Below are 72,089 nucleotides of genomic sequence, written 5' to 3'. Positions count from 1 at the left end.
ATCCGGCTCATAAGGTAATGAGACTTCATGCCTTTTCCTGTTCCAAAAGGCATTGGGTAAATCCGAACAAACTCCTTTTGTAAGCATTTCTTTTATGCTTTGTATTTGAGCTTGGGCTTGAGAAGTCTTTAAGACTTCTTCTGTTCTTTTGTAACGGACTTCCTCTTTAAGAGAAAACAGAAATCTTTCTTTTTTCTCTATCTTGTCTTTCATACTATTTATAAATTTAACCTGCGGTTCTTGGATAAAAGGAAAATAAACGTTAGTTCCACAGATTGATGCCTGGATGCCCTCATAAGTAACCTGCATAGGATACAACATATTTAGAAAAGGAGTTCCTAAAATACAGTTCTGAGAGAGATCCCTTACCATCAGGAATGGTGTTTCAAAGCACACACCTTTATTGCAAACTGCTGCATCAGAAAGTTTATAATTTATCTTCATTTTTCTGCCATTAGCAGCATTAAGGGCTTGGGTGGTTTTTGAAAAATACTTAACTGGCACAAGTCCTTCTCTGAGACAATTTAAGTCTGCTCCTGAGTCCATGAGTGCCATGGTTGTGAACTCATAATTCTTTCCAATTTTTATAGTTACTTCCACAAACCACCTCTGAGAGACTATTTGATCAATTTGATTGATCTGATTTAGACTAGTGGAGACTTCTAAATCAATTTCCTTTCCTCTTTTTATTTCCTCAGAAAATTCCTCTTCTAAGTTTTGATCTTCAAATCTTTCTGAGAGTTGAGTTAATTCTAGAATATTAACTCTTTCTTTTAGAGTTTTAACCTCTCCCTTAATCTCATTAATTTCTTTTTTTAGATCTGAGATAGTTGGCTCTTGAGGTTCTACCCTTTTGGAAGTTCCTATTCTTTCAATTATATGTTGAAAGCTATAGGGTTCAACAGGAGAGGGAAAGGTGCTTTCCTTTTTCTTAAAGGATTGGCCTTCTTTGACTGTTCCTAGATAATGTTCTAAAGCTGACCTTTTTTGAGTAGGATCATCAATTTTATCAATTAGATCAAGCAAAAAACTGTCCTGAGAGGTTAGAACATTTACCTCAAGATTTTTTATCCTTTTACAAAGGCAAGAGATCTCAGATTCTGAGCTGCCTGAGATTTCTTCTTCTGTGCTATCTTCCAGACCAAAAACTTCTTCATTTGAAGAATCCTCTGAACTTAAGAGAATATTATAAATTTTCTTTTTTAAATCTTCATCAATTTGGAGATTATTAATTTTTTCTTTCATTCGGCATTCATTTTTGTAATGCCCTGTTTTTCCACACTTAAAACAAGTTGGTGGTCTTTTAGATTGAAAATTTTTTCTTTTAGAAAACCTTTTCCTTTTAAAATTCTTTTCTTCTTTGGGTTCTTTAACCCAATCTGTTCTTTTTCTTGAAAACCTTTTATTTTTATAGGATTTTCTTTTATTTGATTTAAACAAATCGGAAGGTTTTGAAAATCCAAATTGTTCACAAAAATCCCCCATTTCTTTTCCCCTAGACGACCTTTCTTTTTCTAGAAGTCTTTTTAATTTCATGTCTGTGCAAAGGGCTAGCCCTTCTGCACATATTTCTGAGACAAGATGCCCAAAAGTTAAGGAACCATAAGGGATAATGCCTCCATTTTTGGCTTTTAGCCTATTTCTAACCTTTTCTGCAAATAGAGGAGGTAATCCTGAGATGAATTTCTCTCTCCAAAATTCCTGGTGACAATCTGGCCTAGTATAAACCTTTGCCAGGAACACATCTTTATACCATCTAAATTGGGACAAAGTTGGACACTTAAGGTTCATTAAAACTTCTCTAGACCTTTCATGCTGAAGATTAACAGACCCTAGGAAATGAAGGGTAATGGTATAAGCAAGAGTGTTTACCCCATCTTCTATGTCATTCTCAGTTCTGACTCCGAATTCGTCTTTCACTACCTTTTTAGTGGCAAACAGTATTTCATTTTTTGTCTGTTCTGGAAGGAAATCCCACCATCCTCTTAGCTGTCCTGAAAAGCCAGTCACAATGGCAGATGCCACTTGACTTTCAGAATTTCCTGCAGCTCTACCAACAGTAGCGTACATTAGCATTTGTCTAATAACATCAATTACCTGGTATTCTGTACGACCGTCGATATTCCATTCTACAATGGACCCTGCATCAAATCTAGCTGTGTCGAAGTGGAAATTTTCTTCGAATCCCATATCTACAGGTGTTGGCCTATGATAATAATTCCTACTTGGAGCCATAGGAATAGGATTTCTTTTGAAATTAATCTTATTTACCTGAGCCGCGCTTGAGGTTTCTGGGTGTTCCAGGAAAACTTGTTCCAAGTCTTCTTCCTCTTCTGTTTCTTCCTCTCTTTTAGAGAGCACATTCACTATAGGGCTTTTTGATCCTTCTGTTTTAGAAGATTTTTCTTTAATGTCTAATTTAGACAATCTTTCAAGAATTTCATTCATCACATCCTTTTGTTGAATGCTGGAAACAGGAGGCTTTAATTTATAATTTTCCAAGGTTGGTGGTGGTTTAAACATAACTTCCTGTGAAGAATCTTTTTTAGATTCTTGTGGTAATTCTTTTTTAGAATCTTCTTTCTTGTTATCCTTTAGAGCATTTTCAATTCTTGTAGTTTGAGCTCCTAAGGACTGGAGAAATAAATTAGTATAATTTCCCTGGGATAAAATATCCCCAATATGTTCAGTTGTTACCTTTTCTATTTTAGATAAGGTATCAATCTTAAAAGGAGCTGCCATAGCACCATTGATTTCTATAGTTTCTGCTGGTGGATGGATGGCCCTAACTGTTTTTCCCTTTTTAGTTAGATAGTTCTTAAAAGGATTTTCTAGAGTATTAATTACAAGATCATATTCCTTAATATTTTGTCTTTTAGCAAATCCTTCAAACCAAACAAAGAAAGCTATGTGTCTTCTAAATTGGATCATGTTTGCATTAAAAGCTCTATGGATCACATCTTTTTGCCTAGAATTAAAAGCCTTTTCAAACCACTCTCTCTTTCTCCTATTTTTGTCAAGCATGAATTCTTTTTTTAGGAGTTCCTGATCAATTTTAAAGGGTTCTTCTGCTTCTAGGATATTTATAAAAAGATCACCTTCTAAATCTGAAAAAGTTGGTGATTGAGGCCTTCTTACCTGGCTTGGCCTACTGACTTCAGTGCCAGGTGTCTCCACCCTATACCATGGCTGACTAATTCCATTATCAGTCTGCATCAATCCTCCCATGATTATTTTATCATGTTCTGACTCTGCTACGAATGAGTTCCTTGCGCTAGGTACTCTAGAGCTTTCTCCCCTAGAACTTGTGCTTTCTCTTCCAATTCTTGCCGTTCTGCTTGTAGAAAATCTGATCTCTACATCTCCGTCTTGGTGTTCAATGATCTGATCCACCTCTTGGTTTTCTAATGGTTTAGCAGGGACCTGGTTCTGTAAGGTCCATCTTTCAGGAAGAGTTATGTCATTCCACATAATAGTTTTAGGAACAACCACATTAGCCTTACCTAGATTAGCCTGGAACAAAGTAGTCTTACCTTTGACTTCTAAGTCATGTGCTTCTGGACAAAGAGTGTTCATGGCTTTATAGTAAATTCTATAAACAACAGCCATGTTTTGTGACCCTGAGATCATATCAAACCCCTGGGTTTGTAAGTTTAGGGTTAAAGCCTTTAAGGCCCCTTTATCTGCAAGTGAGATAGAAAAATTTGGAAAACAATTGAAAAATACTGGCCCATCACAAAGTGATGATTCCACTACTCCCAATAGTGAATCCGCAAAGCGGTTATGCCTGCAATCTCGAACACATATTAGTACTGAAGTTTTTAACCCTGTTCTTGTTAAGAGTTTTACTGCAACCTGTACTAAACCAATGTGCAAATATTTGAATTCTCTTTTTTGATGTTCTTTTAACATCTCTTGTGAAAAGAGTTGGAAATTTTCATGAGACTCTGAGATATCAACTGTTCTTTCACAAGTCTTAATAACATAATCACTTTTAAATGAAAAGGATCCTTTTCTATAAACATCATATATAGGGACTTTAGGAATTTTCCAGTTCTGTAATTGTTTTTCAAAATCTCTAATTACTACTTCTTCGCTGTTCTTAATCCTCATAACTTCATTAGGTCTGGATCCATCAGATCTACGGGACAACGATCTAAACAGATTAGCCATTAAAATAGTTTGTAAAAATTTGGAAATATTTTTCAGTTCTCAACGGTGTCAAGCGTCCTCAACGCCTATCCTCGGCTACAACGGACTTCCACCCCCCTCAAAATATTTTCAGAATTTAAACAGACTAAAGTAAGAGCCAGTGACGTGTTGTTAATCATAGTCCTCCAAATGGTTCTTTGTAGTTACTAGGAAATAAGCACACAAACACTCAAAAGAAAGAGGCAGAGTTTCTAACTCTTGTCTCGAAATTAAAACTAAAACTTGGAGTCTAAATTGTTCGATGCCTTCGAAGTGAGAAGAGGCCTTGCTTATATATAGGGAAAAAGCAGATTCCTTTCAGATCTTTTAGGCGCACTGGACTGGAGTGGGGAACCAGAAGTGACATGGTGATATGAACAGTGACCCGCACTGAGATGAACAGTGACTTGCTTTTGAAAAGATATCGTGACCGACACCTTTAATGATAAAGAGGGGAGCATATTCCCTCACAGTCGTCTTCATTATTAAGGTGGATGTCATCTTCGTCATGATCTGATGTAGACATTTTATCTACTTCATCAAGTGCTTCCATGAGCTGTCTCTTGATGTCAGCTTGGGAGAGAGAGGGATCAGCTGTTTTAGCTGCTTTAATCTGAGTGAGGAGTCCTTTAAGGACAGGAACAGATTCTTTGGATTCCTTTTTAGACTGGGAAGAAGAGGCTTCTTTTACCCCTGCAAGAATTTCATCCACAGACTTTATTTTAAATCTGGGAAACAGCAGATGCTGGATTTGGTATTTATCCCACCATTTTATGAATATTTGTCTTTTAAGGTGAGGGAGATAGATGAAATTATCTTCCTCAGGTGGGGAGATTTCATAAACCCATTTCAAAATCCAAATCATATCATATAGGTAGAAAAACCACAAAAGGGCTTCCCAATATCCTTCCAAATCAAAATTTGATTTTCGAAATTTGAAAAAAGAATCTTTAAGATCCAAAGGTAAAAGATCAATGGAAGGACCCCAAACAAGAAACCATGCTTTAAACCAGTTTGGAAGGGGTTTCTTATCTCGGACCTGAAAATTGAAAAACCAAGAATGTGAGAAAATATCATTTTGTAAACACAAAGCATTTTCCCAAGCATGCTGGTAATCAAAATAACTGAAATAATTTGGATAAATTTTTGGGTTTCTAAAACGTCTTTTAGACATTGGGTTAGAGCCCCAATCATTCAAAGATAACACCTTTAAGATGTATAACTGAGAGAACCCTATAACTCTTTTAGAGTCATTTCTGTAGTTATGGGTTATTTTAACCGATCCTGTTTCAATTAGGATTGCTTCGAAGAAAAATTGATTTTTACCCTCAAATTTAGGGTGTAAATGACCAATTAGATTTAACCTTGCTACTTCAGCTGGGTTCATTTCTGCATAGATATCCTCAATAGTCCCCAAAGGAACTTCCATTGAAGGGATATAGGGAGACCTTTTAGGCTCCTCTTGATCCATTTTTTGTTTATCTTTTCTTTGCATGGGGCCTTTTAGGTCCCTTTCTAATTTCTGATTCAGGCTCTGGTTCAGTCTGTTGTACCTGCAAATTCCTTCCCTGTAAGAATTCTCTGGTTAGAAAATCAGGAAGAGAATTGTTTTCTCCTTTAATATATTCAATTTGAAAATCAAAAGCAGATAAGATAGCTTGCCATCTTGCAAAAATCTGTTTTGAAGCTATATTTTTAACATCTTTTGTTAAAACATCTTTAGCTGCCTTGCAATCGACTCTAATTAAGAATGGCTGATTTAAAACATCACTTTCAAATTTAGTAACACACAAAACAATTGCAAGAATTTCTTTTTTAATTGTAGAATAATTTTGCTGTGCTGGTTTCCAGCTACCCGAAGTGAACCTGACCAGTTGTTCTTTACCTTGAATCCTTTGTTTTAGGATTCCACCATACCCTTGTTCTGAAGCATCTGTTTCTATGATTTTAAAAGCTTCAGGGATAGGTATAGAGAGACATGGTAATTCTTTTGCTTTGGCTTTAAGCCTTTTTACTGCCTCAGTGTGTTCTTGTGTCCAAGCAGCAGGATTTTTTCTTAATCTCTGGTATAATATTTTGCTCTCTTTAGCAAGATCTTGATAAAAATCTGCAATGTAATTTAGGCTTCCTAGAAACCTCTGCAGTTGTGTTTTGTCTTTGATTTCGTCAGGGAATTTTTCTGCGAATTCTATGGCCCTATCAATCGGGATAATTGTCCCATTATGAATATTATGCCCAAGAAATCTTACCTTAGTTTGGAATATTTCCATTTTCTTGGCTGAAACCACCAAACCTGCATCTAAAACAACTTTATAGAACACCTTTATATGTTTAAGGTGTTGTTCAAATGATTTAGAATAAACCAGAACATCATCAATGTAAACAATGGTAAAATGGGAATATGGATTAAATATCTCATTCATGATATTTTGGAATTCTGATGGAGCATTTTTTAATCCAAAAGGCATTACATTCCATTCGTAATGTCCAAATGGGACTGTGAAGGCAGTTTTATACCTTTCTTGTTCCTTGATCTGGATTTGCCAATATCCTGACTTCATGTCAAATTTAGAGAATACAGTGGCTCCGCAGAGTCTATTAAGTAAATCTCTTTTATTAGGTAAGGGGTACCTAATCCATCTAAGGGCCTTATTAAGAGGTTTGTAATTAATTACTAACCTGGGAACGCCTCTTTCTATTTCAGCAGCCTTCTCCACATAGAAGGCTGGACAACTCCATGGTGAAGAACTCTTCCTTATAAGGCCTTTCTTTAAGAGATCATTTATCTCTGTCTTGCAAAGATCCAGATGGTTACTATTCATTTGAATGGGCCTTGCCTTGGTAGGTATTTAGACCTCCTTGAAATCCGGCTCATAAGGTAATGAGACTTCATGCCTTTTCCTGTTCCAAAAGGCATTGGGTAAATCCGAACAAACTCCTTTTGTAAGCATTTCTTTTATGCTTTGTATTTGAGCTTGGGCTTGAGAAGTCTTTAAGACTTCTTCTGTTCTTTTGTAACGGACTTCCTCTTTAAGAGAAAACAGAAATCTTTCTTTTTTCTCTATCTTGTCTTTCATACTATTTATAAATTTAACCTGCGGTTCTTGGATAAAAGGAAAATAAACGTTAGTTCCACAGATTGATGCCTGGATGCCCTCATAAGTAACCTGCATAGGATACAACATATTTAGAAAAGGAGTTCCTAAAATACAGTTCTGAGAGAGATCCCTTACCATCAGGAATGGTGTTTCAAAGCACACACCTTTATTGCAAACTGCTGCATTAGAAAGTTTATAATTTATCTTCATTTTTCTGCCATTAGCAGCATTAAGGGCTTGGGTGGTTTTTGAAAAATACTTAACTGGCACAAGTCCTTCTCTGAGACAATTTAAGTCTGCTCCTGAGTCCATGAGTGCCATGGTTGTGAACTCATAATTCTTTCCAATTTTTATAGTTACTTCCACAAACCACCTCTGAGAGACTATTTGATCAATTTGATTGATCTGATTTAGACTAGTGGAGACTTCTAAATCAATTTCCTTTCCTCTTTTTATTTCCTCAGAAAATTCCTCTTCTAAGTTTTGATCTTCAAATCTTTTTGAGAGTTGAGTTAATTCTAGAATATTAACTCTTTCTTTTAGAGTTTTAACCTCTCCCTTAATCTCATTAATTTCTTTTTTTAGATCTGAGATAGTTGGCTCTTGAGGTTCTACTGTAACGACCCAACCCAAAGTTGACTTTTAAAAATAATGGACTTTCGTCTTTGACTTTGGGCACGTTGGAAAGGTCTCGAGTCCACGAGTTCGTAGACATGCGGCACGCGTCAATTGGAGCTACGGTTTGAAAGATACGGGCTTTTGAAGCGAGTGGCAAACTTGTAATTTTTATGAAAGTGGGTTTTAAATACCCAAAAGTCAGATTTCCTCTCTCTCCTCATTTTTCGGACTCTCTCTCTCCTCTCTCACGCGTCTCTCTCTCTCTCCGGTTTTCTCTCTCCCCGCGACCTCTCTCTCAGATCGATCCTCGGTCGTCCGGTGTCGGACTTCAGCGATCCGACCGGCGATGGACTCGTCTCCACGCCGCCTACCTCCCAGTGAGGTCCGATCAGCCAACCCAGCCGCGACGACGGCGCAACGGCGCGATTTTTGAACGAAGCTCTCCGACGACGACGCGACTTTTCCGGCGAGTTCGAGGGCGACGATCACTTGGGTCTTCTTCCCCAGTCCACGGCAAGTCCGGTCGTGCCACCCCCTTGCTTCGACAACCCCTCGCGACGGCGGATCGTAGCTGAGAAGTCCGCTGGCTTTCGCCGCCGATTTCGAGCTTTTCCGGCGAGATTTGGCCCTCGATCCTGTTATGAGAAATGATCCTCTAGGTATGGGCTTTCTTTCCCCATTGTTATTGCGTGTCAATTTTGAGAATCTAAAGATTTGAAATTTTAGGGCTTGTACCCATTTCGGGTTTACTTTGAATCGAGCATATTTGAATGAACTCTGAGTTGTTTTTGGTCCAATTGAAGTGCCTAGGCTGATTGGGGTTGATTTTTAGTTGAAAAACCAATTTGTTTTAGGATCGGTCGCCGCTGCCACCGCTGCCTCCGCCACTTGTGGCGGCGGGTCAGCGGCCGTTTGTCTCTTTTTGCCCACATTGAACTCCTAGGAGATCCTTGGAGGTTGTTTGGTGAGTTCTGTGAAATTTCTGTGTTGTATAAAGCCGGGCAGCCACCGTGTGTGGTGGCGGCCGCCCGTTTTGGACGATTAAACGACCAGTTGTGAATTCTGTAATGATTTAGGTTGGTTGTCTGGTCTTAACAGGTACATGGGCTCGGGAAAATCTCATTCCCGATGCCGTTATGCTGCCGGATTTGGTATCCGAGCAATGGCACCGTGAAGGGTATTCCGGACTTTTACGTAGTTAAATTTTAAGTGAAACTTATCTGCTTATATTGTTGAGTACCGTGGTTTCATTGTCTGTTTTAAAGATTTGCTGTTTTACGTTAGAGAAGATTAGGTGTAGGATTTGAATTAGGAGAATGAATTGACGAGGATTTGAGGCGAAGGAATTAATTGGGAATTATAGTGTTGCTTAGAGGAGAGTCACCAAATTAGAGAAGGATTATTTATAGTCGAGGTTAATGATTGATGATTAGGCAGTTATTATATACAAATGATCAAACTAATTATTGAGGAAAAGTCAGTATGTTTCGAGTGACAGACAAGTGATGGTTTATAAGCGGGGATCAAATTCGGAAGGATTCGGCAGAGTTCAGAGAAATTTTGGGAAAAATGTTGTGAGTTGGAAATGCGAGTACGGATTGGACGAGCCTGCTCGTACGGAGAGACCCCTCCGTATGAGATTGTGGCTAGGATACGAGCCTGCTCGTACGGAGAAACCCCTCCGTACGAGATTGTGGCTAGGATACGAGCCTGCTCGTACGGAGAGACCCCTCCGTACGAGATTGTGGCTAGGATACGAGCCTGCTCGTACGGAGAGACCCCTCCGTACGAGATTGTGGCTAGGATACGAGCCTGCTCGTACGGAGAGACCCCTCCGTACGAGATTGTGGCTAGGATACGAGCCTGCTCGTGCGGAAGGGTCATCCGTACGAGATTGTGGCTAGGATTTGAGCCTGCCCGAGTGTGGGATTGTGGCCAGGACATTGTCTACAGTACAGGTACGAGAATGATGTGAGTTTTAAGAATAAGTGTTTCAAGATATCAGCTTCCAAGGATAAATTCAGTTCAGAGTTTGACTTACGACTGAGGGGATTTAAAAATGGTTCTGAAAGGAGATTTTTGAAAGTAGTTATAAAGCTGGAGGATTTCCAAGAAACGAAGTGTGTGAAATTAGATAGATGGTTGTTGGGTTGCTTGTATTGCTCTTATTTGCAAGGACTTAGTAAAATCTAGGCTTGAATCGTGAGGACGGAAATGATGGTGTCTATGAATTGAGGTTATGAGTTAGAAAGTGAACGAATCGAGATTGAGGTTAATAGTTGACGTTTAGGCATTTGAATAGCATAATGATTATTATTATTAATGGTGGAATTTGATGAGAATATGAGGAATTATTGTTTATCTTGATGTTTGGATAATTGTTGATGAAATTGTGATGTGATTTGAGTAGGTATGAATATTTTTTGTGGATTGTTTTTGAGTTTGGGGATTGAGAAAATTATTGAGGACAATTATTATGTCACTTCACTCATACGAGCTCTAGTGAGCTTACCGGGTTTGTCGTATAACCTGGTACACTATGGATGTGGTGTAGGATTTGTGTTTTGCAGGTTAAGCAGGCTGAGAAGTAGTGGGGAGAAGACGATGCAGTGGGACCCAGAGAGATTTATTTAATTGTTTTTACTCAGTGGTTTGTTTAAAATGTTTTTGATAGAATTGTATTTACTTATGTTGTTGTGCATGGCTCAAAAGTAAGAGAAAACAGATTTAACAGTTTGATGTTCAGTATTTTCATGGGCCCGAGGTTCGGGGTGTTTCAAATGGTATCAGAGCTAGACCCGGCCGGAAGTGTGTGGATTGCAAGACCCAGGGACCAAGACCCTGAGTGGGCGGCTGCGCGAGGCAGTGGCGAGCTACCAGGTGAGGAGAAGTGAGTGATCCCACACTGCCCGGGTGAGGAATGGTGATTTACAGAATGTTTGTGAAAGCCAGTTTGAGAAAGAAAATGATTTTCAAGTGATTTCAGAAATGTATTTTATTTGAGCCATGAAAATGTTTGAGAAAGTTTTGAGGAATGTCCCATGCACTGTCATCGTCTCTCTGCTCCTCAGCAAGTTCAGGAAAGTTGGAAGTTTGAGACTTAGTATGAGGTTTGAAGTTAGAAAAGTTGGAAGGTTGAGTAAGTTTAGTAATAAGAGATCAGAGGGTCAATCAGAGTGGCGCAGCGGAAGCATGGTGAGACTTAAACAAATCACGTTGGCACGTGGTCAATAGAGGGATCAGCGAGGTCGATAGGAGGTACGAGTTTGGGCATCACTTGTCTGTTAGGATATATGCTAAATTTCGAGGACGAAATTTTTGTAAGGGGGGAAGGTTGTAACGACCTAACCCAAAGTTGACTTTTAAAAATAATGGACTTTCGTCTTTGACTTTGGGCACGTTGGAAAGGTCTCGAGTCCACGAGTTCGTAGACATGCGGCACACGTCAATTGGAGCTACGGTTTGAAAGATACGGGCTTTTGAAGCGAGTGGCAAACTTGTAATTTTTATGAAAGTGGGTTTTAAATACCCAAAAGTCAGATTTCCTCTCTCTCCTCATTTTTCGGACTCTCTCTCTCCTCTCTCACGCGTCTCTCTCTCTCTCCGGTTTTCTCTCTCCCCGCGACCTCTCTCTCAGATCGATCCTCGGTCGTCCGGTGTCGGACTTCAGCGATCCGACCGGCGATGGACTCGTCTCCACGCCGCCTACCTCCCAGTGAGGTCCGATCAGCCAACCCAGCCGCGACGACGGCGCAACGGCGCGATTTTTGAACGAAGCTCTCCGACGACGACGCGACTTTTCCGGCGAGTTCGAGGGCGACGATCACTTGGGTCTTCTTCCCCAGTCCACGGCAAGTCCGGTCGTGCCACCCCCTTGCTTCGACAACCCCTCGCGACGGCGGATCGTAGCTGAGAAGTCCGCTGGCTTTCGCCGCCGATTTCGAGCTTTTCCGGCGAGATTTGGCCCTCGATCCTGTTATGAGAAATGATCCTCTAGGTATGGGCTTTCTTTCCCCATTGTTATTGCGTGTCAATTTTGAGAATCTAAAGATTTGAAATTTTAGGGCTTGTACCCATTTCGGGTTTACTTTGAATCGAGCATATTTGAATGAACTCTGAGTTGTTTTTGGTCCAATTGAAGTGCCTAGGCTGATTGGGGTTGATTTTTAGTTGAAAAACCAATTTGTTTTAGGATCGGTCGCCGCTGCCACCGCTGCCTCCGCCACTTGTGGCGGCGGGTCAGCGGCCGTTTGTCTCTTTTTGCCCACATTGAACTCCTAGGAGATCCTTGGAGGTTGTTTGGTGAGTTCTGTGAAATTTCTGTGTTGTATAAAGCCGGGCAGCCACCGTGTGTGGTGGCGGCCGCCCGTTTTGGACGATTAAACGACCAGTTGTGAATTCTGTAATGATTTAGGTTGGTTGTCTGGTCTTAACAGGTACATGGGCTCGGGAAAATCTCATTCCCGATGCCGTTATGCTGCCGGATTTGGTATCCGAGCAATGGCACCGTGAAGGGTATTCCGGACTTTTACGTAGTTAAATTTTAAGTGAAACTTATCTGCTTATATTGTTGAGTACCGTGGTTTCATTGTCTGTTTTAAAGATTTGCTGTTTTACGTTAGAGAAGATTAGGTGTAGGATTTGAATTAGGAGAATGAATTGACGAGGATTTGAGGCGAAGGAATTAATTGGGAATTATAGTGTTGCTTAGAGGAGAGTCACCAAATTAGAGAAGGATTATTTATAGTCGAGGTTAATGATTGATGATTAGGCAGTTATTATATACAAATGATCAAACTAATTATTGAGGAAAAGTCAGTATGTTTCGAGTGACAGACAAGTGATGGTTTATAAGCGGGGATCAAATTCGGAAGGATTCGGCAGAGTTCAGAGAAATTTTGGGAAAAATGTTGTGAGTTGGAAATGCGAGTACGGATTGGACGAGCCTGCTCGTACGGAGAGACCCCTCCGTATGAGATTGTGGCTAGGATACGAGCCTGCTCGTACGGAGAAACCCCTCCGTACGAGATTGTGGCTAGGATACGAGCCTGCTCGTACGGAGAGACCCCTCCGTACGAGATTGTGGCTAGGATACGAGCCTGCTCGTACGGAGAGACCCCTCCGTACGAGATTGTGGCTAGGATACGAGCCTGCTCGTACGGAGAGACCCCTCCGTACAAGATTGTGGCTAGGATACGAGCCTGCTCGTGCGGAAGGGTCATCCGTACGAGATTGTGGCTAGGATTTGAGCCTGCCCGAGTGTGGGATTGTGGCCAGGACATTGTCTACAGTACAGGTACGAGAATGATGTGAGTTTTAAGAATAAGTGTTTCAAGATATCAGCTTCCAAGGATAAATTCAGTTCAGAGTTTGACTTACGACTGAGGGGATTTAAAAATGGTTCTGAAAGGAGATTTTTGAAAGTAGTTATAAAGCTGGAGGATTTCCAAGAAACGAAGTGTGTGAAATTAGATAGATGGTTGTTGGGTTGCTTGTATTGCTCTTATTTGCAAGGACTTAGTAAAATCTAGGCTTGAATCGTGAGGACGGAAATGATGGTGTCTATGAATTGAGGTTATGAGTTAGAAAGTGAACGAATCGAGATTGAGGTTAATAGTTGACGTTTAGGCATTTGAATAGCATAATGATTATTATTATTAATGGTGGAATTTGATGAGAATATGAGGAATTATTGTTTATCTTGATGTTTGGATAATTGTTGATGAAATTGTGATGTGATTTGAGTAGGTATGAATATTTTTTGTGGATTGTTTTTGAGTTTGGGGATTGAGAAAATTATTGAGGACAATTATTATGTCACTTCACTCATACGAGCTCTAGTGAGCTTACCGGGTTTGTCGTATAACCTGGTACACTATGGATGTGGTGTAGGATTTGTGTTTTGCAGGTTAAGCAGGCTGAGAAGTAGTGGGGAGAAGACGATGCAGTGGGACCCAGAGAGATTTATTTAATTGTTTTTACTCAGTGGTTTGTTTAAAATGTTTTTGATAGAATTGTATTTACTTATGTTGTTGTGCATGGCTCAAAAGTAAGAGAAAACAGATTTAACAGTTTGATGTTCAGTATTTTCATGGGCCCGAGGTTCGGGGTGTTTCAAATGGTATCAGAGCTAGACCCGGCCGGAAGTGTGTGGATTGCAAGACCCAGGGACCAAGACCCTGAGTGGGCGGCTGCGCGAGGCAGTGGCGAGCTACCAGGTGAGGAGAAGTGAGTGATCCCACACTGCCCGGGTGAGGAATGGTGATTTACAGAATGTTTGTGAAAGCCAGTTTGAGAAAGAAAATGATTTTCAAGTGATTTCAGAAATGTATTTTATTTGAGCCATGAAAATGTTTGAGAAAGTTTTGAGGAATGTCCCATGCACTGTCATCGTCTCTCTGCTCCTCAGCAAGTTCAGGAAAGTTGGAAGTTTGAGACTTAGTATGAGGTTTGAAGTTAGAAAAGTTGGAAGGTTGAGTAAGTTTAGTAATAAGAGATCAGAGGGTCAATCAGAGTGGCGCAGCGGAAGCATGGTGAGACTTAAACAAATCACGTTGGCACGTGGTCAATAGAGGGATCAGCGAGGTCGATAGGAGGTACGAGTTTGGGCATCACTTGTCTGTTAGGATATATGCTAAATTTCGAGGACGAAATTTTTGTAAGGGGGGAAGGTTGTAACGACCCAACCCAAAGTTGACTTTTAAAAATAATGGACTTTCGTCTTTGACTTTGGGCACGTTGGAAAGGTCTCGAGTCCACGAGTTCGTAGACATGCGGCACACGTCAATTGGAGCTACGGTTTGAAAGATACGGGCTTTTGAAGCGAGTGGCAAACTTGTAATTTTTATGAAAGTGGGTTTTAAATACCCAAAAGTCAGATTTCCTCTCTCTCCTCATTTTTCGGACTCTCTCTCTCCTCTCTCACGCGTCTCTCTCTCTCTCCGGTTTTCTCTCTCCCCGCGACCTCTCTCTCAGATCGATCCTCGGTCGTCCGGTGTCGGACTTCAGCGATCCGACCGGCGATGGACTCGTCTCCACGCCGCCTACCTCCCAGTGAGGTCCGATCAGCCAACCCAGCCGCGACGACGGCGCAACGGCGCGATTTTTGAACGAAGCTCTCCGACGACGACGCGACTTTTCCGGCGAGTTCGAGGGCGACGATCACTTGGGTCTTCTTCCCCAGTCCACGGCAAGTCCGGTCGTGCCACCCCCTTGCTTCGACAACCCCTCGCGACGGCGGATCGTAGCTGAGAAGTCCGCTGGCTTTCGCCGCCGATTTCGAGCTTTTCCGGCGAGATTTGGCCCTCGATCCTGTTATGAGAAATGATCCTCTAGGTATGGGCTTTCTTTCCCCATTGTTATTGCGTGTCAATTTTGAGAATCTAAAGATTTGAAATTTTAGGGCTTGTACCCATTTCGGGTTTACTTTGAATCGAGCATATTTGAATGAACTCTGAGTTGTTTTTGGTCCAATTGAAGTGCCTAGGCTGATTGGGGTTGATTTTTAGTTGAAAAACCAATTTGTTTTAGGATCGGTCGCCGCTGCCACCGCTGCCTCCGCCACTTGTGGCGGCGGGTCAGCGGCCGTTTGTCTCTTTTTGCCCACATTGAACTCCTAGGAGATCCTTGGAGGTTGTTTGGTGAGTTCTGTGAAATTTCTGTGTTGTATAAAGCCGGGCAGCCACCGTGTGTGGTGGCGGCCGCCCGTTTTGGACGATTAAACGACCAGTTGTGAATTCTGTAATGATTTAGGTTGGTTGTCTGGTCTTAACAGGTACATGGGCTCGGGAAAATCTCATTCCCGATGCCGTTATGCTGCCGGATTTGGTATCCGAGCAATGGCACCGTGAAGGGTATTCCGGACTTTTACGTAGTTAAATTTTAAGTGAAACTTATCTGCTTATATTGTTGAGTACCGTGGTTTCATTGTCTGTTTTAAAGATTTGCTGTTTTACGTTAGAGAAGATTAGGTGTAGGATTTGAATTAGGAGAATGAATTGACGAGGATTTGAGGCGAAGGAATTAATTGGGAATTATAGTGTTGCTTAGAGGAGAGTCACCAAATTAGAGAAGGATTATTTATAGTCGAGGTTAATGATTGATGATTAGGCAGTTATTATATACAAATGATCAAACTAATTATTGAGGAAAAGTCAGTATGTTTCGAGTGACAGACAAGTGATGGTTTATAAGCGGGGATCAAATTCGGAAGGATTCGGCAGAGTTCAGAGAAATTTTGGGAAAAATGTTGTGAGTTGGAAATGCGAGTACGGATTGGACGAGCCTGCTCGTACGGAGAGACCCCTCCGTACGAGATTGTGGCTAGGATACGAGCCTGCTCGTACGGAGAGACCCCTCCGTACGAGATTGTGGCTAGGATACGAGCCTGCTCGTACGGAGAGACCCCTCCGTACGAGATTGTGGCTAGGATACGAGCCTGCTCGTACGGAGAGACCCCTCCGTACGAGATTGTGGCTAGGATACGAGCCTGCTCGTACGGAGAGACCCCTCCGTACGAGATTGTGGCTAGGATACGAGCCTGCTCGTGCGGAAGGGTCATCCGTACGAGATTGTGGCTAGGATTTGAGCCTGCCCGAGTGTGGGATTGTGGCCAGGACATTGTCTACAGTACAGGTACGAGAATGATGTGAGTTTTAAGAATAAGTGTTTCAAGATATCAGCTTCCAAGGATAAATTCAGTTCAGAGTTTGACTTACGACTGAGGGGATTTAAAAATGGTTCTGAAAGGAGATTTTTGAAAGTAGTTATAAAGCTGGAGGATTTCCAAGAAACGAAGTGTGTGAAATTAGATAGATGGTTGTTGGGTTGCTTGTATTGCTCTTATTTGCAAGGACTTAGTAAAATCTAGGCTTGAATCGTGAGGACGGAAATGATGGTGTCTATGAATTGAGGTTATGAGTTAGAAAGTGAACGAATCGAGATTGAGGTTAATAGTTGACGTTTAGGCATTTGAATAGCATAATGATTATTATTATTAATGGTGGAATTTGATGAGAATATGAGGAATTATTGTTTATCTTGATGTTTGGATAATTGTTGATGAAATTGTGATGTGATTTGAGTAGGTATGAATATTTTTTGTGGATTGTTTTTGAGTTTGGGGATTGAGAAAATTATTGAGGACAATTATTATGTCACTTCACTCATACGAGCTCTAGTGAGCTTACCGGGTTTGTCGTATAACCTGGTACACTATGGATGTGGTGTAGGATTTGTGTTTTGCAGGTTAAGCAGGCTGAGAAGTAGTGGGGAGAAGACGATGCAGTGGGACCCAGAGAGATTTATTTAATTGTTTTTACTCAGTGGTTTGTTTAAAATGTTTTTGATAGAATTGTATTTACTTATGTTGTTGTGCATGGCTCAAAAGTAAGAGAAAACAGATTTAACAGTTTGATGTTCAGTATTTTCATGGGCCCGAGGTTCGGGGTGTTTCATCTACCCTTTTGGAAGTTCCTATTCTTTCAATTATATGTTGAAAGCTATAGGGTTCAACAGGAGAGGGAAAAGTGCTTTCCTTTTTCTTAAAGGATTGGCCTTCTTTGACTGTTCCTAGATAATGTTCTAAAGCTGACCTTTTTTGAGTAGGATCATCAATTTTATCAATTAGATCAAGCAAAAAACTGTCCTGAGAGGTTAGAACATTTACCTCAAGATTTTTTATCCTTTTACAAAGGCAAGAGATCTCAGATTCTGAGCTGCCTGAGATTTCTTCTTCTGTGCTATCTTCCAGACCAAAAACTTCTTCATTTGAAGAATCCTCTGAACTTAAGAGAATATTATAAATTTTCTTTTTTAAATCTTCATCAATTTGGAGATTATTAATTTTTTCTTTCATTCGGCATTCATTTTTGTAATGCCCTGTTTTTCCACACTTAAAACAAGTTGGTGGTCTTTTAGATTGAAAATTTTTTCTTTTAGAAAACCTTTTCCTTTTAAAATTCTTTTCTTCTTTGGGTTCTTTAACCCAATCTGTTCTTTTTCTTGAAAACCTTTTATTTTTATAGGATTTTCTTTTATTTGATTTAAACAAATCGGAAGGTTTTGAAAATCCAAATTGTTCACAAAAATCCCCCATTTCTTTTCCCCTAGACGACCTTTCTTTTTCTAGAAGTCTTTTTAATTTCATGTCTGTGCAAAGGGCTAGCCCTTCTGCACATATTTCTGAGACAAGATGCCCAAAAGTTAAGGAACCATAAGGGATAATGCCTCCATTTTTGGCTTTTAGCCTATTTCTAACCTTTTCTGCAAATAGAGGAGGTAATCCTGAGATGAATTTCTCTCTCCAAAATTCCTGGTGACAATCTGGCCTAGTATAAACCTTTGCCAGGAACACATCTTTATACCATCTAAATTGGGACAAAGTTGGACACTTAAGGTTCATTAAAACTTCTCTAGACCTTTCATGCTGAAGATTAACAGACCCTAGGAAATGAAGGGTAATGGTATAAGCAAGAGTGTTTACCCCATCTTCTATGTCATTCTCAGTTCTGACTCCGAATTCGTCTTTCACTACCTTTTTAGTGGCAAACAGTATTTCATTTTTTGTCTGTTCTGGAAGGAAATCCCACCATCCTCTTAGCTGTCCTGAAAAGCCAGTCACAATGGCAGATGCCACTTGACTTTCAGAATTTCCTGCAGCTCTACCAACAGTAGCGTACATTAGCATTTGTCTAATAACATCAATTACCTGGTATTCTGTACGACCGTCGATATTCCATTCTACAATGGACCCTGCATCAAATCTAGCTGTGTCGAAGTGGAAATTTTCTTCGAATCCCATATCTACAGGTGTTGGCCTATGATAATAATTCCTACTTGGAGCCATAGGAATAGGATTTCTTTTGAAATTAATCTTATTTACCTGAGCCGCGCTTGAGGTTTCTGGGTGTTCCAGGAAAACTTGTTCCAAGTCTTCTTCCTCTTCTGTTTCTTCCTCTCTTTTAGAGAGCACATTCACTATAGGGCTTTTTGATCCTTCTGTTTTAGAAGATTTTTCTTTAATGTCTAATTTAGACAATCTTTCAAGAATTTCATTCATCACATCCTTTTGTTGAATGCTGGAAACAGGAGGCTTTAATTTATAATTTTCCAAGGTTGGTGGTGGTTTAAACATAACTTCCTGTGAAGAATCTTTTTTAGATTCTTGTGGTAATTCTTTTTTAGAATCTTCTTTCTTGTTATCCTTTAGAGCATTTTCAATTCTTGTAGTTTGAGCTCCTAAGGACTGGAGAAATAAATTAGTATAATTTCCCTGGGATAAAATATCCCCAATATGTTCAGTTGTTACCTTTTCTATTTTAGATAAGGTATCAATCTTAAAAGGAGCTGCCATAGCACCATTGATTTCTATAGTTTCTGCTGGTGGATGGATGGCCCTAACTGTTTTTCCCTTTTTAGTTAGATAGTTCTTAAAAGGATTTTCTAGAGTATTAATTACAAGATCATATTCCTTAATATTTTGTCTTTTAGCAAATCCTTCAAACCAAACAAAGAAAGCTATGTGTCTTCTAAATTGGATCATGTTTGCATTAAAAGCTCTATGGATCACATCTTTTTGCCTAGAATTAAAAGCCTTTTCAAACCACTCTCTCTTTCTCCTATTTTTGTCAAGCATGAATTCTTTTTTTAGGAGTTCCTGATCAATTTTAAAGGGTTCTTCTGCTTCTAGGATATTTATAAAAAGATCACCTTCTAAATCTGAAAAAGTTGGTGATTGAGGCCTTCTTACCTGGCTTGGCCTACTGGCTTCAGTGCCAGGTGTCTCCACCCTATACCATGGCTGACTAATTCCATTATCAGTCTGCATCAATCCTCCCATGATTATTTTATCATGTTCTGACTCTGCTACGAATGAGTTCCTTGCGCTAGGTACTCTAGAGCTTTCTCCCCTAGAACTTGTGCTTTCTCTTCCAATTCTTGCCGTTCTGCTTGTAGAAAATCTGATCTCTACATCTCCGTCTTGGTGTTCAATGATCTGATCCACCTCTTGGTTTTCTAATGGTTTAGCAGGGACCTGGTTCTGTAAGGTCCATCTTTCAGGAAGAGTTATGTCATTCCACATAATAGTTTTAGGAACAACCACATTAGCCTTACCTAGATTAGCCTGGAACAAAGTAGTCTTACCTTTGACTTCTAAGTCATGTGCTTCTGGACAAAGAGTGTTCATGGCTTTATAGTAAATTCTATAAACAACAGCCATGTTTTGTGACCCTGAGATCATATCAAACCCCTGGGTTTGTAAGTTTAGGGTTAAAGCCTTTAAGGCCCCTTTATCTGCAAGTGAGATAGAAAAATTTGGAAAACAATTGAAAAATACTGGCCCATCACAAAGTGATGATTCCACTACTCCCAATAGTGAATCCGCAAAGCGGTTATGCCTGCAATCTCGAACACATATTAGTACTGAAGTTTTTAACCCTGTTCTTGTTAAGGGTTTTACTGCAACCTGTACTAAACCAATGTGCAAATATTTGAATTCTCTTTTTTGATGTTCTTTTAACATCTCTTGTGAAAAGAGTTGGAAATTTTCATGAGACTCTGAGATATCAACTGTTCTTTCACAAGTCTTAATAACATAATCACTTTTAAATGAAAAGGATCCTTTTCTATAAACATCATATATAGGGACTTTAGGAATTTTCCAGTTCTGTAATTGTTTTTCAAAATCTCTAATTACTACTTCTTCGCTGTTCTTAATCCTCATAACTTCATTAGGTCTGGATCCATCAGATCTACGGGACAACGATCTAAACAGATTAGCCATTAAAATAGTTTGTAAAAATTTGGAAATATTTTTCAGTTCTCAACGGTGTCAAGCGTCCTCAACGCCTATCCTCGGCTACAACGGACTTCCACCCCCCTCAAAATATTTTCAGAATTTAAACAGACTAAAGTAAGAGCTAACTGTTGTTGATCAATGTTTGTAATCGGTGGATTCGGACCACTCCGATGTTACAGGGACTATGATTAACAACACGTCACTGGCTCTGATACCATTTACTACCCAGGAATTAACTTGAGTTGGAAATTTTCATGAGACTCTGAGATATCAACTGTTCTTTCACAAGTCTTAATAACATAATCACTTTTAAATGAAAAGGATCCTTTTCTATAAACATCATATATAGGGACTTTAGGAATTTTCCAGTTCTGTAATTGTTTTTCAAAATCTCTAATTACTACTTCTTCGCTGTTCTTAATCCTCATAACTTCATTAGGTCTGGATCCATCAGATCTACGGGACAACGATCTAAACAGATTAGCCATTAAAATAGTTTGTAAAAATTTGGAAATATTTTTCAGTTCTCAACGGTGTCAAGCGTCCTCAACGCCTATCCTCGGCTACAACGGACTTCCACCCCCCTCAAAATATTTCCAGAATTTAAACAGACTAAAGTAAGAGCTAACTGTTGTTGATCAATGTTTGTAATCGGTGGATTCGGACCACTCCGATGTTACAGGGACTATGATTAACAACACGTCACTGGCTCTGATACCATTTACTACCCAGGAATTAACTTCTTTTATATTTATGAACTGGAAGGGAATACAAGTATGAAATACAAACACAAAGCAAAAGGAATTCAAAGATACAAATGTAGTAAACCAAATTACAGAAAACAGAACAAAGCATAGTAACTTACTGATTCATTTGGAACAGGAGACCTCCAAATGGTTCTTTGTAGTTACTAGGAAATAAGCACACAAACACTCAAAAGAAAGAGGCAGAGTTTCTAACTCTTGTCTCGAAATTAAAACTAAAACTTGGAGTCTAAATTGTTCGATGCCTTCGAAGTGAGAAGAGGCCTTGCTTATATATAGGGAAAAAGCAGATTCCTTTCAGATCTTTTAGGCGCACTGGACTGGAGTGGGGAACCAGAAGTGACATGGTGATATGAACAGTGACCCGCACTGAGATGAACAGTGACCTGCTTTTGAAAAGATATCGTGACCGACACCTTTAATGATAAAGAGGGGAGCATATTCCCTCACAGTCGTCTTCATTATTAAGGTGGATGTCATCTTCGTCATGATCTGATGTAGACATTTTATCTACTTCATCAAGTGCTTCCATGAGCTGTCTCTTGGCGAGAGGGGCGTTTTCAAGGGACTATGATTAAATATCTCATTCATGATATTTTGGAATTCTGATGGAGCATTTTTTAATCCAAAAGGCATTACATTCCATTCGTAATGTCCAAATGGGACTGTGAAGGCAGTTTTATACCTTTCTTGTTCCTTGATCTGGATTTGCCAATATCCTGACTTCATGTCAAATTTAGAGAATACAGTGGCTCCGCAGAGTCTATTAAGTAAATCTCTTTTATTAGGTAAGGGGTACCTAATCCATCTAAGGGCCTTATTAAGAGGTTTGTAATTAATTACTAACCTGGGAACGCCTCTTTCTATTTCAGCAGCCTTCTCCACATAGAAGGCTGGACAACTCCATAGTGAAGAACTCTTCCTTATAAGGCCTTTCTTTAAGAGATCATTTATCTCTGTCTTGCAAAGATCCAGATGGTTACTATTCATTTGAATGGGCCTTGCCTTGGTAGGTATTTGGACCTCCTTGAAATCCGGCTCATAAGGTAATGAGACTTCATGCCTTTTCCTGTTCCAAAAGGCATTGGGTAAATCCGAACAAACTCCTTTTGTAAGCATTTCTTTTATGCTTTGTATTTGAGCTTGGGCTTGAGAAGTCTTTAAGACTTCTTCTGTTCTTTTGTAACGGACTTCCTCTTTAAGAGAAAACAGAAATCTTTCTTTTTTCTCTATCTTGTCTTTCATACTATTTATAAATTTAACCTGCGGTTCTTGGATAAAAGGAAAATAAACGTTAGTTCCACAGATTGATGCCTGGATGCCCTCATAAGTAACCTGCATAGGATACAACATATTTAGAAAAGGAGTTCCTAAAATACAGTTCTGAGAGAGATCCCTTACCATCAGGAATGGTGTTTCAAAGCACACACCTTTATTGCAAACTGCTGCATCAGAAAGTTTATAATTTATCTTCATTTTTCTGCCATTAGCAGCATTAAGGGCTTGGGTGGTTTTTGAAAAATACTTAACTGGCACAAGTCCTTCTCTGAGACAATTTAAGTCTGCTCCTGAGTCCATGAGTGCCATGGTTGTGAACTCATAATTCTTTCCAATTTTTATAGTTACTTCCACAAACCACCTCTGAGAGACTATTTGATCAATTTGATTGATCTGATTTAGACTAGTGGAGACTTCTAAATCAATTTCCTTTCCTCTTTTTATTTCCTCAGAAAATTCCTCTTCTAAGTTTTGATCTTCAAATCTTTCTGAGAGTTGAGTTAATTCTAGAATATTAACTCTTTCTTTTAGAGTTTTAACCTCTCCCTTAATCTCATTAATTTCTTTTTTTAGATCTGAGATAGTTGGCTCTTGAGGTTCTACCCTTTTGGAAGTTCCTATTCTTTCAATTATATGTTGAAAGCTATAGGGTTCAACAGGAGAGGGAAAAGTGCTTTCCTTTTTCTTAAAGGATTGGCCTTCTTTGACTGTTCCTAGATAATGTTCTAAAGCTGACCTTTTTTGAGTAGGATCATCAATTTTATCAATTAGATCAAGCAAAAAACTGTCCTGAGAGGTTAGAACATTTACCTCAAGATTTTTTATCCTTTTACAAAGGCAAGAGATCTCAGATTCTGAGCTGCCTGAGATTTCTTCTTCTGTGCTATCTTCCAGACCAAAAACTTCTTCATTTGAAGAATCCTCTGAACTTAAGAGAATATTATAAATTTTCTTTTTTAAATCTTCATCAATTTGGAGATTATTAATTTTTTCTTTCATTCGGCATTCATTTTTGTAATGCCCTGTTTTTCCACACTTAAAACAAGTTGGTGGTCTTTTAGATTGAAAATTTTTTCTTTTAGAAAACCTTTTCCTTTTAAAATTCTTTTCTTCTTTGGGTTCTTTAACCCAATCTGTTCTTTTTCTTGAAAACCTTTTATTTTTATAGGATTTTCTTTTATTTGATTTAAACAAATCGGAAGGTTTTGAAAATCCAAATTGTTCACAAAAATCCCCCATTTCTTTTCCCCTAGACGACCTTTCTTTTTCTAGAAGTCTTTTTAATTTCATGTCTGTGCAAAGGGCTAGCCCTTCTGCACATATTTCTGAGACAAGATGCCCAAAAGTTAAGGAACCATAAGGGATAATGCCTCCATTTTTGGCTTTTAGCCTATTTCTAACCTTTTCTGCAAATAGAGGAGGTAATCCTGAGATGAATTTCTCTCTCCAAAATTCCTGGTGACAATCTGGCCTAGTATAAACCTTTGCCAGGAACACATCTTTATACCATCTAAATTGGGACAAAGTTGGACACTTAAGGTTCATTAAAACTTCTCTAGACCTTTCATGCTGAAGATTAACAGACCCTAGGAAATGAAGGGTAATGGTATAAGCAAGAGTGTTTACCCCATCTTCTATGTCATTCTCAGTTCTGACTCCGAATTCGTCTTTCACTACCTTTTTAGTGGCAAACAGTATTTCATTTTTTGTCTGTTCTGGAAGGAAATCCCACCATCCTCTTAGCTGTCCTGAAAAGCCAGTCACAATGGCAGATGCCACTTGACTTTCAGAATTTCCTGCAGCTCTACCAACAGTAGCGTACATTAGCATTTGTCTAATAACATCAATTACCTGGTATTCTGTACGACCGTCGATATTCCATTCTACAATGGACCCTGCATCAAATCTAGCTGTGTCGAAGTGGAAATTTTCTTCGAATCCCATATCTACAGGTGTTGGCCTATGATAATAATTCCTACTTGGAGCCATAGGAATAGGATTTCTTTTGAAATTAATCTTATTTACCTGAGCCGCGCTTGAGGTTTCTGGGTGTTCCAGGAAAACTTGTTCCAAGTCTTCTTCCTCTTCTGTTTCTTCCTCTCTTTTAGAGAGCACATTCACTATAGGGCTTTTTGATCCTTCTGTTTTAGAAGATTTTTCTTTAATGTCTAATTTAGACAATCTTTCAAGAATTTCATTCATCACATCCTTTTGTTGAATGCTGGAAACAGGAGGCTTTAATTTATAATTTTCCAAGGTTGGTGGTGGTTTAAACATAACTTCCTGTGAAGAATCTTTTTTAGATTCTTGTGGTAATTCTTTTTTAGAATCTTCTTTCTTGTTATCCTTTAGAGCATTTTCAATTCTTGTAGTTTGAGCTCCTAAGGACTGGAGAAATAAATTAGTATAATTTCCCTGGGATAAAATATCCCCAATATGTTCAGTTGTTACCTTTTCTATTTTAGATAAGGTATCAATCTTAAAAGGAGCTGCCATAGCACCATTGATTTCTATAGTTTCTGCTGGTGGATGGATGGCCCTAACTGTTTTTCCCTTTTTAGTTAGATAGTTCTTAAAAGGATTTTCTAGAGTATTAATTACAAGATCATATTCCTTAATATTTTGTCTTTTAGCAAATCCTTCAAACCAAACAAAGAAAGCTATGTGTCTTCTAAATTGGATCATGTTTGCATTAAAAGCTCTATGGATCACATCTTTTTGCCTAGAATTAAAAGCCTTTTCAAACCACTCTCTCTTTCTCCTATTTTTGTCAAGCATGAATTCTTTTTTTAGGAGTTCCTGATCAATTTTAAAAGGTTCTTCTGCTTCTAGGATATTTATAAAAAGATCACCTTCTAAATCTGAAAAAGTTGGTGATTGAGGCCTTCTTACCTGGCTTGGCCTACTGGCTTCAGTGCCAGGTGTCTCCACCCTATACCATGGCTGACTAATTCCATTATCAGTCTGCATCAATCCTCCCATGATTATTTTATCATGTTCTGACTCTGCTACGAATGAGTTCCTTGCGCTAGGTACTCTAGAGCTTTCTCCCCTAGAACTTGTGCTTTCTCTTCCAATTCTTGCCGTTCTGCTTGTAGAAAATCTGATCTCTACATCTCCGTCTTGGTGTTCAATGATCTGATCCACCTCTTGGTTTTCTAATGGTTTAGCAGGGACCTGGTTCTGTAAGGTCCATCTTTCAGGAAGAGTTATGTCATTCCACATAATAGTTTTAGGAACAACCACATTAGCCTTACCTAGATTAGCCTGGAACAAAGTAGTCTTACCTTTGACTTCTAAGTCATGTGCTTCTGGACAAAGAGTGTTCATGGCTTTATAGTAAATTCTATAAACAACAGCCATGTTTTGTGACCCTGAGATCATATCAAACCCCTGGGTTTGTAAGTTTAGGGTTAAAGCCTTTAAGGCCCCTTTATCTGCAAGTGAGATAGAAAAATTTGGAAAACAATTGAAAAATACTGGCTCATCACAAAGTGATGATTCCACTACTCCCAATAGTGAATCCGCAAAGCGGTTATGCCTGCAATCTCGAACACATATTAGTACTGAAGTTTTTAACCCTGTTCTTGTTAAGGGTTTTACTGCAACCTGTACTAAACCAATGTGCAAATATTTGAATTCTCTTTTTTGATGTTCTTTTAACATCTCTTGTGAAAAGAGTTGGAAATTTTCATGAGACTCTGAGATATCAACTGTTCTTTCACAAGTCTTAATAACATAATCACTTTTAAATGAAAAGGATCCTTTTCTATAAACATCATATATAGGGACTTTAGGAATTTTCCAGTTCTGTAATTGTTTTTCAAAATCTCTAATTACTACTTCTTCGCTGTTCTTAATCCTCATAACTTCATTAGGTCTGGATCCATCAGATCTACGGGACAACGATCTAAACAGATTAGCCATTAAAATAGTTTGTAAAAATTTGGAAATATTTTTCAGTTCTCAACGGTGTCAAGCGTCCTCAACGCCTATCCTCGGCTACAACGGACTTCCACCCCCCTCAAAATATTTTCAGAATTTAAACAGACTAAAGTAAGAGCTAACTGTTGTTGATCAATGTTTGTAATCGGTGGATTCGGACCACTCCGATGTTACAGGGACTATGATTAACAACACGTCACTGGCTCTGATACCATTTACTACCCAGGAATTAACTTCTTTTATATTTATGAACTGGAAGGGAATACAAGTATGAAATACAAACACAAAGCAAAAGGAATTCAAAGATACAAATGTAGTAAACCAAATTACAGAAAACAGAACAAAGCATAGTAACTTACTGATTCATTTGGAACAGGAGACCTCCAAATGGTTCTTTGTAGTTACTAGGAAATAAGCACACAAACACTCAAAAGAAAGAGGCAGAGTTTCTAACTCTTGTCTCGAAATTAAAACTAAAACTTGGAGTCTAAATTGTTCGATGCCTTCGAAGTGAGAAGAGGCCTTGCTTATATATAGGGAAAAAGCAGATTCCTTTCAGATCTTTTAGGCGCACTGGACTGGAGTGGGGAACCAGAAGTGACATGGTGATATGAACAGTGACCCGCACTGAGATGAACAGTGACTTGCTTTTGAAAAGATATCGTGACCGACACCTTTAATGATAAAGAGGGGAGCATATTCCCTCACAGTCGTCTTCATTATTAAGGTGGATGTCATCTTCGTCATGATCTGATGTAGACATTTTATCTACTTCATCAAGTGCTTCCATTCTTGATGTCAGCTTGGGAGAGAGAGGGATCAGCTGTTTTAGCTGCTTTAATCTGAGTGAGGAGTCCTTTAAGGACAGGAACAGATTCTTTGGATTCCTTTTTAGACTGGGAAGAAGAGGCTTCTTTTACCCCTGCAAGAATTTCATCCACAGACTTTATTTTAAATCTGGGAAACAGCAGATGCTGGATTTGGTATTTATCCCACCATTTTATGAATATTTGTCTTTTAAGGTGAGGGAGATAGATGAAATTATCTTCCTCAGGTGGGGAGATTTCATAAACCCATTTCAAAATCCAAATCATATCATATAGGTAGAAAAACCACAAAAGGGCTTCCCAATATCCTTCCAAATCAAAATTTGATTTTCGAAATTTGAAAAAAGAATCTTTAAGATCCAAAGGTAAAAGATCAATGGAAGGACCCCAAACAAGAAACCATGCTTTAAACCAGTTTGGAAGGGGTTTCTTATCTCGGACCTGAAAATTGAAAAACCAAGAATGTGAGAAAATATCATTTTGTAAACACAAAGCATTTTCCCAAGCATACTGGTAATCAAAATAACTGAAATAATTTGGATAAATTTTTGGGTTTCTAAAACGTCTTTTAGACATTGGGTTAGAGCCCCAATCATTCAAAGATAACACCTTTAAGATGTATAACTGAGAGAACCCTATAACTCTTTTAGAGTCATTTCTGTAGTTATGGGTTATTTTAACCGATCCTGTTTCAATTAGGATTGCTTCGAAGAAAAATTGATTTTTACCCTCAAATTTAGGGTGTAAATGACCAATTAGATTTAACCTTGCTACTTCAGCTGGGTTCATTTCTGCATAGATATCCTCAATAGTCCCCAAAGGAACTTCCATTGAAGGGATATAGGGAGACCTTTTAGGCTCCTCTTGATCCATTTTTTGTTTATCTTTTCTTTGCATGGGGCCTTTTAGGTCCCTTTCTAATTTCTGATTCAGGCTCTGGTTCAGTCTGTTGTACCTGCAAATTCCTTCCCTGTAAGAATTCTCTGGTTAGAAAATCAGGAAGAGAATTGTTTTCTCCTTTAATATATTCAATTTGAAAATCAAAAGCAGATAAGATAGCTTGCCATCTTGCAAAAATCTGTTTTGAAGCTATATTTTTAACATCTTTTGTTAAAACATCTTTAGCTGCCTTGCAATCGACTCTAATTAAGAATGGCTGATTTAAAACATCACTTTCAAATTTAGTAACACACAAAACAATTGCAAGAATTTCTTTTTTAATTGTAGAATAATTTTGCTGTGCTGGTTTCCAGCTACCCGAAGTGAACCTGACCAGTTGTTCTTTACCTTGAATCCTTTGTTTTAGGATTCCACCATACCCTTGTTCTGAAGCATCTGTTTCTATGATTTTAAAAGCTTCAGGGATAGGTATAGAGAGACATGGTAATTCTTTTGCTTTGGCTTTAAGCCTTTTTACTGCCTCAGTGTGTTCTTGTGTCCAAGCAGCAGGATTTTTTCTTAATCTCTGGTATAATATTTTGCTCTCTTTAGCAAGATCTTGATAAAAATCTGCAATGTAATTTAGGCTTCCTAGAAACCTCTGCAGTTGTGTTTTGTCTTTGATTTCGTCAGGGAATTTTTCTGCGAATTCTATGGCCCTATCAATCGGGATAATTGTCCCATTATGAATATTATGCCCAAGAAATCTTACCTTAGTTTGGAATATTTCCATTTTCTTGGCTGAAACCACCAAACCTGCATCTAAAACAACTTTATAGAACACCTTTATATGTTTAAGGTGTTGTTCAAATGATTTAGAATAAACCAGAACATCATCAATGTAAACAATGGTAAAATGGGAATATGGATTAAATATCTGAAATGGAAATCAAAGATTAAATATCTTTTCAGAAAAACCCTTTTACACATGTTTAACTCTAAAACCTTACGATATCCTTTGAAATCTCCCAGTTTTTAAAACCATTTCCCAGTAAAATAATAAAATTTGAAGCTGAAAATCAAACTTTGAAAATCCAAGTTCTCGAACTGAAATCGATTCTGTCAATTATAAATAAATAACTTGAGCTGAAAACTTTCTTCTCAAACATTCTCAATATACTGAAAATCAATAAAACTGTTCAACTGAAACCGTCTTACTTAAAAACCTTTGCTGCCCTAAACTCAATACTTAACAACTGAAAACACACACCAGTCAGTTACCCGGAGAATCTGTCATACATGCGCAGAGCCGAGAATCTGTCATACGCATGCACAGCCATATATTCTGTCATACATGCGCAGAGCCGAGAATCTGTCATACGCATGCAGAGCCAAAATTTCTGTCTTACATGTGCAGAGCCGAGGATCTATCATACGCATGTAGAGCCATAATTTCTGTCTTATGTGCACGCAGAGCGGCTCCCAAAGGGCGAAGCATCCCGACACACGGTCCAAAGCCTATATGTGTGCCGTGATGGGTCCCAAAGACCTATTTATCTGATAACCTGGAGGGTACTGAAAAGGTGGTTTTACAACTATTTCTCATAACCAAACAAAATCTCTTTTTCCACCAATAGAAAATAACTTTATAGCATTCTCAGAACTTTTAATCCTCAAACCAAAATATATAAACACAACTAGTGAAATAGTACTCAATAAATTACGTTCCAATACATAAAACCAAATCAAAACGTTTGACCATAAATAAAAATATGCAATAATCCTTGCGTATATATATAAAACAAGAAACTAGATAAAATCTCATATTTGATTTTCAAATGATTAATTAGGCAAATAACCACATAAAAACCCATAATCAATTTAAAATCAAGATCAAACTCACAAATCATCATATTTGGATAAAACTCATTATAATAATCATGACTTAAATCTCAAAGTTCATGAAAAATCATTTCAAAGAAAACAAAATCTAACTCACTACTCATAAATCAATTACACAAGATATAAAATATGAACAAATCCATGAAATAAATAAAAACGTTCAAGAAACCAAGTCCACTCACTGTCTTCTCCGAACTATACCGAAACCTTTCCGAAATTGATTCCTACTCACGACCCCTTACTTGTTTGTCATTCCTACTCACAGTCTATTGTATAATAATTGCTTAATCCTCGCTTAATCCTTTAGTCTCAATCCTCGTCAATTCCTTCCCATGGTCTAAATTCTATACTTAGCTTCCACTAACATAAAGCATCAAATCACACAAAACCGACAATTATTTAACGGTACTCTACATTAAAAGTCCGATACGTTTCACTCACATTTTAACTACGTAAAAGAGCGAAATACCCTTCACGGTGTCGTTGCTCGGATACCAAATCCGGCAGCATAACGGCATCGGGAATGAGATTTCCCGAGCCCATGTACCTGTTAAGACCAGACAACCAACAATATACAATAGATTCTTTAACTAGCTGTTAAACACAACCACCACACATGGTGGCTGCCCGGCCATAAACAACACACAAAAATAACTCCAGATAGTCACCGAACCTAGAATTAAACTATTAGAACCCTAAGAAGTGGAAAAAATACGAGAAACCATCCAACCCGCCGCCACGAGGGGCGGGGCCAACGGTGGCAGCAGCGGCACAAACCTAGGAATACCCAAATTCAACTCCAAATAATTCTAATTGCATAATCAAACCTTCAATTGCACAAAAACACTTCAAATTCAAGTCCAATTTCAAGAAATTCGAAATATAACAAACACCCTAAAATCAAATTTTTAATTTCTCAAAATTGGGAAAACAAACCTTAGGGGAAAGATAGCCCGTACCTAGAGGGTCAATTTTCGTAACTGGGTCGATGGCCAAATCTCGCCGGAAACGCCGGAATCGACAGCGAACGCCGGCGGCTGCGTTGGGCTTCTCGAGCTCATTGCTCCGTCATGGGGCATCATCGGAGCATGGGAGCACCATGACTTAACTCGCCATGGCGAGAGGATCAAGACCCAGTGGGTCCGGTGTCCCGTCGTCGCCGAAAAAATGAGATCGCCGGCGGTGAGCTGTGTTTTCTGTAACGACCCGATCCAAAGTTGACTTTTAAAAATAATGGACTTTCGTCTTTTACTTTGGGCACGTTGGAAAGGTCTCGAGTCCACGAGTTCGTAGACACGCGGCACGCGCCAATCGGAGCTATGGTTTGAAAGATACGAGCATTTGAAGCGAGTGGCAAACTTGTAAATTTTACAAAAGTGGGTTTTAAAACCCAAAAACCAGATTTTTATCTCATTCTCTCTCCTCTCTCCCCGATCCTCTCCCTCTCTCGCGTGTCTCTCCCTCTCTCACTCTCGCCGATCTGCCACCGGCGCGTGGCGGCGCGTCCGGCGGCAGATGGGCTAGGTTTTCGGCCCACCAGCATCGCCGCCCTCTCCTCTCTCTACCCCTGGCCTCCGTTCAACCCAGAAAAGCCCCGAAAACCCGAAACCAGCCTAGACCCGATTTAAGCCTCGCCGTCGATCTGACTGTTCCGGCGAGATTTGGGTGGCCGGACCCACTGGGTCTTGTTCGCCTCACCACGGCGAGTTCAGCCGTGGTGTCCTCCTACTCCGATGATGCTCCACGACGGAGCAATGAGCTCAGGAAGCCAAGTCGGCCGCCAGCTTCCGCCGCCGATTTCGGCCATTTCCGGCGAGATTTGGCCGTCGGTCCAGTTGTCAAAAATGATCCTCGAGGTATGGGCCTTCTTTCCCCCTTGTTATTGCGTGTCAATTTTGAGAATCTAAAAATTTGGAACTTTAGGGCTTGTACCCATTTCGGGTTTGCCTTGAATTGAGCCTACTTGAATGATTTCTGAGTTGTTTTTCATCCAATTGAAGGTCCTAGGTTAAATTTGGGTTGATTTTTAGTTGAAAAACCATTTTCTTAGATTGTGCCGCCGCAGCCACCACTGCCTCCGCCACTTGTGGCGGCGGGACAGTGGCCGTTTGTCTCTTTTTGCCCACTTTGAACTTCTAGGAGATCCTTGGAGGTTGTTTAGTGAGTTTCTGTGAAATTTCTGTGTTGTATAAGCCGGGCAGCCACCGTGTGTGGTGGCGGCCGCCCGTTTTGGACGATTAAACGACCAATTGTGAATTATGTATATATTTAAGTTGGTTGTCTGGTCTTAACAGGTACATGGGCCCGGGAAATCTTATTCACGATGCCGTTATGCTGCCGGATTTGGTATCCGAGCAATGGCACCGTGAAGGATATTTCGGTCTTTTACGTAGTTAAATTGTGAGTGAAACGTATCAGACTTTTAATGTAGAGTACCGTTAATAAATCGTCGGTTTTGTGTGTTTTGATGCTTTATGTTAGAGGAAGCCAAGTATAGGGTTCAGACCATGAGAAGGAATTGACGAAGATTGAGACTAAAGGATTAAGTGAGGAATAAGCAATTATCATACAATAGACTGTGAGTAGGAATGACAAACAAGTGAGGAAGGGGTCGTGAGTAGGAATCAATTTCAGAAAGGTTTCAGTATAGTTCAGGGTAGGCTGTGAGTGGATCCTTGGTTTTCGAAATGTTTTGTACATTTTATAATTTAACTATTTTCTTGATTTATTTGAGTATGGACAGTTTTCTGGAAAAGGTTTTGGTATTATTTTGGGGAAGTTTTGTTAATGAATTTCTGTCCTTTAGAAAATGATTTTGATCGAGCAGCTTTCACAATTTGAGAATAATTTTATTTAAGCGGATTGATGGAAAGATTTAACTTTCAGTTTTTATCTGGAGGAGTAGTTTTTGAGAGGTGGTTGATTGAGATATACAGAAGCGGTTTCAAACCGCCATACTAGTACCCCCTTCAGCAGGTATGTATTGCTCTGCACTCGCCTAGAGATGACTCGGCGGTGTACGACCAGCACTCGCTCTGCACTTGCCTAGTTGGCGGTGTATGACCAGCATGACATTTGCTCCGCACTTGCCTAGTTGGCAGTGTACGACCAGCATTTGCTCTGCACTTGCCTAACCGGCAGTGTATGACCAGCATCACAGCAGGTATAGATTTGCTCTGCACTTGCCTAGAGATGACTCGGCAGTGTATGACCAGCAGTTCCCCGGGTACTAGTGTGGCGTGATATATCAGTTTGTGGAGCATTTTGCGAAATGAAACTACATCAGTAAATATTTTAAATGACAGTTTCAGTAGAGCATTGTGTTTTTATCTCAGTTATTTTAACAGTTTTACAACTTGAAAATATTATTTATTCTTCAGAGTTCGAATTACAGTTTTGAGATGACTTAAAAAGGGATTTGAAAGAAGAGATGGATTTGAGAAATAGTTTCAAAGTTGGAGGGTTTCAAAGAGCGTCGTGAGTGAAATTGGATAGATGTTTGTTTGTACCGTGTGTTGTATGGCTTTTGTTCGTTAGGACTTGGGCTGGTTAGAACTTGGTAAGGTTTAGGCTTGAAGCTTGAGAAGGGAAGCGAGAGTGATTATGCCGTGAGGTTATTAATTAGGATGTGAACGTTTGAGGTTGATGTTGAGGTTAATAGTTAACGATTAGGCAATTGATTTGCCAAAATGTTTTATTATTATTATTGATGAGATTTGATGTGCATTGAAGAGTTTTTGATTATCTTGATGCTTGGATGATTAGTGGTGGAATGTTTTGTAATTAAGTAATTATGGATATTTTGTGGATTATTTTTTTTTTTTTAGTTTGGGGATTGAGAAAATTATTGAGGACAATTACTATGTCACTTCACTTATACGAGCTCTAGTGTGCTTACCGGGTTTTTCGTATAACCTGGTACACCATGGATGTGGTGTAGGATTTGTGTTTTGCAGGTTAAGCAGGCTGAGAAAGCAGTGGGGAGAAGACGATGCAGTGGGACACAGAGAGATTTATTTAATTGTTTTTACTCAGTGGTTTGTTTAAAATGTTTTTGACAGAATTATATTTACTTATGTTGTTGTGCATGGCTCAAAAGTAAGAGAAAATAGATTTAACAGTTTGATGTTCAGTATTTTCATGGGCCCGAGGTTCGGGGCGTTTCATTTCTCTCGACTGTTCCCGCGCGTGGAAGGGCTCGCCGGTGCAAGGGAGATGCGAGGGAGGATGGCCGGCGGCTAGGGGTCACGTCAGTGGCCTTCGGCCGTCGTGGGTTGGCCGGCGATGGTGAGTTCTCACCAGAGCTGGACGTGCGCAGAGGGAAGAGAAGGTCGTGGGAGAGAGTTAGGGAGATGGAAATAAAAAGGGGAGAGAGAATCTTCTAGAGAGAGAGGGAGAGATCCTTAAAAAAATCTGATTTTGAAATTTTTAAAACCTAATTTGTCAATTTTACAAAATTGCCCCTCGCTTCAAACGCCTATATCTCTCTAACCGTAACTCGAAATGATGCGTGCTACGTGTCTATGAACTCGTGGGCTCGAAACCTATCCAACGAACCCAAAGTCAAAATCGAAAGCTCATTTATTTTAAAAGTCAACTTTGGGTCAAGCCCCAAATTAAAACAAAAATAATAAAAAAATCTTTTAAATCCAAACCCTTTTTATTTTCCAAATAAATCTCAAATCTTTAAAATACAATTCAACATCCTTTAAAAACCTCTTAAAAACCATAGTTAAATAAAAATTTAAATTTCTAGTGAAATTTGGGTCGGGTCGTTACAGTTTATATGGGTAGAGCCCAATTCGTATAGATAATGGGCATATATATCAGGAATTGGATTAAATATATATTTTTATTACTATAAATTTATTTTGTTTTAATAACCAATATATTTTACTAAACCAATATTGTAGTAAAAAAGATGTCTAATGACTTTTGTTATGACCACACGGCCTGGTCATAACAAAAAAATGTGAAAACATGTACCAATCATTCATTATTACCAAATCACACGCCTATTGCTACAGCTGTAGATATCAGTATTTTGAGAATACGCTCTTAATTCGTATAGATAGGCAATAATGAGATAACGGTTTTAGTAAATGATGCAGAGAAGGGTAGTGACATTGATCCACAAGAAGCTCAACTAACTCTTGAAATAGCAGAAGCTAACTTGAGTAAAGCTGAAGGCAAGAGACAAATAATTGATCGAGGCAAATTTAGCTCTCAGACGAGCTAGGACACGAGTAGAGGCTATCAATGTGATGCCGTAACTAGTTGGTCCGTCCGAATAATCAAGCAAAATAAGGTGTATAAACATAATTTCTGTTTATACACCTTATTTTGCTTATTCGGCCCTAATTTTTTTCCTGCGAATTAAATAAGAATCAAATACAATTAGTGGAATAAAATTCTAATGAAATGTAAGATTTTAAAATAAAATAGAGAAAAATAGAAAAAGTAGGACGAAAATGATACAAAATCAATAAAAGAAGGTGAGTAGAAAAACTTCGGATCCTGCTTGGACAAAACAGAAGATGGGCTTCTGCTTCCTTGGTAAATGTCTTGGTAGAAGATATGATTTCTTGGAACTGAGGTTTATTCGTTTTTAAGTAAGTACGTAACTCAACAAGAAATTTCCTTATCTGTCCAATTTCTAATGAATCAAGATAACTATTCGTTCCAGTATAAATAGTTAGTATCTGTTCTTCCACCCCAAGAGGGGCTGATTAAGATTGTTTGAGCAACTCGCGTAATCGTTGACCTTTTGCCAATTGATTATGAGTAGCTTTATTGAGATTAGAAGCGAATTGTGCAAAGGCTTCTAATTCTGCAAATTGTGTGAAACGCCCCGAACCTCGGCCTATGAAAATACTAAACATCAAACTGTTAAATATGTTTTCTCTTACTTTTGAGCCATGCACAACAACATAAGTAAATATAATTCTGTCAAAACATTTTAAACAAACCACTGAGTAAAAACAATTAAACAAATCTCTCTGGGTCCCACTGCCTCGTCTTCTCCCCACTGCTTCCTCAGCCTGCTCAACCTGCAAACATTCACATCCTAATTAATAACCTCACGACATAACCACCCTCGCTTCCCTTCTCAAGCTTCAAGCCTAAACCTTACCAAGTTCTAACCAACCCAAGTCCTAACGAACAAAAGCCATACAATACACGGTATAAACAAACATTTATCTAATTTCGCTCACGACGCTCTTTGAAATCCTCCTAATCTCACTCACGTCGCTCTTTGAAACCCTCCAACTTTAAAACTATTTCTCAAATCCATCTCTTCTTTCAAATCCATTTTTAAGTCATCTCAAAACTGTGATTCGAACTCTGAAGAATAAATAGTATTTTCAAGTTGTAAAACTGTTAAAACAACTGAAATAAAAACACAAAGCTCTACTGAAACTGTCATTAAAATATTTACTGATGTAATTTCATTTCTCAAAATGCCCCACAACTGAAATCTCACGCCACACTAGTACCCGGGAAACTGCTGGTCATACACTGCCGAGTCATCTCTAGGCAAGTGCAGAGCAAATATACACCTGTGCTGGTCATACACCGCCGAGTCATCTCTAGGCGAGTGCAGAGCAATTGTATACCTGTGCTGGTCATACACTGCCGAGTCATCTCTAGGCGAGTGCAGAGCAATTCTATACCTGCTGTGATGCTGGTCATACACCGCCGGTTAGGCAAGTGCAGAGCGAGTGCTGGTCGTACACTGCCAACTAGGCAAGTGCAGAGCAAATGTCATGCTGGTCATACACCGCCAACTAGGCAAGTGCAGAGCGAGTGCTGGTCGTACACTGCCAACTAGGCAAGTGCAGAGCGAGTGCTGGTCGTACACTGCCGACTAGGCAAGTGCAGAGCAAATGTCATGCTGGTCATACACCGCCAACTAGGCAAGTGCAGAGCGAGTGCTGGTCGTACACTGCCAACTAGGCAAGTGCAGAGCGAGTGCTGGTCGTACACTGCCGAGTCATCTCTAGGCGAGTGCAGAGCAATATATACCTGCGTACTGGGGGTACTAATATGGCGGTTTGAAACCGCTTCTATATATCTCAATTAACCACATCTCAAGACTATCCTCCAGATAAAAACTGAAATTTAATTCTTTCCATAAATTCGCTTAAATAAAATCATTCTCAAATTGTGAAAGCTGCTCGATCAAAATCATTTTCTAAAAGACATAAATTCGTTAATAAAACTTCTCCAAAATAATACCAAAAACCATTTCCAGAAACTGTCCATACCCAATTTAAATCAAGAAGATAGTTGAATTATAAAATGTGCAAAACATTTCGGAAACCAGAGATCCACTCACACAGTCTACCCCGAGCTATACCGAATCCTTCTCCGAAACTGATTCCTACTCACGCCTCCTCACTTGTTTGCCATTCTTACTCACAGTCTGCTGTATAATAATTGCTTAATCCTCACTCATATACCTCGACCATAAACATTTCTCAAATTTCTAATCAATCTCTTAGCCTCAAATCCTCGTCACTTCACTCTCATGATTCACATTCTACACTTTGCTAATGGTACTCTACAATAAAACTAGAAAGTTTCACTCACAATTTAACTACGTAAAAGACCGAAATACCCTTCACGGTGCCATTGCTCGGATACCAAATCCGGCAGCATAACGGCATCGGGAATGAAATTTCCCGAGTCCATGTACCTGTTAAGACCAGACAACCAACAATATACAATAGATTCTTTAACTAGCTGTTAAACAACCGAAACAAGCGGCCAACCACCACACACGGTGGCTGCCCGGCCATAAACAACACACAAAAATAATCTCAGATAGTCACCGAACCTAAAATTAAGCTACTAGAACTCTAAGGAAGTGGAAAAATACAAGAAACCATCCAACCCGCCGCCACGAGTGGCGAAGCCGACGGTGGCAGGGGCGGCACAAACCTAGGAACACCCAAATTCAACTCCAATTAATCCTAATTGCATAATAAAACCTTCAATTGCACAAAATCCACTCAAATTCAAGTCCAATTTCAAGAAATCCGAAATATAACAAACACCCTAAAATCAATTTTTCAATTTCTCAAAATTGAACAACCACACCTTAGGGGAAAGATTACCCGTACCTAGAGGGTCATTTTTGACAACTGGACCGACGGCCAACAGTCGCCGGAAACGCCAGAATCGACGGCGGAAGTCGCCGGCCTTCCCGGCCTTCACAGCGTCGATTCGTCTTCGAGAGGCGTCGGATGGACGATCGGAGCACACCACTATGCTAGACTCGACGAGGGGAAGCTTTCTGGGCTGGTGCTAGGCCGCGAAGACGCCGGAAACGGCGAGTCAACGCCGGAACTCCAATCGGCGAAGTCTGGGTTCTCGGGTTCTGAGGTGTTTCTGGACTGCGCCGACACCAGGGGAGGAAGAGGGAGGGACGGCGACAAGATCTGGGCCAGTCCCGTCGCCACCCACTGCCGGACGCGCCGCCACGCGCCGGTGGCAGGCGCGGCAAGGTGAGAGGGCCAGAGAGAGAACAGACGCGAGGGAGAGAGAGAATGTCCGAGAGAGTCCCCCGAGAAAAAACTGAGTTTTGGGTTTTAAAACCCCTTTTGCAAAAATTACAAGTTTGCCCTTTACTTCAAATGCCCGTAACTTTCAAACCATAGCTCCGATCGACACGTGCTACGTGTCTACGAACTCGTGGACTCGAGATCTATCAAACGGACCCAAGGTCAAAGACGAAAGTCTCTTAGTTTTAAAAGTCAACTTTGGGTCGGGTCGTTACATTGTGCCAATTCCAATTTTGATTTGCCAGCTACTTGTTTCATGGCTTTAATTTGAGCTGCGGATCCTACTCTGGAAACAGAAATACCCACGACATTTGAACATTTAGATGCTACTACCGTACTATCAAGAGGATTAACTGCCAAAGGTATATATCCAGCAGTAGATCCTTTAGATTCAACATCAACTATGCTACAACCTCGGATCCTTGGTGAAGAAGTATAAGTAATTGAAGAAATTGAGCGTGAGAAAGTGCTTTGACATCACTTTAATAGATCCTTTAGATTCAACATCAACTACGCTCCAACATCAATAGGGCTAGAACGCTAATTCTAACATGAGAAAGTGCTTTGACATGACTTTCCTGCCAATCGGGAACCTGTTGGTGCAATTTGGACGAAATTGGACCAAGTATGCAGCGAAACAACGTTTTTGAGGGTTCATAACACCAAATGTGCTTCAATAGGTCTAGAACACTCATCCTAACATAAGAAAGTTCTTCGACATGTCTTCCTTGCCATCTGGGAATGTTTCGGTACAATTAAAACAAAATTGGACCAAGTATGCACCAAATTGACGTTCTCGTGCGTTCTTAACACCAAATGCGGTTAAAAAGGTCTAGACCGCTAATTCCAACATAAGAAAGTGCTTTGACATGACTTTCTTCCCAACCGGCAACCTTTTGGTGCATTTTGGACGGAATTGGACTAACACCTAAATGACGTTTTTGTGTATTCTTAAAACCAAATGTAATTAAAAAAATCTAGAACGCTAATCCTAACATGACAGGACCGCCCCCAGATTCCACCCTGAAACCCGGAGAGGTCCTGCGGGAATCCAAATTCAAGGAAAATCCTACCGAAAATTCGGCAAAACCTCCCCTGAAAATGGACTAACCCAGAAACTTCTAAACCTGTTAAAAAGCACTTCTAAGTCTTTCAGCCACCTCTACCACAAGCAATTAAAGGGTCTCGGACCCACTTAAACCTTAGGAGTTGTTATCAGAGCCACTAATCATTTACAATAAGTTTTTACAAAAATAAACATAGCGCCTATAGGGACCAGGAATGAAAAATGGATGCTTTGCCTCGACGCGTTTGGCTCGACCTCCACCAACGCTACTACCTGGGGGGACAATTTAAGACAAAACAAGAAAACGGTGAGATAGGCTCAGTGAGTGGACACTTAAATGGAGATGAAAATCAAAGATTTAAATATCTTTTCAGAAAAACCCTTTTTCACACGTTTAACTCTAAAACCTTAGAATGTCCTTTGAAATCCCCCAGTTTTTAAAACCATTTCTCAGTAAAATATAAAATATGAAGTTGAAAATCAAACTTTGAAATCCAAGTTCTCAAACTGAAATCGATATTGTCAATTTATAAATAAATAACTTGAGCTGAAAACTTTCTTCTCAAACATTCTTAACATATTGAAAATCAATAAACTGTTCAACTGAAACCGTCTTACTTAAACTTTTACTGTCATAAACTCATCACTTAAAATACTTTAACATTTGAAAACACACACCAGTCAGTTACCCATATAATCTGTCATACATGCGCAGAGCCGAGAATCTGTCGTACGCATGCAGAGCCATAAGTAATCTGTCATACATGCGCAGAGCCGAGAATCTGTCATACGCATGCAGAGCCATAAATAATCTGTCATACATGCGCAGAGCCGAGAATCTGTCATACGCATGCAGAGCCACAAATTCTGTCTTACGTGCGCAGAGCCGAGAGTCTGTCGTACGCACGCAGAGCCGGATATTCTGTCGTACGTGCACGCAGAGCGGCCCCCAAAGGGCGAAGCATCCCGACACACGGCCCAAAGCCTATGTGTGTGCCGTGATGGGTCCCAAAGACCTATTAAATCTGATAACCTGGAGGGTACTGCAAAGGTGGTTTGAAAACCGATAACTCACAAACACATAATTCAAATCTCAATCCTTTCATTTTTCTTCCAAAACTCTTCTTAACAAAACCCAAACTCATCGAATATACATTTGTTCAACTCAAAATATCTAAATTCATAAATCCATGAAACTTTGAAATGCAAAAAAACCATAATTATCAATTTTAAATTTAGGAAAGAAGAATTTAAAAACCAAATTTTAACTTAAAATCCTTTAGCTTAAATTTAAACTCAATATAGCTAAGTAATGGAATTTAATCATCAACATATAAAACATTTCAGAAAGATTAAAAGCTAGTCCACTCACAGTGAGAAAATCTAATGTCGATCGTCCGCCGGATCGTCGCGAACCCCGGTCGTCTCGCCTATAATTAAACAACAAAATATAGATTAGTCTCGGTTTTACGACCTCTAAAGGATGTGTGCGTAAAGACTAACGTCCCACTCGACTTTCGTTCCTATGCGATGATTTACGACCTACACGAATTGACCAACAGCACCTACACAACCACCCCTAAAGTTTCCCTGCTCAACCTAACCACAAACACCATAACTAATGTCGATAACCCATTCAACCAATTGTCATAAATATTCTAAAATTATGGCATATCAGTAGCGGTTTGAAACCAAATTGGTTGTCACCCAAGGTAGCTATCTCAAGCCCAAAATTAACCAAATATATAAAAATTTCTCAAATCTTCTCATACATTCAAATCTAACATCCACTTTGGGTTTCCTAAAGATGAGATTGTCCAAAACCACACCGAAATTACCATAAGACTCAGCAAATCCTCAGCAGACCCGAAATGGGTTCCAACCCTTGCAAATCAAACTTTTCAATACTCAAACTTCTGCAAATTTTTTTTTTCTAAAATTCTGATCCTAAACATTTCTAAGGTCTTATGGGGAAGAATTTCGTCCAAAATAACCACAAAACATCCTTCTAAAACTGAAATTTCATAAATCCCGAATGGCTCAAAATCCCCAAACTCAATCTTCCATATAAACTCAAAATTAAGCAGCCACAACACAAGATATTGAAAGCCCATTGAGAGGGAGAGAAAACCCACCTGAAAACAAGTTGGATGGAGGCCGGAGGTGGTCGGAACCGACAAAGAGAGGAGGCGGCAGCTGGGTGGTTTTCTGGCGAGTTTTCGCGTGCAGAGGGGCAGCTCGGCAAAGAGGGTGACTGGGAGGTGAAGGTCGGCTTGAGGGGGAGGTCGCCGGTGGTCAGTGTCGGCGGGAGAGTCGCCGGATGTGGGCTGGGTGGCTAGGTTGATCGCGCGCAGGGGCTGGGTGTCTGGGTTGATCGCGCGCAGGGGCTGGCTGGAGGAAGAACCGGCAAGCTGACCAGCGTCGGGGAGACACGCCGGTGATCAGGGTCGGCGGGTGGTGGCCGGACTTGGTCTCAGCTGGTGTGTGCAGGAGGTTGCCGAAGAGAAGAGAGGAAGAGAGAGTGCGGGGAGAGAGAGTGTGTGCGGGAGTGTGAAAGAGAAAGTGAATATAAGAGAGAGATGGAGGGTTCTAGAAAATGCTAGAGAGAGAAAGAAACTTCTTTAAAAAAAAATCTGATTTTTAAACCCAATTTGTCAATTTTACAAAATTGCCCCTCGCTTCGAACGTTTATATCTTTCAAACCGCAACTCGGTTCGACGCGTGCTACGTGTCTATGAAATCGTGGACTCGAAACCTATCTAACGGGTCCAAAGTCAAAACCAAAAGCACTTTTATTTTAAAAGTCAATTTTTGGTCAAGCTCAAATTAAAACAAATAAATAAATAATTAAATCAAAACCCTTTTTATTTTTCCAACTAAATCTCGAAATCTTTAAAATACAATTCAACATCCTTTAAAAAAAATCTTTTAAAAACATAATTAAATAAAAATTTAAATTTCTAGTAGAAATTTGGGTCGGGTCGTTACATAACATGAGAAACTGCTTCCTCATGTTTTTATTGCCAACCGGGAACGTTTTGGTGTAATTTGGACGAAAATGGACCAAGTATGAACCGAAATGACGTTTATGTGCATTCTTAACACCAAATATGGTTCAATAGGTCTAGAATGCTAATTATAACATGAGAAAGTGCTTTGACATGACTTTCTTACCAAACGAGAACCAATTGGTGCAATTTGGATGAAATTGGACCAAATATGCAACGAAACAACGTTTTGAGGGTCATAACACCAAATGTGCTTCAATAGATCTAAAACACTCATCCTAACATAAGAAAGTTTTTCGACATGTCTTTCTTGCCATCCGGGAACGTTTTGATACAATTAGAACGAAATTGCACCAAGTATGCACCAAATTGACGTTTTCGAGCGTTTTTAACACCAAATGCGGTTAAAACGGTCTAGAATGCTTATTCCAACATGAGAAAGTGCTTTGACATGACTTTCTTGCCAACCGGGAACCTTTTGGTGCAATTTGGATGAAATTGGACTAAGGATACATAAAACCAACATGACGTTTTTGTGTATTCATAAAACCAAATGTGGTTCAAAAAGTTTAGAACGCTACTCCTAACATGAGAAAGTGCTTCCCCATGTTTTTCTTGCCAACCGGGAACGTTTTGGTGTAATTTGGACGAAATTGGACCAAGTATGAACCAAAATGACGTTTATGTGCGTTCTTAACACCAAATATGGTTCAATAGGTCTAAAACGCTAATTCTAACATGAGAAAGTGCTTTGACATGACTTTCTTGCCAACCGGAAACCTTTTGGTGCAATTTGGACGAAATTGGACAAATTATACATCGAAATGAGGTTTTTGCGTGTTCTTAACACCAAATGTGGTTCAATGTCTAGAACGCTAATCCTAACATGAGAAAGTGGTTCCCAATGTCTTTCTTGCCATCTGGGAACGTTTTGGTGCAATTAGGACGAATTAGACCAAGTATGCATCGAAATGATGTTTTCGTGTGTTCTTAACACCAATTGTGGTTCAATTGGCCTAGAACCCTAATCCTAACATGAGAAAGTGCTTTGACATGTCTTTCTTGCCATTTGGGAACATTTTGGTACAATAAGAACGAAATTGGAACAAGTATGCACCAAAATTACGTTTTCGTGCATTCTTAAAACTAAAGGCGGTTCAAAAGGTTTAGAACGCTAATTTTAACATGAAAAAGTGTTTTGACATGACTTTCTTGCCAACAGGGAAACTGTTGGTGCAATTTGGACAAAATTGGACCAAGTATGCAGCGAAATAACGTTTTTGAGGGTTCATAACACCAAATGTGCTTCAATAAGTCTATAACACTCATCCTAACGTAAGAAAGTTCTTCGACATGTCTTTCTTGCCATCCAGGAACGTTTTGGTACAATTAGAATGAAATTGAACCAAGTATGCACCGAATTGACGTTTTCGTGCATTCTTAACACCAAATGCGGTTTAAAAGGTCTACAACGCTAATTCTAACATGAAAATGCTATGACATGACTTTCTTGCCAACCGGGAATCTTTGGGTGCATTTTGGACGGAATTGGACTAGGATACACTTAAATAACTTTTTTGTGTATTCTTAAAACCAAATGTGGATCAAAAGGTCTAGAACGTTAATCCTAACATGAGAAAGTGCTTCCCCATGTTTTCTTGCTAACCGTGAACGTTTTGGTGTAATTTAGACGAAATTGGACCAAGTATGAACCGAAATGACGTTTATGTGCGTTATTAACACCACATATGCTTCAATAGGTCTAGAACGCTAATTCTAACATGAGAAAGTGCTTGGACATGACTTTCTTGCCAACCAGGAACCTGTTGGTAAAATTTGGATGAAATTGGACCAAGTATGCAGTGAAATAACGTTTTTGAGGATTCATAACACCAAATGTGCTTCAATAGGTCTAGAACACTCATCCTAACTTAAGAAAGTTCTTTGACATCTTGTCATCTGGGAACGTTTTGGTACAATTAGAACGAAATTAGACCAAGTAAGCACCGAATTGACGTTCTCGTGCGTTCATAACACCAAATGCGGTTTAAAAGGTCTAGAACACTAATTCAAACATGAGAAAGTGTTTTGATATGACTTTCTTCCCAACCGGGAACCTTTTGGTGCATTTTGGATGGAATTGGACTGAGGATACACCTAAATGACATTTTGGTGTATTCTTAAAATCAAATGTGGTTCAAAAGGGCTAGAACGGTAATCCTAACATGGGAAAGTGCTTCCTCATGTTTTTCTTGCCAACCGTGAACGTTTTGGTGTAATTTGGACGAAATTCGACCATGTATGAACCGAAATAATGTTTATGTGCGTTGTTAACACCAAATATGGTTCAAAAGGTGTATAACGCTAATTCTAACATAAGAAAGTGCTTGGACATGACTTTCTTGCCAACCGGGAACCTTTTGGTGCAATTTGCACGAAACTGAACCAAGTATGCACCGAAATGAGCTTTTTGTGTGTTCTTACTTCCAAATGTGGTTCAATAGGTCTAGAACGCTAATCCTAACATGAGAAAGTGCTTCCCAATGTCTTTCTTACCATCTGGGAACGTTTTGGTGCAATTAGGACGAAATTGGACCATGTATGCATCGAATTGACATTCTCGTGTGTTCTTAACACCAAATGTTGTTAAAAAGGTCTAGAACGCTAATTCCAACATGAGAAAGTGCTTTGACATGACTTTTTTGCCAACCAGGAACCTGTTCGTGCAATTTGGACGAAATTGGACCAAGTATGCAGTGAAAGAACGTTTTTAAGGGTTAATTACAGCAAATGTGTGCCAATTGATGTAGAACACTCATCCTAAGACAAGAAAGTTCTTCGACATGTCTTTCTTGCCATCCGGGAACGTTTTGGTACAATTAGAGCGAAATTGGAACAAGTATGCACCGAATTGACGTTCTCGTGCGTTCTTAACACCAAATGCGGTTAAAAAGGTCTAGAATACTAATTCCAACATGAGAAAGTGCTTTGACTTGACTTTCTTCCCAACCGGGAACCTTGTGGTGCATTTTGGACAGAATTGGAGTATGGATACACCTAAATGACGTTTTGGTGTATTCTTAAAACCAAATGTGGTTCAAAAGGTTTAGAACGCTAATCCTAACATGAGAAAGAGCTTCCCCATGTTTTTCTTGCCAACCAGGAACGTTTTGGTGTAATTTGGACGAAATTCGACCAAGTATGAACCTAAATGATGTTTATGTGCGTTCTTAACACCAAATATGGTTCAAAATATCTAGAACGCTAATTCTAACATGAGAAAGTGCTTTGACATGACTTTCTTGCCAATCGGGAACCTTTTGGTGCAATTTGGATGAAATTGGACCAAGTATGCACCGAAATGAGGTTTTTGTGTGTCCTTAACATCAAATGTGGTTCAATAATTCTAGAACGCTAATCTTAGCAAGAGAAAGTGGTTCCCAATGTCTTTCTTGCCATATGAGAATGTTTTGGTGAATTAGGACGAAATTGGACCAAGTATGCACCGAAATGATGTTTTCGTGCATTCTTAACTTCAATTATTGTTTAATAGGTCGAGAACCCTAATCCTAACATGAGAAAGTGATTTGTCATGTCTTTCTTGCCATCCAGGAACATTTTGGTACAATTAGAACAAAATTGGACCAAGTATGCATCGAAATTAAGTTTTCGTGCGTTCTTAACACTAAAGGCAGTTCAAAATGTCTAGAACGCTAATTTTAACATGAGAAAGTGCTTTGACATGACTTTCTTGCCAACCGGAAACCTATTGGTACAATTTGGACGAAATTGGACCAAGTATGCAATGAAATAACATTTTTGAGGGTTCATAACACCAAATGTGCTTCAATAGGTCTAGAACACTGTTGATTGTTTTCTTGGAACAAAATAAAAACATATCCCATTCTAAGTATACTTGCAAGTGCACGAATCGCATCAGTAGCAAAACATGCAAGCATGAGGTCGATCCCACATGGAATGGTAAATACACAACAAACTAATTCAATTAATCAATAGAATAACTAAACATGGGGGTATTGGGAAGGATGGAACTCACGCACACCACACCACACGTACACACCCATTATCCTATCTTGCAATGTTAAGTTTTCAGCCATCAAGTCAGATATGCATACTCTAACCATCCAAGGCTAATGACGAATGTTGAGTGCTCATTTTACACTATTTTATGATACTAACTCCCTAACCCAGAGTGCAAGAACTCGGTATTTTGTGTTTTTTTAGTTTGTTTTTGTTCTTATAGGATGAAATGAGCAAAGAAGAGAAAAGGAGCCAAAAGAGCCAATTTTAGACGTTTCCTAGTCAAACTAGGAAAAGTGGAGAAATCCTGGTCACACCAGGAAAAGCGGAATCTTAGTCAAACTAAGATTCCTGATTACACAAGGAAAGATTAAGCTTGAATAAAAAGAAATCATGAAGATCCAAAGCCAGAAATGAGAAATCCTAGTTGGAGCAGGAAATCCTATTTGAAATAGGAAACCTAATCCGAGTAGGAAATGGTGTCCTAATGAAGATAGGAGTCATGAGGGGCAAAATGGTAATTGTGAAATCCAAGTGAAGATAGAAATCCTATGTTTATAACAATTCCTAGGTGGACAAGAAGAAGTGGTCAAAAGTCAAAGTCAACAAGTCAAAGGTTTTAGAAGCTTCTGGAAGACATTGGGCCAAAGCATAAATGGATAAGATTGATTTTCGGCCAAGCTATTGGGCTTGGGCTAGGCGCAATACCCTAAGGAGGGTGCAGCATGGGCTTAAGTGAGTGGCTAGTGGTTGATGCATGGAGCTGATAGGTGATGTCTAATGGGCTTAAGTGAGTGTGACCTTGGTCCATTAGGTTAAGTTTCAGCAATCCCACATTGAAGAGAAATAGAAATTGCAGCCCCACTCTCCTCTATAATACATCTTTATAACTCATAGAGAGGGTTCTCTCCTGTAAAATTTCAGAAACCCTAGCCTCTCTCTCTTCCTCTTGTCGCAGCCACCACCACCTAGTCACGCCACCACCTTGCTGCCACCTTGCCGAGCAGCCTTGCAGCCCAAGGCTGAGCCGCAACCCATCACGCCGTCCAAGGGTGGAGCCATCTCCATCCTATTGCCGTGGCTTGATCTCTCTTCTCTTCCTCCTTATTTTCCTAGTTTTAATTATGTTACATTTGTTTGTGGATTTACTTATGTGTAGGTAAATATTTGGCTAGGGCTAGGATGAAGCCCTAGTGATGCTATTTACTTTTTCTATGGATTATTGATTTTTCAGTTGTTTATATGTTGACAAATCTTGGATCTCTGTTTAAAGTGACTCTATTTGCTTCGCATCTTTGACTAATCACTTTAGGTTGCATGTATCTAGATTTATGTTGTGGAACTAAACAAGCTCAAAAGGATGATAGTTTCAATAGACAACAAATGGATATCCTAAGATAATATTCATGAGAAAAGGGATTATAGATGGTCATAGGTTACATTTCGGATGGGTCTATGCTCTATCTGTTTGTCACTCTCACAAATTGTAATGACTCTTGCATGGATAACAGTTGCCTTAAGTATGCTTAAGGAACATGTAAGTTAACTGGCTAAGGGAGACCTAAGAAGCTCTTAGTTATGCACAATAAGGAGAGTAATTGCTAAAAGTAACTAACCAAATGTAACGCCCCGATCCTAGGGCCCAAAAATACACTGTATAAAATCAGTTAAATCAAAACAAAGTGGGTCCCACTGCCTCAACTTCTCCTCACTGCCTCCTCAGCCTGCTTAACCTGCAAAACATTAACCACTCTGCACCATATCCAGGGTGCACCGGGTCATTCAAACAATTAACCCGGTAAGCTCACTAGAGCTCGTATGAATGAAATGACGTAAATATTTATCCTTGATAAGAATTCACAAGGCCTCAAAATACTTTTGTCAGTTATCTCAATTTACAATCCACAAGATATTCGCAATAAATCCAAGGCGTAACTAATTAATCCTCATAAGTCCGAAATTCTTCAATCACCTAATGTTCCATCAATAATAATAATTATACTCTGACAAATCAATTGTCTAACCATCGACCATTAACCTCAACCTCAATCATTCACATCCTAATTAATATCCTCAATGCATGGACACCATCATTTCCGTCCTCACGATTTAAGCCTAGACTTTACTAAGTCCTAGCAAACAAATGCAATACAAGCAACCAAACAACCATCTATCTAATTTCACACACTTCGTTTCTTGGAATTCCTCCAGCTTTATAACTACTTTCAAAAAATCTTGTCTTTCAAAACCATTTTTAAATCCCCTCAACCGTAAATCAAACTCTGACTGAATTTATCCTTGAAAACTGATATCTCGAAACACTTATTCTTAAAAATCACATCATTCTCGTACCTGTACTGTAGACAATGTCCTGGCCACAATCCCGCCCTCGGGCAGGCCCATATCCTAGCCATAATCTTGCACATAGAGGTCATTCTATAAGAGCAGACCCGTATCCTGGCCACAATCTCGTACGGAGGGGTTTCTCCGCACAAGCAGGCTCGTATCCTGGCCACAATCTCGTACGGAGGATCACTCCATACGAGCAGGCTCACATCCTGGCCACAATCCCGTGCATTTTACACAGGCAGGCTCGACCGGTCAACACGTGCATTTACACAGCAGTCTTTAAATATTCTTTTCTAAATTCTCCTTATCAAACCCACTCATCAAAAGGAGGTGTCTCTCCTCAAATCACAACGTCTTAATCATCATTGTATAAATAATCAATCATAAACAAAATCCACTCACTGTTTACTCCGAACTACACCGAAACCTTTCCGAGATTGATTCCTACTCACGACCCTTCACTTGTTTGTCACTCAAATCATACCAATACTTTCTCAATACTCAATTCGATCAAATCGGTATAATAATCGCCTAATCATCATTTATTTACTTCGACAATAAACATTTCTTTCATAATTCAACAATTATCCTCAGGACAAACTCTAAAATTCCAAATTATTTCCTTAACCTCAGATCCTCATCAATTCATTCTCATGATCCAAATCCTACCCTTAGTCTTCCTAACATAGAGCAACAAACACACAAAACCGACCATTCAATAACAGTACTCTACATTACAATCCAATAAGCATCATTCACAGTTCCACCGCTCGGATACCAAATCCGGCAGCATAACGGCATCGGGAATGAGTGTAACGACTCGACCCAAATTCTCACTAGAAATTTAAATTTTTATTTAACTATGTTTTTCAGAGGTTTATAAAAGATGTTGGATTGTATTTTAAAGATTTTGATATTTAATTGGACAATAAAAAGGGTTTTGATTTATTTATTTATTTATTTTTGTTTTAATTTAAGCTTGACCCAAAATTTGACTTTTAAAATAGAAGGGCTTTTGATTTTGACTTCGGGTCCGTTGGATAGGTTTCGGACTCACGATTTCATAGACACGCGGCACACGTCAATCCGAGTTACAGTTTGAAAGATATGGGCGTTTGAAGCGAGGGGTAATTTCGTAAAATGACAAATTGGGGTTTAAAAATCAGATTTTCTAGAAATTTCTCTCTCTCTCTCTAGAATATTCTCTCTCCTTTATATCTCTCTCTCCCCGCACTCTCTCTCTCTCCCTGTCTTCACTCCACCCCCGCGCCTTCTCCCTTGCGCCACAACCCCAGCCACCCCCACTCAACATCGGCGACCTCCCTGCCGGCCTCGACCTCCGGCGAGCACATCCCCCAGGCGCCGACCACCCCCCCCCCCCGAGCCTACTCTCTCTCTCCTCTTCTCTCTCCCCGTGTTCTCTCCCTCTCCTGCACACGTCACTGCGCAGCACCACCATGACCAGAAAATCACGCCGCCGGCCACCTCCCTCCGACCTGGGCTCACCGGCGTGATCCCCACAAGCCGACCACCACCTCCCCAGTCACTCCCTTCGCCGGCCAGCACCCACACGCGAGAAACACGCCAGAAAACCATCCAGCCGCCGCCCCTTCTCTTCGGCGATTCCGGCCACCTCTGGCCACCGTTCGAATTGAAATTAGGTGGGTTTTCTTCCTTTATTAGTGGGTTCTAATTCTCTTAAGTTATTGTTGTTTAATTTTGAGTTTAAGTGGAAGTTTGAAATTTTGGGAATTATAGTCATTTCGGAATTTCTGTGGGTTTTGGATTAGGGGGCTATTGTGATGTTGTTTTGGATAAATTTTGTCTCTAGGAAAATCCAATGGCTGTGTAGGATTGAAATTTGGAGGAAATTGGGAGAAATTGTGAAGTCTAGTTTTGGTGCATTTGTGGCTGCCACTTCAAGCGGCGAAAGCGGCGGTTCTGATCAACCAGCCGCCAATTTCTTTTGATACTTGAATTTAAAACTCTTTTGGAGTTGGTTATTAATTGTGTTTAGATGGAAATTTTCCGGAGTTTACGAAACCCCAATTTGGATTGATATTGGATACGTTTGCTATATTGAAAACGATTCCCGAGTGAACCTAGGTCAAGGCATAACACACGTAAGGTTTATTTGGGTATTAATGGATTAAATGTTTGGATACTTTTCCGATATCGAACTTACTCTCAGACGGTGTGCTCGATTGAGGTGGGCTACGTAGATTTATTTTCGAGATTTAAAATTTGGTTTTAGAAGTGTGGGTGGCGTTGGTGTGAGCCGGGAAGTTTCGAGATGGTTTAGGAATATGTTAGAGAGCGTATAGTTTTGAGGAAGATGATTTATAACCGTTACTTGAGCGTAAGTTTAGCGGGACATTAGGATTAACACACATGCAAAATTAAACGTATTGGAGTCGAGACTAATTTTATAATTTATCGTTTGTGTTATAGGTGAGACGACCGGGGTTCGAAACGATTCGGCGGAGGATTGGAGCTAGGATTCTCACCGTGAATGGACCTTGCATTCTTAAATGATTTATGAAATTTGTGTTTTTATTTTGGTTAATTAAGTTTGATTTAGAAATAATATATGTGAGTGAACTTTGACCTTTCAAAAGAATTTCATTATTTTAATTATGTTAAGCATCTTGAGTCTGATTTGAGATTTGGATTATGTTTTTATGAGAGGTTTATTTAATTTTTCGGTTTTCGATTGAAAAGAATTGGTTGGGTTTATACACTTTGATTTTAATTGGAATTATGCTATAAGTTATGGATTTAGAGTCTTCTTGGGAAAGTACAATGATATTTGTTTTCGGTGGAAAAATGGATCTATAATTTGGTTATGAAAAATGGTTTTCAAACCACCTTTGCAGTACCCTCTATGTTATCAGATTGGATAGGTCTTTGGGACCCATTGCGGCACACACATAGGCTTTGGGCCGTGTGTCGTGATGTTTGACCCTTTGGGGGTTGGCTCTGCGTGCACGTAAGACAGAACTTATGGCTCTGCATGCGCATGACAGATTCTCGGCTCTGCGCATGTATGACAAAATTTATGGCTCTGCACACGTATGACAGATTTTCGGCTCTACGCGTGTATGACAGATTCTATGGGTAACTGACTGGTGTGTGTTTTCAGTTGATAAGTATTTTAAGTGATGAGTTTATGGCAGCAAAGATTTTTAAGTATGATGGTTTCAGTTAAGCAGTTTTAATTGATTTGCATAATATAAGTTTTTGTGAGAAATACTTTTTCGAGTTTTCTTAAGCATTGGGCATTCTGAGGATTTGAAATAGTTTCATATTCATATGTCTTCTCATACTCTAAGCATGGTCATGGTTTACAAAAAAGATTTTGAAATAGACTTGTGAAATGGTATTTTAAAACTGGGGGATTTCAAAGGACATCGTAAGGTTTTAAAGTTAAACGTGTGTAAAAGGGTTTTTCTGAAAAGATATTTAATCTTTGATTTTCATTTCCATTTAACTGTCCACTCACTGAGAGTTTTTCTCACACTTTATTTTTGATGTTTCCCCCAGGTAGTAGCGATCACCGAGGTCGGACCGTACCACGTCGAGGCATTCGAGTTCTCGTCTCCAACTTATAGATATATTAGGATTTAAGGTTTCCCTTGAAATAAATAAAATGAGATATAATTGTATAGTGGATTAGATATGCTCTGATTAGAGTTGTATTACTTGTGGTGGGCTTGAGATCTTATTTTTGGTTGTGGTAGAGGTGGTTGTGGTTTAGAAGTGCTTTTTAACAGGTTTTGGAATTTCTGGGTTAGTCCATTTTTAGGGGAGGTTCTGCCGAATTTTCGGTAGAATTTCCCTTGAATTTGGATTCCCGCAGGACCTCTCCGGGTTCAGGGTGGAAATCCGGGGGCGGTCCTGTCAATGAGATTTCCCGAGCCCGTGTACCTGTTAGGACCAGACAACCAACTTCAATATATACAGAAATTTCACAGAATTCTCCAAACAACCTCCGAGGGTCTCCTAGAAGTTCAATTTGGGCAAAAAGAGACAAATAACCGCTGACCCGCCGCCACAAGTGGTGGAGGCAGTGGTGGCAGCGGCGACCGATCCTAAAACAAATTGGTTTTTCAACTAAAATCAACCCCAATCAACCTAGGCACTTCAATTGGACCAAAAACAACTCAGAATTCATTCAAATATGCTCAATTCAAGGTAAACCCGAAATGGGTACAATCCCTAAAATTTCGATCTCCAAATTCTCAAAATTGACACGCAAGAACAAGGGGGAAAGAAAGTCCATACCTAGAGGATCGTTTTCCAAAACTGGACCGACGGCCAAAAGTTGTCGGAAATGGCCGAAATCGGAAGTGGAAGCCGGCGGACTTCTCAGCCACGATCCGCCGTTGCGAGAGGTTGTCGGAGCAAGGAGGTGGCACGACATGACTCGCCGTGGACTGGGGAAGAAGACCCAAGTGATCGCCGCCCTCGAACTCGCCAGAAAAGTCGCGTCGTCGTCGGAGAGCTTCGTTCGAAAATCGCACCGTTGCACCGCCGTCACGGCTGGGTTGGCTGATCGGATCTCACTGTGAGGTCGGCGGCGTGGAGACGAGTCCAACGCCGGTCGGATCGCTGATGTCCGACACCGGACGACCGAGGAACGACGAGAGAGAGGTCGCGAGGAGAGAGAAAACTGAGGAGAGAGAGAGAGATGCGTGAGGGAGGAGAGAGAGGGTCCCCCTCAAAATCTGATTTTTTTTTTTGGGTTTTAAAACCCACTTTCGTAAAAATTAAGTTTGCCACTCACTTCATATGTCCGTATCTTTCAAATCGTAACTCGAATCGATACGTGCTACGTGTCTATGAACTCGTTGTTGAATGTTTTCTTAGAACAAAATAAACAATTATCTCATTCTAAGTTTACTCGCAAGTGCACGAATCGCATCAGTAGCAAAGCGTACAAGCACGAGGTCGATCCCACAGGGAATGGTTAATATACAATAAATCTATGCAATTAATCACTAGAATAACTAAATGGGGGGTTTTGGAAAGATGGAACACACGCACACATCACCACACGCACACATACTTTATTCTATCTTGCAATGTTAAGTTTTCGGTTTCAAATCAGATAAGCATGCAATAACCATCCAAGGCTAATGACAGTTAATTTGAACACAACATATTAAAGTTTGACTGCTAAAAAGGTTTGGCTAGTTATTTTCTCGCAATTGTTCTCTTAATGCATAAACTAAGAGCTTCTTGGGCCTTCCTTAGCCAGTTAACCTACATGTTCCCTAGTTCAAGCTAAGGCAGCTGTTACCCATGCAGGAGTCATTAAGTTTTATGAGAACGTCAAACATGCACAACATATAAGCTTTGACTATTTCCTTATAGAGGTCGCCCAACCCCACTACCAAGAATAATCTCTTATTCCCTTGTTACTTGTGGTTTAGTGTCTTTGACTATTTCACAGCTAAACCTAACAAATAAACTAGATGCAATTACCCTAAGGTGGCCAGTCAAAGGATGCAAACAACTAGTGACGGGTTCTAATAGATAGTGGAAATTTAATATGTGCAAACATCAAACTAACAGACCAAGAGACGGATAAACGATTTGTTAGAACATGCAAATCCATTAATCGACCTACGACTAACATGCAAGATCTAATAACTAACCTACATAATTAAATTAAATAAATAAAAACAGAAACCAACAATAATGAAATCCCAATTCATGCTTAACAATTAAAATCAGAAACGCAAAATTAAAGGCACAAACTAAACAACTAAATTAAATTGCATAAATTAAAAGAAATCAGAACCATGCACTAAATAAATTCAGAAACTTAATTAACAATATTCAGAGGCACAATCCAACAATATAATAGAAAACTAGAACGAAAAATCAAAAGAAGCAAGGGGAAGGGGCTGCGGCAAGACAAGGAAGAGAAGGCACCTTGCACAAGCAATTGGCTCACGGCTATGGTGAGCTAGGGCTTGCGGCTTAAGGGTGTCCTTCCTTGCAGCCACGCCACTCCTCTCTCTCTCTCTACCATCGGCTAGCCCTCACAAGAATTAAACTAAAATAATAACCTAGAACAGCAAAAATAAAACTAAGGAACAAAAGAAATTTCGGCTGGAGTAGGAGGTGAGAAAAGTGATCCCTAGGGTTCTGAATGAAGGGGATATATATAGAGGTGCATTCCTTGAGAGGAAAGGAGAAGGAAACATGCGGCTGCTAGGGTTCCTTGTCCTTGTTGCTTGCGGCATCAGCTAGGGTTAGGTGCAATGGGCTTGCGGCATCAGCTTGTCCTTTTGGGCTTAAGTGGCGCATGCAAGTCAGCTAGGGCCCCCTCCCTTGCGCATGGGCTGCTGGTCTTGGACCTTGATGTGCTTTGGGCTCACATGTGTTGGGCTGAGGTGGCTTGTACAAGATGGGCTAGGGTTTCACTCCATGGGCTTCCACCTTGGGCTTGCATCTTGGGCTTGCGCATGGGCCCCCTTGGCTGCTAGGGTTTGCATGGCATGCATGCGCATGCATGGGCTGCCATCTTCCTCCTTACGCATGGCCTTTGGGCTGCTAGGGTTTGGGCCCATGCATGTGCATGCATGGCCCAACTTGGTTCGGCATCCCTAGGGCCCATGGGCCCTCCACTTTTGACTTCCCATTTTGCCCCTCATTTCCATTTGAATTCAAATTCATTTCTTCCCTCCATTCATTTCCATGGATGTCCACCACTTTCTGGAAGCTTCTGGAACTTTGACCAACATTTCCTGGTGCAACTAGGATTCCTTGAAAATGAGAGATTCCTTATCCATTTCGACTTCTCATAATGACCATATTGCCCCTGGGGTCTCCTAGTGTCATTAGGACTCCTTTCCCTAGTTGGGTCAGGTTTCCTAGTTCAACCAGGATTTCCTGTTCGAATCAGGATTTCACATTTCTGGCTCCGCAATAATGGTTCTGGACTTGATGTTTCCTAGTGTGACTAGGAATCCTCATTCGACTAGGATTTCTGCACTTTTCCTGGTTTGACCAGGATTTCACTCGTTTTCCTGGTTTGACCAGGAAATGTCCCAAAATGGCTCCATTTGCTTCTTTTTCTCATTTCTGCTTCATTTGACCTGAAAATACAAAAACAAGACAAGAAACACAAAATATCGAGTTCTAACACTCTAGGTTAAGGAATTAGTATCATAAAGTGATGCAAAATGCACACTCATCACACCCCCAAACTTAGATTTTGCTAGTCCTCGAGCAAATAAAGGAAAGAAAAGACTCAAGACTGACTCCAACATCCCAACAACTGAATTCATGCGCACAACCATTAATCACATAGGAAAGCAAGGCATATAAATTGTATTCTCCAAATTCTAATAATATTTCAAATAACATACCTCGCTCCTCTATTGTCATATAGGCCATCCTTGACACAAATCCAAGTATTAGACAAACAAAACTAAATCAATACATACATAATAGATTCAACTCCAATCCTCACTATGGCATACTCTCAATGATAAACACTCAAGAATTGGGTTGATATGTGCACTCAAAAGTATATGTGAGAGGAAATATGTAACAAAACAATTAACTCACATATGTACATGAAATAAAGGCACATTTTAGAAAGAATACTGATCTCATGAAAGGAATACAAATGCTTGAAATAGAATCAATAACCATAGGCTCCCTTCTTAAATAGACTCCACATAAGTATAATACACACCTCTTGAGATCAGCTAGGGCTTTAATAGGGTTATAATGAAGGCTTAGGCTAGGATAGGGTATTGAAATGAAAAGGAAACACAAAGGGCTAAATTCATGGAATTGCAAGCATCAAAAGAACATTCTGAGGTTTACTTGCTTCTTTGCACTTCATAGCTTGATTTGAACTCTTTTTGCTCACTTTTTTTTTTCTTTTGAAACCGTCCCATCTCTTTTCTTTGATTTCTTTTCTTTTTCTTTTCTTTGGGCATGGCATACATACTTTTTTTTTTGACACATTTTTGTATAAGCTATGCATTTTCACTTCTTTTTCACCTCAACCAACATATAAACAACTTGCAATACCATAAAAAGGGTCAAACGGGTAAAAGGGGTGTAGCACCCCCAAACTTAGGGTTTGGTATGGGGTAACAAAGAAAACGGCTTAAAAGGCTCAAAATGGGTAACTAAGGATAAAACATGTAATGGGTAGGCTTTCAGGCTATGGGGTACACAAACAAGGCCTAAATTCATTTCTCAAGAGTTATGCAAATACGGCATGCTTTGTGTACACAAGAAAAGAGTTCTAGCTCATTGATTCAAGATTATGCATATTCCAAGCAAATGACCAAATGAAAGACAATGAGATCAAAACAACGACTTATATGACAATGATAGAATCAGAGTGGCGCGCAACACTCAAGAATTGAAGAACAGGGCTCAAAAGCTCACTTAGGTCATGCAAGTCTACTCTATTATGCATATAATCATTAATAATGCTAATCACAACCTAAATTCATATCAACAAGGCCAAATGACATAGAATCGCAAGATATGTTATGGAACACTATTAGAATGAAAAGAACACCAAATATACACACAATACTAAAACATGCTCATAACAATCATGCACACTCAAATCAATTAGTTGGGGACTCAAAACGACCTGAAACACCCAAAATGACTCAAAAACTTTTTATTTTTAAAACAATGTCGCACACTTCAAAAGAATCACATCCATCACTAAGGTGAATGAGATCTAACGAAAACGTGCATTTTGATGTGGGTTTTGACACCCTAAGTTTAAAAACAAAGGAAAAAGTTTTTTCCTAACCTAAAAACACTAAAAACGAAATTTTTTTTCTTTTTTCTTAAAAACACTCAAAAACACTTAAAACACCCTAAACACTTGCTCTAACCTAAAAACACTAACAAATGACAATTGCCCTTTCCCCCCACACTTAAATGATACATTGCCCTCAATGTATATGAAATAAATGCAAGAATGATCAAATTAAGCGAAACGGGGAAATTGCAAATATCCAAAACCAAATAAACACACCAAAACGAGAAATTGTCTTATGAAGCGAAATAAAGAAACTGTTTACTTGCGTACGCAAGCGTGGACACTCCAAGGGTAGGCGCGGCCTCCTTGGTCCTCAATGACTCCTCCTCCATTATTTGAAACAAAAACTTGGGTTGTGTTGCTCCTTTTTGTACAACTTGTTTTACTTGGAATTTAGAAACGAATACCAAGTTGTAGCTCGCAAGTATACGAATCGCTCATGCAAGCATAGCGTATAAGTATGAGGTCGATCCCACGAGGAATAGGTAAATACACATCAAACCAATTCAACTTACCAATTAGAATCACCAAACACACACACACGGCAGGGGGGGTTTGTAGATAGTTAAACTCACACACACCACATACACACACACACACAATTGCAATGCTAAGAATTCAGAATCCACACCAATTGATGGAAATACAACCAAGCAATTCAAGATAATGCATATAATAAAGTTCGTCTACTAAAAGGTTTGGCTAGTCACTTTTAGCAATTACTCCCCTTACTGTGCATAAACTAAGAGCTTCTTGGGCCTTCCTTAGCCAGTTAACTTGCATGTTCCCTAGTTCTAAGCTAAGGCAGCTGTTACCCATGCAAGAGTCGTTACGATCTGTGAGAGTGACAAACACATAGCGCATGGCTCCAAATTAATGTACTGTATGTCATCTATGATCTCTTTTCTCATGAATATTATCTTAGGATACCCACTTGTTGCCTACTGAAACTATCATCCTTTCGAGCTTGTTTAGTTTCACAACATAAATCTAGATGCATGCAACCTAAGGTGATCAGTCAAAGATGCAAAACAAATAGAGTCAATTTAAATAGAGATCAAGGATTTACTACATGCATGAAATTAAATCACAAGTGTCACCATTGCATAACTCACAATTAAAGTTTCATCATCCAACTTAGCAAAGCAATAAAAAAACTCAAAACATAATAATAAAGAAAATAAAATATCTAACTTCTATTATAATAATTAAATCCACAATGAAAGCAAGAACAAACTAATTAACTAAAGGAAAAGAAGAGAATCAAAAGAAAAACAAAGAACATCACAAGAGGGTGGCAGCGGCACAAGAGAGAAGAAGAGGAGAGACATAGCAGCAAGGAGGCTCACGGCAAAGGTGAGCTAGGGCTGCGGCACATGGTCTCTCATTCTCCCTCAAGTGGCGCCACCCTCTCACTCTCTCTCTCTGAAATTCGGCCTCCCCCTCTCTCTCTGAATTCTGAAAATATAAAAATATAGGAACCCCAAACAATGAGAGAATAGGATATATTTATAGAGGTGAGATGAGGATTCCTTAGGAGGCAAGGAGAAGACAAGGTGCAGCTAGGGTTTCATTAAAAAGAACATGGGCTTAAGTGAATTTCTTGCTCCTTAAGACTTCTAATTTTCGGCCAAAAGTGGGCTTTGGGCTGATTTGGGCTCTTTTTGGGCGTAACTTATTTTCAGCTCGCGGAACTGCTGCGCTACCTCCACTAAAATGGCTATATCTTGAGCTAGAAAACTCGGAATTGAAATCCGTAAAATTCCCTGCGAAGCTAACATCCGTATCTTTCCAACCATATATGGCATGCTACCTGATTCGTTCTGGAGAATTACAGAATTGCTGTCGAAATTTGATGTTCAGATTTCAGGGTTTTGACTTCCTTGCAAGATAAGGACTCCTTGTGTGTCGACTTGGGCTAGGGTTTACAAACACACATGTGGGCTGCTGCAACCTTGTAAGCGTGATGGGCTTAAGTGACTTGCAAGTGGGCTGGCGCAAGGAAGCTTGGAATGGGCTGCTACTGGCGTGATGGGCTTGCTCCCTTCTAGCTTGCGCATGGCTGCATGACTTGGGCTGAATGGGATGCACATAGGCCCTAGGGTTTTAGTGCATGGGCTACCACCTTGCATGGTGTGATGGACTTGGGCTGCTAGGTTTAGGCGCATGGCCTTGGTCCTTTGGGCTAGGGTTATGCGCATGGCCCATAGTGCATGGGCTGCATGTGTGGTCCATGTCATGTGATGATGTGGCACGGTTGACCATTGACTTTGACCTTTGACCTTTGACTTTGACCAAAAGTCAACCTTGACAAAAAAGATTCCCCAAAAGATTCTGTCTGAGATTCTCCAAAGATTCCTTTCAGATTCTAGATCCTTCTAGCAGATTCCCTCAAGATTCTTTTTCCCATTTCTTCCATTTTTAGCTCAAAATAGCCTCATTTAGCTTCTTTCTCCATCATTGCTTCATTTAACCTAAAAACACAAAAACAAGACAACAGACACAAAAGTATCGAGTTCTAACACTCTAGGTTAGGGAGTTAGTATCATAAAATAACGTAAAATGAACACTCATCAGGTTGCCTCCCAATAAGCGCTTGTTTTTCTGTCTTCAGCCTGACATTGCCATCTCCTTTACTTGCGTCCTTTCCTCTTTCTCTTTTTGCCATTGCTACTCTCGGCACTCCCTAGGAACGAACTGAAGAAGCTCTCCATCTCTGACTTCTCCTCGCCATAAAAAATGATCTCCTCGTTTTCCGGCATCTCGGAAGTGAGCAAATACACCTCTTGCTTGGTGTAGTACCGAATCTTCATGGTACTCTCCAATGCTTTGTACTCCATGTTAGAGGTGCACAAAAATGGTCTCCCAAGAATAATAGAGACGTTGCCCGGAATTCTCGGCACATCTAGCACTATGAAATCAGAGGGGATTAGTAATTTACGACATTTAACCAAAACATCCACAAGCATACCACAAGCTTTTTGGGCTGAAGAGTTGGCGAAGCGAATGTCCACATCAAATGGTTGCAAATCAGCCTCCTTAAATCCAAGCCTCTCGAACACAACCAGCGGCATGACATTGATAGCTGAGCCATTGTCAACTAAGGCATTGGCGATCTTATGCTCCCCTATGCTGCATGGTATGACCAACGAGCCTGGATCCTTCTTCTTGCTTGGAAAAGATGCAAAGAGATAACCACAAATCTCCCTATGAACGTTGTGACTATGCCCTTAGTCCTCAACCTTCTTCTCAATAGACTTCAACTCCCTCATGGTTGCTGGAAATTTGGTGATGTCAATGTCCGGAATGAGGGGAATCACACGTGTATCAGCTTCCTCCTCTATCATTTCTGGATCCTCCTCTTCCTCACTATCCATGATCTCAATCACCTCCTTCACCTCCTTAGTCTTGACCACTCTAACTCTTTTTCTTGGAGTAGTCCTCAAAATAGCATTTACATGCTCTTCATTCTTCGGGTTGACGATGGGCTGACTTGGCAATTTCCCCTTCTCTCTCTGACCCAAAGTAGTGGCAATCTGACCCATTTGACTCTCCAAGTGTGCAATAGCCTTCGCATTGGCTTGCATCTGCTGCTCGGTACGGTTCATGAAGGCATTGGTGCTTTGGGCAAGGGAAGTGGTGCTTTGAGCAATCTGAGCAATCTTGTCCTCCAAACTAGACCTCTCGGCATTAGGGTGCACATATGGCTTGTTGGTGCTCCCACTATCTTGCTGTCCATTGTTGTTGCTCCACCTGAAATTAGGGTTGTTCTTCCATCCAGGGTTATAAGTGTTAGAAAATGGATCATATGGCACCCTAGGATAATTCCCAACCTGATTCACGTGTTCCACATCACCTCCTTGTTCTTGCATACCCATCATCTTCTCTTGAGCCAAAGATAACTTCTGCACCATAGTCTTGATTTCCAAAATCTGTCCCTCCATGGTGTTTGGCACATCAGCTACCTCATATAACCCTCTCTTTGGTCCTCCTCTTGCACGATTGGAATCCCATTGTTGAGAACTCAAAGAGAGCGACTCAAACAAATCTGTAGCCTCATCCTCCGTTTTTGACATGAACGCACCACCACATGCCGAATCCACCTTGGCTTGGTCTCTTTCCAATAATCCCTGATAAAAACAACAAATCACATACCAAGGAGATAGGTTATGGTGTGGGCAGCTAGTAAGTAACTCATTGAATCTGTCCCAAGTCTCATGGAATGGCTCGTCCGCTTTCTGCACAAATCCAAGGATCTCCTTCCGAATCGAATTTGTCTTGGAAATGGAATAAAACTTGTTCAGGAACTTGCTCGAAAGATCATCCCATGTCGAAATGGAACCACTGGGCAGCGAATACAACCACCTCTTTGCCTTGTCCTTAAGCGCAAAAGGGAACATCCTCAAACGGTACTGATCGGCATTCAGACCCCTCAATTGTGCGGCTTCACAAACCCCGGAAAACTCCTTCAAAAAGTGGATCGGATCCTCCCCATTCAGCCCATGGTAGCTCGGCAACAAGTGTATCTGACCACTCTTGATTTCGAAATCAGTGGCTATGGTTGCATACCGAATGCACGATGGTTGAGTGGGCAGCGAAGGTGCTGAAAAATGGCTCAGGGGCTGCGGCATCATCTCATTTGCTTCAGCCATGTCCACACTCTTAGTCTCTTCACTACTCGAATCTGATGCACTAGGTTGCGGGCTGACTTGTGATGCACCTAAAGCTTCGTCCTTGAGCCTCTCCAACCTAGCAACAAGTTCAGGGTTCATAAAACACACCTAATCAAGAGAAAACACACAATCAGTAGAAAGAATGCATATAAAGGCATGGCATTTATTTAAAACTAAAAATTAACAAAAACTGAAATCTAACTAATATAACCTAATTCTAATGACTAATTAGACCAATTCATTGATATTAGACACCATTCCCCGGCAACGGCGCCAAAAACTTGTTGAATGTTTTCTTAGAACAAAATAAACAATTATCTCATTCTAAGTTTACTCGCAAGTGCACGAATCGCATCAGTAGCAAAGCGTACAAGCACGAGGTCGATCCCACAGAGAATGGTTAATATACAATAAATCTATGCAATTAATCACTAGAATAACTAAATGGGGGGTTTTGGAAAGATGGAACACACGAACACATCACCACACGCACACACACTTTATTCTATCTTGCAATGTTAAGTTTTCGGTTTCAAATCAGATAAGCATGCAATAACCATCCAAGGCTAATGACAGTTAATTTGAACACAACATATTAAAGTTTGACTGCTAAAAAGGTTTGGCTAGTTACTTTCTCGCAATTGTTCTCTTAATGCATAAACTAAGAGCTTCTTGGGCCTTCCTTAGCCAGTTAACCTACATGTTCCCTAGTTCAAGCTAAGGCAGCTGTTACCCATGCAGGAGTCATTAAGTTTTATGAGAACGTCAAACATGCACAACATATAAGCTTTGACTATTTCCTTATAGAGGTCGCCCAACCCCACTACCAAGAATAATCTCTTATTCCCTTGTTACTTGTGGTTTAGTGTCTTTGACTATTTCACAGCTAAACCTAACAAATAAACTAGATGCAATTACCCTAAGGTGGCCAGTCAAAGGATGCAAACAACTAGTGACGGGTTCTAATAGATAGTGGAAATTTAATATGTGCAAACATCAAACTAACAGACCAAGAGACGGATAAACGATTTGTTAGAACATGCAAATCCATTAATCGACCTACGACTAACATGCAAGATCTAATAACTAACCTACATAATTAAATTAAATAAATAAAAACAGAAACCAACAATAATGAAATCCCAATTCATGCTTAACAATTAAAATCAGAAACGCAAAATTAAAGGCACAAACTAAACAACTAAATTAAATTGCATAAATTAAAAGAAATCAGAACCATGCACTAAATAAATTCAGAAACTTAATTAACAATATTCAGAGGCACAATCCAACAATATAATAGAAAACTAGAACGAAAAATCAAAAGAAGCAAGGGGAAGGGGCTGCGGCAAGACAAGGAAGAGAAGGCACCTTGCACAAGCAATTGGCTCACGGCTATGGTGAGCTAGGGCTTGCGGCTTAAGGGTGTCCTTCCTTGCAGCCACGCCACTCCTCTCTCTCTCTCTACCATCGGCTAGCCCTCACAAGAATTAAACTAAAATAATAACCTAGAACAGCAAAAATAAAACTAAGGAACAAAAGAAATTTCGGCTGGAGTAGGAGGTGAGAAAAGTGATCCCTAGGGTTCTGAATGAAGGGGATATATATAGAGGTGCATTCCTTGAGAGGAAAGGAGAAGGAAACATGCGGCTGCTAGGGTTCCTTGTCCTTGTTGCTTGCGGCATCAGCTAGGGTTAGGTGCAATGGGCTTGCGGCATCAGCTTGTCCTTTTGGGCTTAAGTGGCGCATGCAAGTCAGCTAGGGCCCCCTCCCTTGCGCATGGGCTGCTGGTCTTGGACCTTGATGTGCTTTGGGCTCACATGTGTTGGGCTGAGGTGGCTTGTACAAGATGGGCTAGGGTTTCACTCCATGGGCTTCCACCTTGGGCTTGCGCATGGGCCCCCTTGGCTGCTAGGGTTTGCATGGCATGCATGCGCATGCATGGGCTGCCATCTTGCTCCTTACGCATGGCCTTTGGGCTGCTAGGGTTTGGGCCCATGCATGTGCATGCATGGCCCAACTTGGTTCGGCATCCCTAGGGCCCATGGGCCCTCCACTTTTGATTTCCCATTTTGCCCCTCATTTCCATTTGAATTCAAATTCATTTCTTCCCTCCATTCATTTCCATGGATGTCCACCACCTTCTGGAAGCTTCTGGAACCTTGACCAACATTTTTGTAAGACCCCGTATTTTTCAAAGAGTTATTTTAAATATTTTGCGAATTTATTTTAAGGATTTTGGAAATTTATTTGGAAATTTAAAAGGTTTTGGTTTCATTTTTAATTTTTGTTTTAAATTGGGTGTGACCCAAAGTTGACTTTTAAATTGAATGGGCTTTTGATTTTGACTTTGGACTCGTTAGGTAGGTCTCGAACCCACGAGTTCGTAGACACGCGGCACGTGTTAATCGGAGTTACGGTTTGAAAGATACGGACATGTGAAGTGAGTGGCAAACTTGTAAATTTTTACGAAAGTGGGTTTTAAATACCCAAAGGTCAGATTTCCTCTCTCTCTCTCTCCTCATTTCTGTCTTTCTCTCTCTCCCCCGCGCGTCAGTCTCTCTCTCGCCCTTCACCCTCGCCGTTCCTGCCACCGGCGCGTGGCGGCGCGTCCGGCGGCGGCTGGGCTGGGTGTTTGGCCCATGCTACTCGCCTCCCTCTTCTCTCTCTCCCAGTGGCCTTCGTTTCTCCGGCCGATCACCCACGACGAAGACACGACGCAGAACAGCTGAGCTCCTCCTCGCCGGCGATCTCGATTTTCCGGCGACGCCGCGACTTCCCACCACTTGGATCCTCTCCCTCTCGTCTCGGCGAGCCTCCCCGTACTCTTCCCTAGCTTCGACAACCTCCCACGACGGCGAATCGAAGTTCCAAGGCCGACGGCTTCTCCGGCCAGTTTCGGCCATTTTCGGCGAGAATTGGCCGTCGACCCAGGTATCGTTTTGGCTCCTCTCGATGTCTCCTTCGTGTCCATGTACTTAGTTTGACCCACTTGTGATTCGATTTTGATTTCCCTATTTTGCAGCCGCGGCCACTGTAGCTCTGCCTTGTGTGGCGGCGATTTTGGTGGTTTTTTTCTCGGTCGTTGTGCCTCTTCGGAAACTCCTGGAGTCTTTTCAAGGTCCGTCGTTGTTTTTGGTGTGAATTTGTGTGTTGTTTGGGGTGGGGCAGCCACCGTGTGTGGTGGCGGCCGCCCGTTTCGGTCGTTCAGTGGCCCAATTGTGTTTCTGAATTGTATTTATGGATTGTTTGGCCTTAACAGGTACACGGGCTCGGGAAATCTCATTCCCGATGTCGTTATGCTGCCGGATTTGAGATCCGAGCAAAGGAGCCAAGAAGGGCGTTTCGGTCTTTTCGCGTGGTTAGACTGTGAGTGAAATTAGTTAGTTTAACTGTTTGCTGGATTTCTTGTGTGCATTTCTTTGCTAGGACTTGATTTGACTAGGACTGGGTAAGTCTAGGCTTGAACCTTGAGGATGGAATTGATGAATGGATTATGCATTGAGATTATGAGTTAGGATGTGAATGATTCGAGATTGAGGTTAATAGTTGACGTTTAGGTAATTGATTTGCCAGAATGATGATTATTATTTATTGATGGGATTTAAGATGTGAATTTGAGAAATTATGTTTATTTTGATGCTTTGATGATTTGTTGGTGAATTTGTGATGTGATTGAGTAATTATGGATACTCTTGTGGATTATTTTCAGCATGGAAATTGAAGGATTATTTTGAGGAGTATTGTTTAAGTCATTTCACTCATACGAGCTCTAGTGAGCTTACCGGGTTATTTGTTTGAATGACCCGGTGTACCATGGATATGGTGCAGTGTGGTTAATGTTTTGCAGGTTAAGCAGGCTGAGGAGGCAGTGAGGAGAAGTTGAGGCAGTGGGACCTACTATGTTTTGATTTAACTGATTTTATACAGTGATTTTTACATACATGTTTTTGGGCTCACACTCTGATTTATCAAATGTATTTATTTATTATGTTAAGTGCATGGCTCATTCTTTGAAAAGAGGTTTAAAGGACAAAGTTTCAGTGTATTTCTGGGGCTTAGGATTGGGGCGTTACAGATTGGTATCAGAGCTAGACCCGGCCGGAAGTGTGTGGATTGCAAGACCCAGGGACCAAGACCCTGAGTGGGCGGCTGCGCGAGGCAGTGGCGAGCTACCAAGTGAGGAGAAGTGAGTGATCCCACACTGCCCGGGTGAGGAATGGTGATGTTACAGAAAGTTTGAGGAAATCAGTTGAGAAAGTGTTTGAGAAACCAGTTTGAGAAAATCAGTTGAGAAATCAGTTTGAAAAAAAATCAGTTCAGAAAATGTTTGTGAAAGCTAGTTTGAGAAAGAAAATGATTTTCAAGTGATTTCAGAAATGTATTTTATTTGAGCCATGAAAATGTTTGAGAAAGTTTTGAGAAATGTCCCCTGCACTGCCATCGCCTCTCTGCTCCTCAGCAAGTTCAGGAAAGTTGGAAGTTGGAGACTTAGTAAGAGGTTTGAATTTAGAAGAGTTGGAAGGTTTGAGTAAGATTATTAGTTAGAGAACAAAGGTTCAAGGGAAATAGTGGAGTAGTATCTTTAGTTGGTTGAAGAGTTAGTTCACCGAGTAAGTAAAGTTTTGAAGTAGTAGCCAGGTAGGATCTAGGCTGTTGTTTGTTTGTCGGAACTCAGCGGTTACTGTTTTACGATCTCAAGTGGCAACGCTTCAGAAGTGGTTTAGCGAATCGCACATGAAGATGGAAGTTCCGAAGAAGAAGAATTCAGAGTCATCGAGAATCGTGGCAAGCTACTCGAAGAATTGAAGATCAAGCTGGATGCACTCGAAGATCTTGGAAAATGGATGTGGATGGAACACGACAAGCTCTATACCTGCAGCTCTCAAGTGAAGTTTTCGATCGTCATCGTATTTTTTTTACTTTTCGTCTTGCTTGCGTTATTCTCAAGTTCTATTAACTTAAAAGAGTTTCTTTGAACTGTGATTGGTTGTTGCTTGTGATTGCTTATGTTTCTGTGAGGTTGTTATGCTTTTACTTTCCTTGGGAATTTCGAGGACGAAATTTCTTTTAAGGGGGGTAGATTGTAAGACCCCGTATTTTTCAAAGAGTTATTTTAAATATTTTGCGAATTTATTTTAAGGATTTTGGAAATTTATTTGGAAATTTAAAAGGTTTTGGTTTCATTTTTAATTTTTGTTTTAAATTGGGTGTGACCCAAAGTTGACTTTTAAATTGAATGGGCTTTTGATTTTGACTTTGGACTCGTTAGGTAGGTCTCGAACCCACGAGTTCGTAGACACGCGGCACGTGTTAATCGGAGTTACGGTTTGAAAGATACGGACATGTGAAGTGAGTGGCAAACTTGTAAATTTTACGAAAGTGGGTTTTAAATACCCAAAGGTCAGATTTCCTCTCTCTCTCTCTCTCCTCATTTCTGTCTTTCTCTCTCTCCCCCGCGCGTCAGTCTCTCTCTCGCCCTTCACCCTCGCCGTTCCTGCCACCGGCGCGTGGCGGCGCGTCCGGCGGCGGCTGGGCTGGGTGTTTGGCCCATGCTACTCGCCTCCCTCTTCTCTCTCTCCCAGTGGCCTTCGTTTCTCCGGCCGATCACCCACGACGAAGACACGACGCAGAACAGCTGAGCTCCTCCTCGCTGGCGATCTCGATTTTCCGGCGACGCCGCGACTTCCCACCACTTGGATCCTCTCCCTTTCGTCTCGGCGAGCCTCCCCGTACTCTTCCCTAGCTTCGACAACCTCCCACGACGGCGAATCGAAGTTCCAAGGCCGACGGCTTCTCCGGCCAGTTTCGGCCATTTCCGGCGAGAATTGGCCGTCGACCCAGGTATCGTTTTGGCTCCTCTCGATGTCTCCTTCGTGTCCATGTACTTAGTTTGACCCACTTGTGATTCGATTTTGATTTCCCTATTTTGCAGCCGCGGCCACTGTAGCTCTGCCTTGTGTGGCGGCGATTTTGGTGGTTTTTTTCTCGGTCGTTGTGCCTCTTCGGAAACTCCTGGAGTCTTTTCAAGGTCCGTCGTTGTTTTTGGTGTGAATTTGTGTGTTGTTTGGGGTGGGGCAGCCACCGTGTGTGGTGGCGGCCGCCCGTTTCGGTCGTTCAGTGGCCCAATTGTGTTTCTGAATTGTATTTATGGATTGTTTGGCCTTAACAGGTACACGGGCTCGGGAAATCTCATTCCCGATGTCGTTATGCTGCCGGATTTGAGATCCGAGCAAAGGAGCCAAGAAGGGCGTTTCGGTCTTTTCGCGTGGTTAGACTGTGAGTGAAATTAGTTAGTTTAACTGTTTGCTGGATTTCTTGTGTGCATTTCTTTGCTAGGACTTGATTTGACTAGGACTGGGTAAGTCTAGGCTTGAACCTTGAGGATGGAATTGATGAATGGATTATGCATTGAGATTATGAGTTAGGATGTGAATGATTCGAGATTGAGGTTAATAGTTGACGTTTAGGTAATTGATTTGCCAGAATGATGATTATTATTTATTGATGGGATTTAAGATGTGAATTTGAGAAATTATGTTTATTTTGATGCTTTGATGATTTGTTGGTGAATTTGTGATGTGATTGAGTAATTATGGATACTCTTGTGGATTATTTTCAGCATGGAAATTGAAGGATTATTTTGAGGAGTATTGTTTAAGTCATTTCACTCATACGAGCTCTAGTGAGCTTACCGGGTTATTTGTTTGAATGACCCGGTGTACCATGGATATGGTGCAGTGTGGTTAATGTTTTGCAGGTTAAGCAGGCTGAGGAGGCAGTGAGGAGAAGTTGAGGCAGTGGGACCTACTATGTTTTGATTTAACTGATTTTATACAGTGATTTTTACATACATGTTTTTGGGCTCACACTCTGATTTATCAAATGTATTTATTTATTATGTTAAGTGCATGGCTCATTCTTTGAAAAGAGGTTTAAAGGACAAAGTTTCAGTGTATTTCTGGGGCTTAGGATCGGGGCGTTACAATTTCCTGGTGCAACTAGGATTCCTTGAAAATGAGAGATTCCTTATCCATTTCGACTTCTCATAATGACCATATTGCCCCTGGGGTCTCCTAGTGTCATTAGGACTCCTTTCCCTAGTTGGGTCAGGTTTCCTAGTTCAACCAGGATTTCCTGTTCGAATCAGGATTTCACATTTCTGGCTCCGCAATAATGGTTCTGGACTTGATGTTTCCTAGTGTGACTAGGAATCCTCATTCGACTAGGATTTCTGCACTTTTCCTGGTTTGACCAGGATTTCACTCGTTTTCTTGGTTTGACCAGGAAATGTCCCAAAATGGCTCCATTTATTTCTTTTTCTCATTTCTGCTTCATTTGACCTGAAAATACAAAAACAAGACAAGAAACACAAAATATCGAGTTCTAACACTCTAGGTTAAGGAATTAGTATCATAAAGTGATGCAAAATGCACACTCATCACTCGTGGACTCGAGACCTTCCCATCAAGCCCAAAGTCAAATTCAGAAACCCACTAATTTTAAAAGTCAACTTTGGGTCAAGCCCAATTTTAAAACAAAAATTTAAAATTTAAATTCAAAACCTTTTATTTCTCAAATAAATTCCCAAAATATTTAAAATAATTCCTTGGAACAAAATACAAAGTCTCACACTTTAATCTCCCACTACGCCTTTAAATGACCATTACGAATAAAAATAAAAATTTTAATTTCTAATGAAATTTTGGTCGGGTCGTTACACCAAACCTTTTAGTAGACGAACTTTGTTAACATGTTTATATGTTGATTGTTAGTATCCATAGTAAGGTGAGTAGTATGTTAGTGGTGGATTCTGACCCCTAGTGTTTCTTTATCATTGTTCTATCTAAATTAATTTAGTTTCTTATTTTAAAGTTTTGTTACTTATTTGTTAGTTTAGCCTCAGTCTTAAAACCAATCAAAACCCCCCATTTGCGTGTGTGAGTTAGAGTAGATTTAATTGAATTTAATTAGGTAGTAATCATTACACTAGTACAATTCCCTGTGGGATCGACCTCGTATTTGCAAGCTTTGCTACTCCGCGATTTGTGCACTTGCGAGTTAACCTAGAGTTGCTAAAAAGGTTTAATATAATTGCTCTAGGAAAACAAACAACAACAAATCAATTCAAACACAATATATCAAAGGTGGACTGCTAAAAAGGTTTGGCTAGTTACTTTCTCGCAATTGTTCTCCAAAGGCATAAATTAAGAGCTTCTTAGGCCTCCCCTAACCAGTTAACTTACATGTTCCCTAAGCGGACTTAAGGCAACTGTTATCCATGCAAGAGTCATTAAGATCTATGAGAATGTCAAACAAATACAACATACAAGCTTTGACTATTTCCTTGTAGCGGTCCTACGAAGCCATTATCAAGAACAATTTCTTATTCCCTTGTTACTTATGATTTAGTGTCTTTGACTATTTCACATCTAAACCTAACAAATAAACTAGATGCAATTATCCTAAGGTGGCCAGTCAAAGGATGCAAACAAAAATTGACGGATTCAAATAGATAATGAGAATTTGATACATGAAAACATCAAATTAATTCATCAAGAGACCGATAAACTATTTGTTAAAGCATGACATATCTGAAAATCAACCTACAACTAACATGCAAGATAGAATAATAAACTACATAATTAAATTAGAAAATAAAATCTGAAATACATAAATAAATTCCCAATCCATAATTAAAATTCAATCAGAAACACAAAACTAAAAGAAAATAAGAATTCTAGAAGAAAAATTAAAGATCAATAGAGGGGCTGCGGTAAAAAGAGGAGAAGATGGGAAACCTCACACAAGCAGGTGGACTCACGGCTAGGGTGAGCTAAGGCTTGCGGCAAAGGCTCCTTCTCTCTCTTGCTTGTCACGCCAACCTCCTCTCTCTCTCTCTAGCTTTCGGCCTCTCTCTCTCTCTCTAGCTTTCGGCCTCTCTCTCTCTCTCTAAAATTCTGAAAGTGCAAAATATGGGAACCCTAAATTATGAGAGAATAGGATGTATATATAGAGGTGAGGGAGAAATCCTTGTGAGGCAAGGCTTATGAGGGTGTGTGGCAAGCTAGGGTTAGGAAACCTAGGGCTGTGAGGCATGGGCTTGTGCATTGGGTTTAAGTGACTCACGCATCACTCTAGGGTCTCAGTCACACTTGTACGCATGGGCTGCCATATGGTCTTGACGTGATAGGCTTCTTGGGCTGCTAGGGTTGGCGCATGCATGCATAGCTGCCACCTCATGACTTCGGCACTCCATAGGCCCA

Source organism: Dryas octopetala, chromosome 4 (genome assembly GCF_963921425.1).
Source record: "Dryas octopetala chromosome 4, drDryOcto1.1, whole genome shotgun sequence".
NCBI classification, from domain to species: Eukaryota; Viridiplantae; Streptophyta; class Magnoliopsida; order Rosales; family Rosaceae; genus Dryas; species Dryas octopetala.
This window is presented reverse-complemented; position numbering follows the sequence as displayed.